Source organism: Morus notabilis, unplaced genomic scaffold, assembly GCF_000414095.1.
Source record: "Morus notabilis unplaced genomic scaffold, ASM41409v2 Scaffold824, whole genome shotgun sequence".
Classification (NCBI taxonomy): domain Eukaryota; kingdom Viridiplantae; phylum Streptophyta; class Magnoliopsida; order Rosales; family Moraceae; genus Morus; species Morus notabilis.
The window spans coordinates 91,922-164,010 of NW_010366847.1; the positions used below are offsets into that span (position 1 = coordinate 91,922).

The following is a 72,089-nucleotide window of genomic DNA, read 5'->3' on the forward strand; positions in this document are numbered from 1 at the left end:
CTCAATCTATCATGATATTAAAAATATTCCATAATATTTTTAATGGGATACTTTTTTTATTTTATATCTCGTGAATTTTATTTTAAATAAAATTTTGACGTTGACTTTTAGATTATACACCATTACGAGTTATGACGATAGCAAATTGGTTTAAGGTGACGTTTGCCATGTAGTTTATTTTCAATTTCCAAAACTCTTATTGTACCTCCTATTATGTTTGATAAACAAATAGTGTTTCCTAACAATGTTATATTCAGAAAAACAAAAAGGAAATTGTGTGGATGGCACAGGACGTAATTATTAAAAAAAAAAAAAAACGATTGTCCTTCTTTTGTTTCCATGAAATATTTTTTGTTTTGAGGAACAAAAATAAAAAATATCTTTTCTACCATCAATCCTCAATCGTGACCAAATGATTAGGACAATTTGGACGTATGACGTGTCTGAACTCTCAATTTTGCCGAGCCTGAAAAAATGTTATAACTTGCGAATTCAATCGTTTTCATTTTGTAGCATATTGCAGCTCAATGAAAACGAGAAGGCCGATTGTACTACTGTATGTCAATTGATAATTTTCTCCTTACTTCCTCAATGATATATAAAGATAAGATAATAGAATGCGCATAATTTTGCGGGCTACGTGTTATTTTAGCTCTTTCTTCCTAATCATCCACGTTTTGTTAATATTCAATCCCATAATTAAAAAGACGTTTAGTAAAGAGATTCATATCATGATTTGAATCATTATTTATGATTCACTATAGTATTTTTTCTCATAAAAAATACACGTAAATTAAAAATAGTTCTAATTTCATGATTCTAATCACGTCTTATAAGCAACTTGATCGACTACTGCAATACCAAATCACTAATCAACAAATTTAAAAAACCTCTTTGAATATATATATTGAGATTACTATTCCAAGAATAAAAAACAAATACGATTGTAATGACGATAAACGCGTCACTATAATTATATATGAATTGACTTGCTCTATGATTATCAATCTATCACGATTAGATTCTGAAAATCTTAGCCCCAGCCCCAACTAGGCAATATTGGCTAATAAATTAGACACATCAACTTCCATTGAATATAACTATAAACTACCAATATCATATTCCTTATATCAATTTAAATAAGCCATCCGTATTCCACAAAAAAATAAATAAATAAAAATAAATAAGCTTTCCTGTGGAACACCACTTATATAAAGAAACAAAAAAAAAATGATAGCAGAAGAAATGAAGAATAATAGATAACATAAAATTATTTAAATATAACGTATAAATCTCATTTATTTTACCAATTTAAATTTAAATTTTAAATTTTATTACAATAAAAAAATCTTAAAAATAATCACATTTAATATTTTTATTACAATAAAAAATTTTCACATAAAATCATATCTCAACTCAAATTAAAAACTTAAATTAGACATAGTAGTACGAGTATCTCCAGATACATGAACCAACAGCATAAGCAAAATCCAAATTTTTGAATTGAACGACGATAAAACAAAACCAACGATAGTGATTGATGCATGAAAATCTCATCTAGCTAAAAAGCTTCTTTTTTTCTTAATACACAAACATAATACTATTTACCAGTCCACCAAAAGAGCATTCAAATAGGTAAAATAAAAAGTACAAAACACGCAAAGAAAAAAAAAAAAGCATAATCATCATCAGAAAGTTTGATCATATCAGTTACAAAACTCAAGCACATGAACATTAAAAAAAAAAAACAGAGTAATAATTCGGTGTACTAGAACTCTACTCCCTAATACGATTGCTGGCGGTGATGCGCAACGACGTCGTCAAGCATCCAGAGACCCTCCGAGTCAGCCTGGTTGAACTCACCAGTACCACCGCCGGCGATTCCACTCAGCTGATGACTCGAACTCGTAACCTCGGGCTCCAGACCCAGGAGCGACTCCAGGCTCGAGATTTGCTCTTTGAGCTCCATCTCGCTCGGCTGATTACCAGCCAGCTCGTTTTGAAACGGGTTGTAGTAATTGGCTCCGTACGACAGTGGTGGCGCTGTCGTAGCCGAGACGCACTGCTTCTTCGGCGGCGGCGGCTGTTGGGCGGCGTCGGCGGCGTTGGCGGGGGCGAAGTTGAGCTTGGCCTTGTCGCCGCGGATGCGCTTGGCGGCTTGGTCGTAGGCGCGGGCGGCTTCCTCGGCGGTGTTGAAGGTTCCGAGCCAGACACGGGCTCCTTTCTGTGGGTCCCGGATTTCGGCTGCCCATTTTCCCCATGGCCTTTGTCTGATTCCTCTGTAGATATTCTTACGAGTTCTGTTTCCACTCTTTTTGCTATTATTATTGTTATTATTGCCCTCTTGTTCTTCTTCTTCCTCAGCAGCTTGGGTGTTCTTTTCGGGCAGCTTCTTCTTGCCTGTTACTAGAAGATGGGTAAAAGAGAGAGAGAAAAAAAAAAATTCGTGACTTTTCTGTAACAAGCAAACGCATAGAATAATAACTTGCAGAGATTATTTTCTCTTCTCTGTTTTTTGTTTTTTGTTTTTAAGATTTATTTATCTCTATTTCTTAGAGAAAACCCAAAAAAATAAAAAAAAACACATTATTGGAGAAATTTGTTTTGTTTTGGTAATTCTGGCTCAACGTGAAACAATTCTCCGTGAAAAAAAAAAAAAATTGAGATGTTACTTCATTAAAATATATCAAGGTAACCATATGAATATTAAAAAAAAAAAAAACTTTCTAGGAGATGTTACTCTTTTTGAGAAGAGTAGTGATATTATTATTATTTAATTTTTTTCCTTTTTGGTTCTGACCCAGCACACAAAATTAATAATTCATGCAAGCTAACTTTCAAACCAAGAAATTCACCGTACGTTACATATAATTTTTTTTCTTAAAAAAAAAAATCACTATACATCTTCCTCTACTCCCATCCCAAAAGTGACAAAAGAGAAAATAAAATAAAAAACAATCTTCAATAGTACTTTTTTTTTGCTGATCACAATCTTCAATACTTCAAAAATATAAAATCTATAAACCAGAAAAAAAAAAAAAACCCAAATAACTTCAAAAACCAGCACAATTTAGAACATATCATGAAAAGAAAAATCATAATAATGTATCCAAGAACTAGAAAAAGGTTGAAGATTTGATACCTTTGGTGGGGGCTGGCCGTGGTGATTGCTTAGGCTTTTGAGGAGCAGTCGTATGGTCTTTGGTCTTAGTAACCTTGGAGTAGTTGTAGCTGTCGTCTAGGCCGAGGAGGTCGGAGAAGGTGTCGAGCTCCGACCAGAGCTCCTCCGGCGACAGCTTCCGGCCACGCTTGGCGGCGACGAAGCCGGAAATGATTGCACCACCGCACATCCTTGTGGGTCCACTTGTCTTTACTAAAAAAGGAATAGAGAGAGAGAGTGTAGAGAGAGAGAGAGATCTGAGAGAGGCTTCTTTCCTGAGCTCTGGATTTATAGAACGAACGGTTACGACAAATAATCCCAAGCACAAACAGACAAAAATCTCGATAACCCTCTTGTTGAATATTTGGGCCCACTTTTTTTTTATGTGGGGTCGAGGGTGTGATCCGACGGCAGGGAGGGAATCAGTAAAGTGAAGGTGGGGAAAAGCCAGAGCGTACGTGGGTGTACAGTAATGGAAGGGGCCCAATCTGATAGTAAACGATTAACCGTACGATTCGGGAAGGAACGGGGTCCACTTGTGAGCAAGTTGGTCCAGAGGTGATGACGTGGAAGGCGATAATTGAAACCGCAAGTTGGCCGGGACTAGCGTACGGGGCTGTTACTTTGCCATGCGCAGACACGCGACGCAGCCATGCCCATGCTGGTGTAAATGAAACGCTTTTGTTAAAGGCTTGGAGGGAGGTTTTGAGAGCAAAAGATCTCGACCGTTAAATCACATGGGTTTCATAGGCCTCTTTAGTTCGCCTATTTGAATTGAGATGTAATTTTATATGAAAATTTTTAATTATAGTAAAAAATTAGATGTGATTTTTTATAATAATTTTTAACTATAACAAAACTGAAATTAAAAACTCGAATCAGTAAAACGAATGAGGCCAGAGTGTGATCTATATAGATTCTATAGCAATGAAAGATATAGGGCTTGTTCTTTTGAGTGAAAAACTCAAAAAAAGTAACTCGAGTTACAACTTTATTCGAGTTCATGTTTTTTTAAGTTTAAACTCGAGTTTAAACTCGAGTTCAAACTCGAGTTTAGGACTAAAACTCGAGATTGAACTCGAGTTTAGGACTAAAACTCGAGTTCAGGTTTTCCCTTCAACTCGAATTCAGAAACTCGAACTCAAATTAATGAATATTATTTTTTCTATTCTTAAAAATGCTATAACTTTTTCGTTTTAATTCTGATTGAGATGATTTTTTTTTCTATGTGTTGACAACGAAAAGACGAATAAAACCCGACCCATATACTCTATTAAAATTTTTCATCAGCATTGAGTTTTTATTAAAATACTATCTAAATACAAATTTAAGTTTTGACTCACTCAAACACAAACTCAAAAAGATTCTTATCTCAAACCATAATTCAAATGTATACAACCAAACACAAACTCAAGTTACAAGTTCAACTCAAGTTATAACTCAAATTCAACTCAAGAATTATACTCAAGTTAAACTCCAAAAGAACAAGTCCATAAATTTTAAACTTGCACCACTTGTAAGTGTATTTAGCATTCTCAAAACGTTTAACAGCTAAATTGAGGAAAGAGACTTGTACTAGTAGTCACGTTGTTTTTACTTGATGGCTAGAGAGTTTGAGTATAACAATGATCTTAAACCACAAATATTTGACTTGTCTCGAATCTACAATAAGTTTTCTAAATATATATGACAAGTTTTTTAAAAGAAATATTATTTGTGCATGAGGTAGGGTTTTGGTATGTTTTAGTTAATTATAGGAGAATTAATGTATCGTTTATATAAAATCTATAGATTAATTCATCTTGTAATTTGATTAGAGGACGTTTAGTTTATATATTCAGAATCATGATTCAGAATCATTCTCGTTTTACGTGTATTTTTTGTGAGTGAAAACACTGTAGAGAACCATGAATCATGATTCAGAATCATGAACGAATATAGAAAACAAACGTCCCCCGTCTTTATCCGAGTTCTTTCAGTTTCATTAAAAGAACAACGGTTTGAATAGTAAGCTGAAATTAAGTATGAAAACTGAGGTTAGCGAACGTTTTAATGGTTTAAAAACTTTTAGGGTTGTGTGATTCTTTCTGAGGGAATTTTGTAGTTGTTAAAAAATTTACGTTATCGTTTTGTTTTTGTATGACCTGATGCACTAAGAACGTGTTACTAAAAAAGTCCTCTCGTTTAAGTATTGGTATTTAGAGCATAAAATATGGAGAAAAGCTATGAAATCTTATCATTAAATATTGAGAAAAGCTATGAAAATACAACAATCAGCATTACTTTAAAAAAAAAAAAAATTATAAAAGTTCATTTCAAAAAAGAATTATAAGGGCATATTTGGTGCACCGTATTATATTGTAGCGTATTGTATTGTATGATATACTATTTTATTACATTGTATAATTTTTATACAATACGGTTTTTAGTTTGTGGTATTATTAAACATTATACTATTTTTATAATTATAATCTCTTTACGTATTAGTTTGTAATAAGATAAAATTTAGCCTAATCATAATCTAATTCGACTCTAATCTCGACTAGAACCCAACATTTAGAGGAAGCAAGGGAGAAAGTAGAATTGCTACATATGGGACTTTTTACAAAAAAAAAATTGAAAAAATGAGGTCAAATTGTAATTTTCAAAGAATTAAGGGGCAAAAATATAATTTTGTAAAAATTGGGGGTCAAAATATAATTTTGAAAAAATTGAGCGGTCAAAACATAATTTTTAAAGTTTGAGGGTCAAAATATAATTTTAAAAAATTTAAGGATCAAAATGTAATTTTTAAAAAATATAAACCCAACATTAATCTAGTCTCAAAACTCAACCCCAACGTCAGTCCCATAACCCGATCCCGAGCCTTGATATTTGTGAAATGTTTTATATGTTTTTAATATGATATTTTAAGTTAAATTGTATAATACGGTCTAGTACATAGGTTTTTTTTTTTCTGAATTAGATATCACACTTCGTATTGTATTAATTTTGAATCTCGCATTAAATTATATAATGTATAAATATCACCAAATATTGTGTTATTAAATAATATAATATGGAATGCTTATACGGTGTACCAAACATACTTTAAATATAATATTTTAGATTGCCAAACTTTTAAAAGTTGATAATGTCAAATTTGTTCGAAATTGAAGAAGATTGTTGCACTCAAATAAGATTAAGGATAGCTCAGATTAGCCACGATAAACATAAACATCATATTTTGTCTATGGTTTTTACTGATATTAAATCAAATGTAAAGTGTTAGACTGCAGGGTTTTAAAGAAACTGGCAAGACGAAAGGATTGTTTGGTAATTTCAATCTAAGTAAGATTGAACATTGCATTTTTACTTGAATGTAGGGGTGAATTTTGTAATTTCTCAAAAAATGGTGTATGGCTCGTTACGCATCTAGTAAAATTTCAATAGTAGAGTGGAAATATAGCAAAATTTCTAAAATATTACAAAAATAATATCATAAAAATAATGACTATATCAATACGTAATACAAAATGTGGCATCATTATGATAATGATTATGTCATTTTACTATATTTATAATGTTCTAAAAAGTTTGCTAAATTTTAAATTAAGGTATGAAATTTTGTAATTATCACTTCAAAATCAATTATGCAAAACAATTTTAGTGATAAAAGGAGAAAGAATAAGCTCTCTCGTAGTCGGATACTTATGGGATGTTTGGTATGCGGATTTGTGTCATGATTTGAATCATAATTCGTGACTCGTTACAGTGTTTTCTCTCAAAAAACGCATGTAAACCGAAAATGGTTCTAAATTATGGTTTTGAATCCGTGAACTAAACGTTAATTTTTTTAATTTCATCTAGGCAAAACGGGACAGTAAATTAAGGTCAATTTTAGTGATAAAAAGGAGAAATGATAATCACTATAAGGGAATTTATGTGTACATATATTCCGTGTCACAATAGAGGACATAAAGCAAAGAGATAGTTCATAGCCGGCTTTTGGGAAGCAAATGATTCACAAAAAGAAGAAAGGCTTTCTGTTTCTGCTTCCCAACTCCTAAATTGTCATCCTTCCAAGAAACAAACAACAACCACCTCCCATATATGTTTGCCTCAGCTTTCTCTTATATACATGTATGATGTAAGATTTTTGACCTTACTCACCCTCATAAACCGGTCCCCACGTTATCATCGTTTTTTGCTCTCGGACTTGTTGTAGTTAGAAAAATTACCTCTAAATTTTCAATTTTTGTTGACAATCAACTACGGTACTTGTAAAATTATCATAATGTGTCTCATTTTATTAAATTTATTTTATTTATTTTATTAAATTAGAGTATTAAAATTTGAGAAATTAAAAAGTTTGCATTACATTTAAATTGTGATAAAATTTTTCGTTGAACGTGTTTTTTCTACATTAATTTAACACAATCATTATTAAAATGAGGCATATTGTCATAATTTTACAAGTTAAAAATTTAGAAACAAATTACTAAAGTTATACAAGTTCAGGAGATAAACGTATAAAATACCATTTATAGTAGCTCACTTTTAATATAAGAATTACATTTACTTTAAAATCAATGTCGTAATATAAATAAAATTAGAAAAATTGAGATTATTAAAGTAAAATATCTCATTTTTTTTAACAATAAAAAAATCTAAAGTACGATGTTTTTTCGCCAAGTAGAATAATTAATGAGACGTTTGGTTCGTGAATTCAAAACTATAATTTATGATTTTAATTTTTAAAATTTAAATTTTTTATGAGAGAAAAATAATGTATCAAGAATTATGATTCAAGACCAGAGACGAACTCTTAAAACAAACATTCTATAAGACTTTTTTACGTGTTTGCTTGTTTAAGTTAAAGATTTGAGTTGACGTTAAACTCAAACTGGAATTAAAAAATAAATTTATGTGATTAGTGGAAAAAATTAAAATTAAATTTTTTATAAAAAAAATTATGTAACAAAAATTTGAGGTGAGATTCGGCTCCGGAAACTTAACAATATCCTTATTCAGTTTACGAAATTTATGAGGTGCAAAATCAGCCAGAAGATATTTTTGTTTTTATGCTTTCAATGCGTATCCCAGTCTTTATTAGGGTTGGATGAGGTCTGCAGACCCTTTTATTTTTCATTTTTTGCCATATAAGAGGACAGACATAATTAAATGAGACTCTTTTCCTTCTACTGATCACCTCAGAGTAATCATACGATCATTAAGGAGGAAAGCCAAAAAGAAAAAAAAACAAAAAGAAATAATTTAAAATTTCATTAAGTTTACGTGTATAAATTTTTAATTTGAGTTAAAATGTGACATTTTTTAAGAATTTTTAATTATAACAAAAAAAATTAAATGTGATATTTTCTTGAGAGTTTTTAACTATAAAAATTAAAAATTAAAAATTTAAATAGGTGAAATAAACAAAACCTAAGAAACTGTCATTTTCATTATTTCCACACAGAGAAAAAAAGCTTCCAGAGTTGGAAAAGTGCTTCGTATGCTAGCTAATTAGCTGACGTTTAGTTTATAAATTTAAAATTATAATTATAATTTTTAAAATTTAAATTTTTTATAAAAAAAATATTATAATAAAATTAAAAATCATGATCCTAAATTAAACAGAACTCTTAAAATAAAAATCACCTTAGTTTTATTAGCTCCCAAACAAACACAAAGCGACGTGAGGAACGTTTCGACAGATTTCGGGATTTATTTTTTTTATTTTTGGTTTGGAGTTGGGAACAAAAAACGACATGTCGAAACGGCAGTTGTGCCTTGCTCTCATTCCATGTCTTAAAACGACACAAAAACATGGCGTTTTTATTTAGTCATAAAAGACGTCTTTTTTTCAAAACTACCGAGTCGTTTTTTTGAAAACGACCAACTTGTTTTTTTGAAAACTAACCCACATGTCCTTTTTTTTTTTTTTTCTCTAAACCACCGACATGTCCCCAGCCCTACTTTCATCACCCATGAGATTCATATGACGTGCATCCTGGATGTCGTTTTTTTGTCTTGAACAACAAAGTACACTTCAATTATTGTGGATGCAATTTTCAAAGGAACGAAAACATGACAAGTCACAGGTTTCATGCGCTAGAGGACATAAACTCTTAAAAAAAAAAAGAAAAAAAAATCAGAGACATCATCACACTATATTTAAAATACTAAATATACTCTTAAAATACCGATCAATATCTAGTATCCAACTGAGATACCTAACAGTGTCCACCGCCAATGTTGGTGGAAGTGATCATTTGACAATCGTCTCGCTGTTATACTGGGCAGTTACCAATTGATAACTGCCGGTATTTGGCCGAGATACAACCCGGTATTCGACCATGATACTGACTGGCAACCACTAAAATTGGCGATTTTTTAGATGTTGTAGCTGCTAGAAAACATAAAAATTTTAAAAGAAAATTAAAATCACAAAATTATACAGTTAAAATACTCAGTATTTGAGAGTGATACCAGTCAATATCTTAACGTAATACCAGGCGATAACTGCCAATTTCGACGGCGCTACAGCCGTCCCCACCGCCAGAAAACATGAAAAATCACCAACTTATTCACAAAAGCTCCACAACCACGAAACTAGAACTGCAAATTTAAACCGGGATAAACGGATCAACCTGAGGCCCATCACTATTAGTCCGGGCCCGACTCAACCTCAAATTTTTTAAGTTTAGAGCCTAATTAAACTGATCATCTCTCTTTTAGAGTCATGTTTTTTTACAAATTTTTTCTAAAAATATCTTATAAAAATTTCAGATTGTGTCAAACTGGTTCTAAATTTTATGAGCTTATAATTGAGTTAGACCAAACCTTTCTCTCATCCGAATTGGCCTGAAATTTCTCTTCAAACCGCCAGATCTAAGCCGAGCCGGACAGCCTAAATTTACACGTCTAATTGAAACTTACAAAGTTAAAAAAAAAAAAAAGAAGACCAATGCCCCTTACCGTGAACAAAAAACCAAAATAAGTGACGAAGTCCGTGAGGCAAATCTCCTCGATGACAACGAAATGAGGTGATAATCTCCTCGGCTCACGCACAAATCTCGGCGTCAATCTCCAGCAGAAGATCTCCACGTAGGAGATCAAATCTCTTCCTTAATGGTGGCGGTGCGAATAGGATGGACGGAGGTTAGGGAAGTCAGAGAGAGAGAGAGAGAGAGAGAGAGAGAGAGAGAGAGAGAGACTTACAGAATGAGGAAAACCCTAAAATTGAGGGTAAATTTAGGCCCCGTTTATTTCATCGATTTGAGTTTAGAATTCGAGTTTTGTTACAGTAAAAAATTATCAGAAACAGTCACATTTAACTTTTTTATTACAGTAAAATTTTAACATAAAGTCACATCTTAACTCAAATTAAAAACTTAAATCAACGAATTAAACGAATTTTCTGCCGCATGACAAAAAAAGGAAGAATTTTTGTACCTGGCAAATCTCAATCCTCATCTGTCTTCCATGGCAGGTACACTAATTATCACATTTGATTAAGGATGTCATTGAAGTAAATTCGGTAGGTCATCAATTCATTAAATTAATCATGGCGAATGAATCTCAAATGTATCAAATTTGATCATGAATAAATCTGATGGATCTAAAAAATTTACCTAATTTACTCATGGATAAGTCCAAATATCTTTTTTGGGTAAGTCGAAATAAAATTCAAATTAACAAAATTTTATTATAAAATTAATTCTGGATTTTAATAAAGAGAGAAAGAGGAAAATATGTCTAAGACTTGAGATGAATTAAAATTAATAGGCCAATAGTTTACATAAGTTAATAAATAGACCAAATTACTATTTTTGTCCATAACTTGTCTGGTTATGAATTATAACTTGACAAATTATTGTCCATAATTCACGATTTTTATTCATAACTTGTCTAGCTATGAACCACAACTTGACAAATTTGTCCATAATTTATCTAATTATGAATCATAACTTGATAAATTATGACCTATTAATTTTTATAACTAAAAATTGATCTATATACTTTCTTAAACTTTTTATATTGACCTATTTTTTACTATTTCCGTTTAATTAAATCCGACTATTTATTAACTTATCCAAAACTTCAACCATTCATTTCTATTATTCCAAAAGGAAAGTCATTTGTCCTCATCTCTTAAAAAAAGTAATCATAATGATAACACATAAACAAATCACAGATGTTATCTGGAAAACCAATTACCGTATCTGATCATCTAACACAGAGAAAATAAGCTAGGTATACAATAAATTTTTTTTTTCAAAATAGCAGAACCATATTTTCATGTAACATCGAATAATTTTCAACACACAAGCAAACAAAGAACCAAAACACATCATACAAGAAAAAAATATCATCAGAAAAAAAAAGGGTCCACGAATTCAACCAAGAAAGATATATTTCCCCCACAAATTTTTGTTGAAAGGGGAAGAGGGTATAAACCCAAGAGAATACACTTCTCGCATAATACGAGTCTGAGAAAACTAGATAGAACACAACCCTCTCTAGTCTGCTAATTTAGTCAAGCGGTGAATTGTGCTTCTTGCAATCCTGTTACCAGGATCAAACTTCATAACAGTCCTCAGGTCTTCTGCCCCAAGTTTGTATTTTTCCATGCTCTCGTACAAGAGCGCGCGCTGTACGAGAACAGATACATTTGCTTCATCTTGTTCTAACGCCTACACCAACCAAAAAGATTATCCAGGCTATTAACTCTCTTGTTCTTACAAGCAAGGAATATAATGCCAATTAATGAATCTTAAAAAAAACCAAGATCCAAATAGTTCATTAAGATGGATATCAGATTTCTAAATACATTTTCGAATTGTTGGATATTTTGCATTTAATATAGGAATTGAATACGTCTTAAGGTCTTAGATACAAATAGTTCTGACTTCTGACTCTGACTTGAGAGCAATTTTCAAGGTTTACAAAATACAAGCTTGCAACACCGAAATATAATAAGCAGCAGTTCTAACTGGTTCATAAAGCAAGCATGTAACTTGATTCATTGATGCATTTTCTAACAACTGACACTTCACGATCCTTCCATTATCGGTCTAATCACTATACAAGAGATGGTATACAATTGGAAACGGCTTTCAAAATGTCAATTCATTGATGCATTTTCTAACAACTAACACTTCACGATCCTTCCATTATCGGTCTAATCACTATACAAGAGATGGTATACCATTGGAAACAGCTTTCAAAATGTCAATTAACACAATACAACCAACAACATCAATAACCAATATAGCTATGAACTATGAAGCATGTATGAGTTGCTAATTAATTGGCCACAAACTTCATCGTCAAAATAAGGAAGGAAGATTAAAACATGCACAAGAGAGTAAAATACCTACAGAATTGAGTAAAACAAGAAAGGTATCAAGCTAGTTACCGTTGTACAGTCCGCCACAGCTTTCTTATACTCCCCAACTTCCTTGTAACACGAAGCTCTGCTCGACAAAACCTCTGCCAAAACGGAACTGGTATCGCCCGCTTTCTCAAGAAGTACCACAGCCCAAGATAGCCACTTAATGGCATCAGCATACTGCCCCTGCTTGTAGTTATCCATCCCCTTGTTCTTCGCCGCGGACGCATTGACTCCAGCAGGTGGCGGCGGCAGCCCATCGAGCTCGGTGGTGGGGCCGCCATCATCGCCTCCGAACTCTGTTCCCACTCCCCAATCATCCATTTCCGATTGGGATTGTTGTAGTCCTCCAAGCCCATTACTCGGCGCAGTGGCGGTAGCAGTTGTGGATGAAGAAAAGAACATGCCAAGAGGATCAGAAGATGACTGAGGAGGAGGAGGAGCAGCCCTGTTTGTGGGCTTGAGAAAATCGTCCATGTTCAAACCAGAACTTGGGTTTGAAAATGTAAAACTGCTAGTTGGGAATGTATTGTTGGTGGTGGTGCTTGGTTTTGGGGCATTCTGAAAATCCCCAAAAACATTATTCCCCTGATCATTATTATTATTGACCTTACTATTCTTAGTATTGGAATTGGGATTACTCGATGGCTTTGAGCTAAAATCAACCAAAGAACCAAATGGATCCTTAGAGTTAGATCCAATTTTACCACCACCACTAGTATTATTCAAACTTGTCATCGAAGGACCACCAAGATTGGGACTTCTATAGCTATTTGGATTGACATTTGTATGATAATTCCCCGTAGATCCCCAATTCGTTTTCGGTAACGAATCGGCCATATTTCCCATCGAAAACGGAGACTTGTTCCACGCCGGAGTGGAATTCTTCAACGGAGCATTGGCGTTAGAGCCACCGGCGCCGGTCTTGTCTTGCCCTAGAGCGGAATTCACCAAATCGCCGAACAAGTTAGGGTTTTTATCGACGATCCCAATGCCAGAAGAAGGGTCGGAGGACCAGCTCTTGCCGAAGATGTCGCCGACCATGGAGCTCGGCTGACTCGGCGCCGCCGCGGGCTGGTGCGTCCAGGACGGTTTGGTCGGCTGCCAAGCCGGCTTCGACTGCGCCGAGGACGAGGAAGAATACGAGGAATACGAGGAATAAGAGGAGTTCTTGTTCTTCTTGTCGTTGAGAGATGTTGTTCGTGACGATCCGAGGCCGAGATCGAAATCGAAGTTCTTTCCGAAGTTGGAATTCATGGTTTTCTTTGAGTTCTAACCTTTGTCGTCGTGATTCAATTGAATTAAGAGATGGGAATGATGATCCGGTGCGTACCTGAGAGAGAAGAGGAAGTGGGGAGAGCAGATGTTGAAGAAGATCGAACCGTGAACTCTGAATCTTCTTCTCAGAGAGAGAGAGAGAGAGGTTTGGTTGGTGGTGCCTGATTGACGCGGAGCGGTATACGGAGCGGTATTCGGCAGCTTGCTTAAAGTGGGATTCTTAATGGTTTTTGCGTTTCATTAAAAAAAAAAAAATCAATTGAAAAAATAGGAGGTTTTTCTTTTTCTTTTTTTTTTATTTAGAAAAATTAGTTTCTGTTTAGTTAATGTGATTTAATTGGGGAAGAGAAATTACCCTTTTGCAAAAATAAAAAATAAATAAAAAATAAATAAAAGAGAACTTTCCCTTTTCGGCCGCATTAAATTAGGAAATGTTTTTGGTGGATAATTTGACGGTAATGTCAGTTTTGGAAGATTCACGTAAAAAGTGGTCTAAGAATGTCCCTGCCTTAAATTATGCGAATTTCTAATAATTTTACTTATATCTTTAAGTTAATTCATTAATAAAAGATTTTAGTAATATTAATTCATTAATAAAAATTTTAGTAATACTAAATGAGAAACGAATAGAAGATTTAGTTTATAAATTTAGAATCATTATTCTAATTTTTAAAATTTAAATTTTTTATGAGAAAAACACATTTAAAGAATTAAAAATTATGATTCAGAATTAGAGACGAATCCTTAAAACAAATATCCCTGAAGTAATTTTCTTTTCAAGATCTTGTCTTAAAACGGTAGTTTAACAATTGAACCCCAAGTTTTTGTTTCTTCGGTGAAAGTATTTTCTTTTCTTTTCTGCTTGAAATCGCATTGATACTCAAGTTTCAAGCCTCGTTTTTCACTTATTCGAGTTTTTCAACTCGAATTGACAAGTAAAATCAAATGAAAAAAATACTGTAATATAAATTGTTAAATTTAAATTTTTGAGGGAAAAAATACTATAACAAAAACTTTAACAGTAATTCGAACTAACAAAACGACCGGAACCTCAATTTTTAGAAATAACCTCATGATGGTCATATTTCCAAGATTCACAATTGTAACCAAGGATCAATTACGTGTATGATGAATCAAATTTCCAGCGAAAAAAAAAAATACATGTAATCACATGCGAGATATTATTTTAAAGCATCAAGTTGGTCTCTCTGATCCCTCTCTTTCTCTCTCAATTAAACTTCATAATCTCAATTATTGAAAAGGAAAAAGTTGGTTTGTCATAGCAACCAAAAAAAAAAAAAAAAAAACGTTTATCTTTCTGATAATAAACGCTCCATTTGGTAAGGAGAGGGAAATAAAAAGGATGGATCGCCAAATCAAATTACCACCTATATTCTCATATGGTTCTGAATCTTCTGATTATCAATCTATCCTATTAACCGCTAGAGCGAGAACAACTTTATCGAAGCCTACATAGAAAACCAGATTTCATCGAATCAACACAAGTCCTTTAAAATAAAATAAAAAAAAAAAAAAAAAACCAGCACAACAAAAACTTACAACGATACTACACATTTAACCATTGTCCCAACTCAAAAAGAAGCTCAAGAACCAGGATCCTTTCTATATTAGCAAAACTTTCATACTTCACAAAAGTCTGCCTCTTTCACATCTACAAACCAGGAGGGGAGAGAAGATTTTCCTCTCACTTTCTTTCAACCACATCCTCCATCAACTTCAATACTCCGCCAACCAGAAATTTTCTTCGCACAAGAAGAAGGAAAAAAAAAAGAAAAAAAAAAAAGAAAAACAACCATTTTCCTCTTTGATCTTTACTCTATGAAAATTGTAACCATTGATACAAGAAACCCCAAATTTTACCACACAAAAGAATTTGAAGATGGAAGGTTAGAATAGCTCAGGAATTCTAGCTGACCATGAAAGGTAAATATTCCATTCTGTTTGTGTAAGAAATATTACTAGTGGTAGGGAACGACGGTGTAATAAATCAAACAGAATAACGTAGTTATGTTGCTAAATCCGTATCCACATTAAGTAAATAGAAAAAGAGTGAGTGAACATAAGACAAGGGACAACACTTGCCAACACCCAGAAGGGTTCTTGAAGTATATTCAGAATCAGGAATTAGACAAACTACAATAAGATTTTTCAACTTGAATAAGCCAACAGATACCATTTCTCAAAAGGAAATTGTGATCTTCTTGACTCTCTACAAATGCCGTAAAAGGAAGGAAAGAATTGGTGGACAAGGAATATACAAAATGGCCAACGATGAACCACAAGCTAAGCACAAGATCCCACTACATTACTACACGAGCATATGATGTCAGATATCATAAAAAAACCGGAGACGGAGAAGAATTAGATGGACAATGATTCAAACAAATTAATTTCACGTGTATAATCAGGATTAAGTTCACGTATATAAGCAGATTAAAAAGTCATTAACCAATAGGATAAGATAAAATACCATAAACTTGCTTGTATTAAATTTAACTTCCCAGAAAATCAAAATATTCACCCGTGCCACTTACGAGAACGTAAATAGCGTCCATAAGTTCATTATGACAAGGATTACGATAAAAATATATAGAGCCCCCTAAATCATCATATAAGAAATACAATCAAGATTAAAGATACTAAATGCTAAGATTTCCAGATAAAAATTTAGAAGTTTTGAAATCTCAGACATGCTCCTTATTTTTTTAGTTAATTCAAGGAGACAGAAATATTGCAGGGCCAACCTGAGCCGCATCTGGGGCATCTAGCTGATGTTGGCTGCTCCACAGGCGCCTCCATCCAAGTCTTTAGTTCTCCTTAGCCTGCAGTTTTTCTTAATATTTGGACATGAATCTTCGAGCTTCGGTCCCATCCGCATTACCCATCCTTGTTTTCATCCTTGCGTTGCAATACTTCTCTCTCGAACTCCTGCATTTGTACTGTTAGCGCATCCAGCTGTTCTTTTGTCAGCTTCTTCTGAGGTTCCTCAGCTTTCTCGTAGTATTCGTCAGACCATATATCTGGCGAATCATAGTGTTCGCCGCTGCTTCCCACTGGCTCTATCTTTCTATTCTTCATTTTCTCTCTCAGCCTACCAAACAGTGCAGCAGTCTTGTCCATATCTTCACTTTCCTCCACACGCCCCTCCAATTCTTTGCTCTTGCTCTGTTGCGCCGGCTCTGTCAAGATTTTTTCTCTTAGCCTATCAAACGGTGCGGCGCTCTCCTCCTCGTCTGCAGTCTCCTCCAAGTTCTCGTGCGAAGGCTCTCGCTCCATAGTCTTCATTGTTTCTTTCAGCATATCAAACATTGGGTGGCGCCTCTCCAATTCTTTGCTTTTGCACTGTTGCGCCGGCTCTATCAATAATTTTTCTCTTAGCCTATCAAACGGTGCTGCAGTCGCCTCCAAGTTCTCGTGTGAAGGCCCTCGCTCCATAGTCTTCATTGTTTCTTTCAGCGTATCAAACATTGGGGGTCGCCCCTCCAAGGCTACATTTACGCCTTCTGTCAATATTTCTACATTCTTAGTTGGCCGTCCTTTAGTCACTCCTGCTGGCCCCTCCGAGTCCTCCAGACTGCTTTCCTCCACATTCTTTATTCTTTCTCTTAGCCTTTCAATGAAAGACCCTTCCAACTCTTCAGTCCCCTTTTTGTTCTCCTCACATTCTTCACTCTCCTCCAAGTCCTTAATACTATATTCCACTGTATCTCCTAGTTCTTGCTCGCCGAACCTATATTCTGGTCTAGGTACAACTTTCCCATCGACAAGTAAATCGCCTGGAACAAGAGTGAAGAAATAAGACATGAAGTTGCTAATACTTGTGTGGTAGTTTTAGACCCAAGGAACCATAAATCTCCACTGTTTCTCGAAATCCCAATTCATCGAAAAACTCACCTCCATAGTCTTTGTTAGGAACGTCAAGATATGAATCCGGCAAAACCCAAAGAACACCGGGTAATCCTATGCAACCAAAACAATTCAAGTGAACAATCAGGCAAAGATTCCAATAAACCTACAATCCTAAAAATAAACAAAGTGGTCTAGACAAGCAAGCTTCAAACCTACAAACTTGAAAGATTAAGAACGACATTAATCAAGTAGATTGACAACCTCAATTGAGGAGTTGTTTGTAAATTATACTCAAACCTAAATCATAATTCTACTATAGTGTTTTTTATCTCCCAAAGAATTTGAATTCTAAAATTTCCTCTCTTATGAAGTTCCCGCGAATGAACCTCAATCATAATTTGAGTATACATTCTAAACGGTCCTGAGATATCAGAGTAAAACAGACGCATATGACAATCTACAAGACAAACAACAAATACCCAATAGTAAAGAAAAATTAAAAATTATACCTTTAAGATTCTGGGAAAGATCCCGGGAAACCAAAGCACCAAAACCAGTAAAGGTGGTGGTGGAGACCGAGTATATCTTCTTCTTCGCCTCCTCCTCGCTTTTTTTTTTTTTTTTTTAAACCAACAAATTATCAAACCAGAGAGAAAGAGAGATAGATAGATAGACAGATAGAGAGAGAGAGATGAATAGTGAATACCTTCCCACAACAGCGGCGAGGGTCTTGATGTAAGTGTCGACCATTTCGTCTTCGGAGGGCTTGGGATCCTCGGGGAATCGCATGATGACGAGCCAGTGCTCGAAGTCGCAGCCGTCGATGGTGATCGTCTCGTCCACCTCCTCCGTCGGGTTGCCCCATATCGGGTCGTCCCGGCTCGGCGGAGAAGCGGTGGTGGTGCAGAACCGGAGGGGTGGTCTGGCGGAGTCGGGGACTAGTTGGTTGAGGAGCGCAATGAAGAAGCGGTGGCGAGAAGAGATTCTGAAGAATGAGGTTGAAGAAGAAGAAGAAGAAGAAAGAGGATATGAAGAGAGAGAAAGTGACTTGCGGAGAAGAGAAGATGAGGTGCGCCTGAGAGCGGACACGAACGCCATTGCCGAATGAATGGGGTGGCGGCGGTGGTGGTGGGAAATCCGAAATTGGAATTCTCAGTAAATTTTAATGGGAATAGAAGAGACATTCTGTCGTTGAGTCGTTGGTTCCCAAACGACATGCTTCTTGACCAGTAGGGACTGGGGACCACAAGGCGTATTAGTTAAATTACAAGAATGACCTCTATATTCACATAGCTTTTGTTTTTACTTTTAGCCAATAAAAAAAGAGAAAGAGACTTTTTAATAAGTGTTTAGAATTAAGAATTTAATGAGTTAAAATGATTTTAATTTTTTTAATGAGTAATAAAAGTGTTAGAATAAAGCAAATAATGTCTTAATAAAATTTTGATATAAATTTTAAAATCTATTTAAAAGTACTCTTTATAAAAATTATAATTTCTAAGGGCTTGTTCTTTTGTTATTTTTGAGTTAGATGACTTGAGTGTAGATTTTGAGTTGAGTTTGAGTTATAACTTGAGTTGAAGTTGTAACTTGAGTTTGTGTTTAGTTGTGTATATTTGAGTTATGGTTTGAGATAAAAATCTTTTTGAGTTTGTGTTTGAATGAGTCAAAACTTGAATTGATATTTATATAGTATTTTAATAAAAACTCAATGCTGATGGAAAATTTTAATAGGGTATATAGGTGGGGTTTTATTCGTCTTTTCGTTGTCAATGCATAGAAAAAAAATCATCTCAATCAGAATTAAAATGAAAAAGGTATAGTATTTTTAAGAATAAAAAAAATATTGTTCATTAATTTGAGTTTGAGTTTCTGAACTTGAGCTGAAGGGGAAACTTGAACTCGAATTTTAATCCCAAACTCGAGTTCAAACTTAAAAAAATATAACTTAAATAAAGTTATAACTTGAATTACTTTTTTTAAGTTTTTAACTCAAAAAAAGGCTGCCAAACAGCCCCTAACTTTGATTGAAAGTATTTTTAAAAATCAAAGCACTCTTAACAGAAGATTCAAAACACTTTTAAAAGCATCTTTTACACTGAAAAGCTAAAAACAGCTTTTAAAAGCTCTATCACAGAGACATTATCACACTCGCACCAGTTGATCACTGTCATTAATTCTCCTAACTGAAGGACATAAGACATTATTATTCTGTTTTGAATTCACTAATATTCAGTAATATTTCACTCTTTTTTTCCCCATAAAACAGTGATATCATATTCTTGAGATAAAATTATTTTAATACTCTGTGGTATAATAAAACATACTCTTAATATTATGTCTTTTTTTATAATATTAAAATGATATTTTAACATTTTTAAAAACATATTAATATTCTGATCTGATTTTTGAGCCACGTAATATCTAAACTACCCTTTAATAGAAATCAATACTTTTTAAAAATATTTTAAAACATTAAACTATTTAAAAAGAAAACAACAAATAAAAAAGTTCATTATTTTTTTTTCTAGATTTATTAGTTTTTAGTTAATTAAATATAAGGATATTTAGTTCATTTTACGTGTTAAAAATTAACTTTAGACATCAAAAATATGTTTTTAAAAATGTTGATGTACTGTTTTAAAACACATGTTACTAAGAATATATTTTGATTTTATCCTTATATTCTTTACTCTCGCATGTCGCCATTCAACAATATGTTGATGGTAAAAAAAAAAAAAAAATCTCGTCTTTAAATAACAACAAAACTTAACAAGATTCAAGTAGAACAACTTTGTTCAATAGTGAACGAGGAAAAAAGATCCCAGAAAAGAGAGAGCCATACTGGGTTCTATCTGAAAGTTATTAAGGCGATAGTTTTTCAGTGTCATAAGAAATGTTAGCAGAATTCCATTTGCTTATGCAATTTGTTTTTCTGTTATCTTTTCGTAAGATCCAAAAATCATTTATATCGACTTTCTAGTAGAGTAGAATAGTTTGTTCTTGGATATTCCTTTTGCTTGCACCATGAGATGCTAGACAATCTCAAGAAAAAGGCTCAGCCTCATTGTCTGACCGTTATATATAAGGGTGGCAATTCGTGTGGGCGAGCCAGTGTTCGGGTTGAAAGTCAATATTTGTAGAAGCTGAAAAGAAAAGGGCTTAGCAACATATACTCTTTTTAACTCTATTGAAAATAGGCCGCATAAGTTCGTTTCTGACCATACATATAAGATATAAGATCACAATTCAGTATCATGAGTTCTACTAATACTTTCTGAAAATGCTGTGCATCTCAGATATGCTCATCTTTCCAATTCTGAAAATCCGCAGTTGAAAACATCATACAGGTTTCTAGAATAACATAAAATTATGCTCATAAATCAAATAAAGTTCACAGAACAAACTGAGACTCAACAACATATATTCACCTAACTCATAAAAGATGCAGAAAAGAAGCTTTGTTAAGTTTCTCACTACACATAATCAGAGGACTTTAGGGTAGTCGTCTCTAACCATTCACATGAGATATACGACCGGAATTTCAGTACCCTGAGCTCCAAGATTCTCTAAAAATATTGTGAAATTCAAACTTTCCATTGAGAAATTCCGCAACCTCAATCCCTATCCATGGCATCCAAGTTTTGCGCCCTGTTATGCATTGGCTCTCTCCTCTCAACCTGCATTGCTTCTCTACGCCTATCGAACCGTGGGCGAGGCCTGTTCCTACTCGGCTGTTGCCTATCACTGAATCTAAACTGAGGTCTTGGTACGACTTTCCCATCAATAAACAAATCCCCTGAAATCAGACAGCAAGAGAAAAGAAGCAAAGGTAAAATATATCAAATAACTGTATTGTAAATTAAGCTTCAAGGAATGACAAAATTCGCATTGATTTGAACTCATTGACAAAGCTCACCTCCATAATCTTTGTTGGGAACATCAAGGTATGAATCCGGCAAAACCCACAGAACACCAGGTAACTCTATTTTGTAAAAAAGAAAAAAAAGGAGGAAAAAACAATAATTAGGCCAATTCTAATAAACCCACAGATTGAAATAAACCAAAAAGTGCTTAAAATGCAAGCTTTAAACTCTTCCTGTTTGAAACACCAACAACAAATAATTAACCAGACCAAATACAAAATTGAACGAAATATATCATAAAATCTATCAAATAAAAACACCTACAATGATCCACCAATAAAAACACCAAATATCCAAATTTTAAGCCAAAGAAACCATAAAACCCTAATCTTTAAGCCCTAAACTCCAAAACCAAGAAAAAGGAAATACCTTTTACTTTGAGAGAAAGCTCCTCAGAAATCAAAGCACCAAAACCAGTATACGTAGTTGTGGAAACCGAGTATATCTTCTTCTTCGCCTCTTCCTCGCTAAAACCCAATATATCATTAAAAAAACAAAATAATTTATGTATTTTTTTTAATTTGAATTTTATTAAAAGAGTAAGCTCAGTACCTTCCCAGAACCTTGGCTAGGGTTTTGACATAAGAGTCGACCATTTCTTCTTCAGAGGGCTTGGGATTCACGGGAAACTCCATGACAATGAGCCAGTGCTCGTAATCGCAGCCGTCGAGAAGGATCGTCTCCTTCGGCGGCCGGTTGCTCCAGTTCGGCGACGGATCGTTCAGCGGCGAGTAACCCGAACCGGAGTTCTTGAACCGGACCGGCGCTTTGACCGGTTCGGGTACGAGTTGTTGTTGTTGGTTAAAGACGGCGAGAGCGAAGCGGAAGCGAGACGAGGAGACTGAGGTTGATGAAGAAGAAGAAAAGAGAGTTCGGCTGAGGGTGGATGCTATTGTGCGCCTGGCGACGGAGTACGCCATTGCCGAGAATAGAGGCTGCTTCTGTACTCTCTATCTGTCTCTCTCTCCGAGTGGTGTCGAGTTCTAATTTGCATTTTCAGCTCACAGTCTAAAACGTTCTTTTAGCACTTTTGCCCCAGATTTTTTTTTTTTTGGATTTTCCCATTTCCCTATGAATTTTAATTTGTACTTCAACTTGCTAAATTATTACAATTTATTATTTTTTGACATTTTTTTGGTCGGATTCTTGATTTATAGATTTGAGGTATTTGTTTTAGGATTTGAATTAAAATTCCTAGAAATAAGATTTTCATGTATAAATTTTGCGGGTAAAATTGTTAATTAAGGCATAGTTCAGTGGCCAAACTTTGTTTTTTCTTTTTGCGCTTTTTACCATTCAGGGGCATTATGGGTATTTTAAACGATGCGTTACTGTTAATTAAGTTAGATGAGTGTTACTGAAATATTTATAAAAGTGAGGGGGTGTCATTGTAGTTTTCCTAAATTTCAAAAACGACAACAAACAGTAACCCTTACAAACGACAATAAGATAACACTTAGTAAACGGCGACGGTTGCAAGAACAACGACAAGAATAAGAGAATCTCTTACAAACGGCAATAAATAAAAAACCATTAATAATTCAAAGACAACAATGTTACAAAAAAAAAAGAGGCAAAAATTGACAGAACGGCAATTATTTGCAACGGAAGACGTATATTCCCAAAAGCGAACGTTTTTAACTGATAAAAATCACTATTATCCTCTTGAAAAGAGTCAAAACGACAAGGGTTCTAATAATGACAACAACATTAAGAAACGACAACAATATTTCAAATTAACATGAGTTCATAAACAACGTCACATAGTACAAACAACAACAGGAATAAAAGAGAAACTGTATTTGTATAAATATCATATGTTTTATAAAACCACAATGATTATGAAAACGACGCCACGTCAACGTTTATTTAATAAAACGAGAAATTATACACATGACAATTATGCGTACGAAAACAGTAGATAAACGGGCAGCAACCAAAAACGACAATTTACTAGCAATAAAAAACGACAATTTTTTATAAACAATGAAATGAAATAACCAACAACATCTATCTAAAGGGCAAAAAAAGATGCGGCACTAGTAATACAAAGGATTATGACTTTACAAAAAAAACATGGACACGAAGGACAATAAGAATAAAACTGATACTAATTTTTAAATTGAAAACAAAAGCGATACTAATTATGCAATAGACGTTTGAATCATAGAACGTTAATTTAATGAAAAACGCAATGATTCTTAAATAGGAACGCCAATAGTAATACAGTTGAGACAGTAAGCATAAAAACGACATTCTTATTTCTTAGTAATAAACAACTTGTGCTTCATAAAACGACAAGATTTGCTAAAAACACCAGCTTGACTTTATGGGGACACCAAAAAAAAAAAAAAGAAAAAGAAAAAATGACAGAACTAAAAAAGCCAACTGTTTTAGAAAAGATAATCTCGTCAAAACCACAATACAATGGAGACGATATTAAATCCAATAAAGACAATGATGTAAAAAATGACGATTCCTTTACAAACAGCATCATATGATTAGACAAGGAAAAACGATCTTATTTGCCAAAAAATAAAAAAGCTTATTTCTTAAAATGACAATAAGTGGTAAGATGATAGTAAAAAAAAACAACTAACTTATCACATTATTTAAGTCTCCAAATAATGAACACAAAGAAATAGAGCATCAATACTCTTTATCACATGATTCTACGCAATTCTTTTTTAAAAAAATGAAATGAACAGAGGCGGATCAAAGATCACTAAAAAGAATTAGGGGATGTTTGGTACCTAGATTCGTTTTCTGATTTGAATCATGGTTCGTGATTCGCTACAGTATTTTCTCTCATAAAAAATACACATAAATTAAAAATGATTCTAATCACATGATTTTAATCCATGAACCAAATATCTTCTTAATAATTATATTAGATTTAGTTGTACCAAACAAACAGTTAGTAGAATTATGCATCATATAAATATTTTTGCTCTAATTCTTGATGGTACTTACGAAGAATATGGCTAGAACCCACTTAAAATTATTTCATTTGAAAGAAAGTTCCATTTGAAACCAAACTATAGCCCTCCTTTCTCTTTCAATGAAACACAAATATTATTAAATTAAGCTTGGTAGAGAAATATTTAAGGAAGTTAAATGTTAATTTTTTTCGTCTAATGGCAAGTTACATGCGGGTTTATCAAACCACCGTAACCGACTCTCGCGTTAGAACACGTGGCAGTGGCGGGTCCCTTGCCAGTGTACTTCAAGTCAATGTTGTAAAGGTGAATGTTGTCGCATGGATATTGTGGGCTGCACATGAAATCCACAGCGACATCTGAGCTTGATGTTCCTCTGACGTTTATGTAGTGAACATTGCTAATCTTCACACGCGAAGGCTTCACAAAAAAGCCAAAAAAAAAAAGAGAGTTGTATAAAATTAGGAAAATGCTTATAATAGCTCAAAGAAAGCAAATCTTGACAATATTGGCCTATTTTCTACTATTTCTATTTTTTTTGTTGAATAAAAGAAAATGATATTCATTTAGTGACGATCACTACAAACTGATAAATATATTCACATGTGGGATTCTTTTGTTTCGCATTGCTTTTTCTCTTAATCATGAATATGACCCAAACTAATATTGTATAGGTCACATTTAGTAAGATATAGAGGCAAGACCCTTTGTATTTAGCATTAAAGTTTGTTAAGAGATTTTTACTATTCATTACCGATAACAATGATCGTTACAATTAATAGAAGAGAAAATTTCATTTTAGTACCCTTTATTATATTAAAATTTGAGTTTAGTATCCTCTATTTTTAAAAATTTCATGCCGATACCTCGATCTTTTAAAAAATCTTTTTTTTGATACCTCAGAGTCATTTTTTGGGATACAAATAGACAAAATTGTCCTTAATATAAAAATTCATCTATTGACCAAAATTTTGAAAAAAAAGGATTTTAAAAATTATTATTCCTGCAGAACATAATCTTTTTTTAAAAATTCATCTCTTCAAAATCATTTTTTCTTCAAAATTCTGGTCAAAGATGAATTTTTTACAATAACGATAATTTTGTCTTTTTGTGTTCCAAAAAATGATTCCGAGGTACTAAAAGAAGATTTTTTAACAGAGGATACCAAAATAAAATATTTTACCATAACGGTAATTTTGTCTTGTTCACTAGTGACGATGAATATAAAAGGTTTGTTATATATATATATAAAGGTAAAAACCTGCTTTTTGCAACCGCTAGGGCAGTAGCCTTGGTCGATGATGATCGGGTTTCGAACGTTGTCCATGAAGAGGTCTTGGAAAATCATGCCACTAGCTTGGCTTGGAGTTGATCCTGGCCATGTCTTGATTCTAATTCCATTGTCCGTCTTCAAAAATGTGGTGTTCTTCACGATGATACCTCTCACATCTTCCTCATTTTCATATTTTCCCAGGCTGCCAACGCTGTAGCGGACAAAAAGCACAAAATAATAGAGTCATCTACTACTGCATGCAATGGCGGATTTAAGTACAACTCAGTGGAGGTTACCCCCCACTCAAATTTTTTTGAAAAAAAATTACCTTTTAAAATTTTAAAATTTTACACTTAAACCCCCACTGAAATAATATATGTCATCACTAAAATAAATATATTTTCTTATATGCTCTTTCACTAAGATAATTTGTTAAAAAAAAATTAGTTTACACCCCTACTGAAGTGAAAGGCAGGCTCCGCCACTAACTGCATGCATGAGAAACGACCAAAGTCGAAACTAAGGAATTTGTTTCAAGGGCATAAATGTACCCTTGAGACAGATTTACTAGAGACGGGTTTACTATTTTGTTCCATTTTTTATTTGTGTATTTTTTAACTTTTGTTCTTCCTTTAATTTCCCCTCTTTGTGGCTCTATCTATCTTTTTCCTTTCATTTCTTTCTCTAAATATAATTAAAAATTAAGTTCAAACCCAAAAGAATATGATGGACCAAGCTAATAATTGCTGTATTTGGTCTTTGTTTGAATTCTATTATAAAATTGGACAAGTTAGTGATGTAATATTTACACTTTTTTTTTAATAATTGAGGGCATAATTATGACTCCGTTTATTTTACTGATTTGAGTTTAAAATTCGAGTTTTGCTACAGTAAAAGCTCTTAGAAATAGTCACATTTAACTTTTTTACTACAGTAAAAAGTTCTTACATAAACTCACATATTAACTTGAATCAGCGAACTAATAGTTTCTTGTGTAATTGCATTTTTTGTTTAAAAAAAAAGATAAATACATGCAAGTACTAAAAACTTTGAGAAACGCTTATAATATTATTTGAGCTGAGAAAAGTAATGTTACCTAATGCCATGTCCAGGGCCACAAATAACTTTGTTGATGGCAATGTTGGTGGATCCTTTGATCATCCCAATGCAATCATCGCCAGTTCTAATAACAGTTCTGCTTATTCTCACATTGTTGGAGTTGCTAATATGGACGCCATCAGTGTTTGGGCTAGTTGCAGGAGCAAACACATGGAGCCTCCTTAGCCTAATGTTTTGACACTGAGTGATGAAGATGTGGACCCCTTTGCTATTAGCAGAAGTAAAGCCTCTCAATACACCATTTGTAACCTTGTTGAGCTTTATGTTCTTCACCAAAACAAAAAAAAAAAAAGAAAAAAAGAAAAGAAAGAAAACCATATAACCATACTTAATTAGTTTCCTATATAGTTATTGTAATTATATGCCTTGTAAAGAATGTAACGGAAAGCAGTGGCGGAGCCATAAAACTTTTTCGAGAATTTTTTACTTAAAAAAAGTCTGTTTATTTGGATTTTTAAATTAATACAATTGAGTATAATTAAAAGAAAAACCAATGACACTTACATAACTGTAATTTTAATTTAAAGAAAATTTTCAGTTGGGAGAAATTAGGTAGAGTAAAAATATTAATTAACAGATCTTTTTTTTAAAGTCATTAGGGATTAGATGTTATAGGAAACCTACAGAGGGGAGTTGAACACAATCATTGTTATTATGGCAGTCATTGTATTTCCAGGCAGACTCGCCTTGGCCGTCGAAAGTGCCCGATCCGATGACCACCAGGCCATTTATCGCCTCGAATAAGAACCATTGAGGCTCATCATACAAAGAGATATCTGTATCAGCTTTTAAAGTGCCTTGAATATGAACGATTATGGGTCCTCGACCGCCGCATGGCCCGGCAAACGTGACCGGTCCGAGCTTGTAGATCCCCGGAGGGATGAAAACCCTTGCTTTTCCTTTGTAGTGACATGCTGCAACCCATGTCTGCATGAAAGCCTGCAAACAAAAAAAAAAAAAAGAAAGAAAAAAGAAAAAATTCTTAGAATTTTTGGAATCACGCTTCTTTTGCTTATTATGATTTACATATGTAGTTTTGCTAATGATAATTAGGTCAAAAGATATGAGATAAGATGGACAAAAGACATGAGATAAGATGGAGTGGGGCTTGAGTTTGAGAGGGATCCCACATTGTTAAAATAATACAATAGTAACACTGACATGGTTATATATTATTGTCTATTTCTTTTCATCCTAAAACCAAGTAATGATTGTTAAAAAAACATTGTAAATTTATTTTCTCTAATAATGAACCTGCCTCATAACTTCACAATCAGATTCAAATTGGAAATATTTCGTGGTACACGGATCAATCCCAGGAGTGGTTAAATTGAAGGGGGGAAATCTTTGTAATACATAAGATCGATAATATAGGTCACGATAAGACAATATGACTAAAAAATGACACAAATTTTAAGGGTTAAAATTAGAAAAAAAAGAGGCTATAAAATTGGCTTTTGATTCTGATCTTATTATTTAGACCTAAGGATCAGACACTTGTTCTACAATATTCACCTCTGTGTTATCTTTCCTTCCACCGGGCTTAGCTCCAAAGCTTAAAACGTTAAAGATCTTCTCAGTAGGATCAGCTCTCTCGTGGTGAGCCAAATTGGTTCCTCGGAAAGTGTCGGGAGCCGGAGGCAGCGGGACTCCGGTCACACAATAAGCCAGTGATAGGCACCAGATAAGATTGATAATATTGTGGCAAGACCTTCTTGTAATGGCCATTGCCACACTTCTGAAACCAAATTGAAATGCAACAATTTGTTTTTGTTTTTTTGTTCCTTTTCTTTGAGATCAAATGATCTCCGGAGAATTCATGCCGACCAAATAAAACAAAAAAAAAGAGGAGAAAAGTATGCCAACTTTTATTTTTGAGGTAAGAGTAACCTCTCTTTCCGTTTCTAAATCTTATACCTTGTTTTAGCTAAGCATGTTGTTATTAGCACTTCTATTTTGGGAGATACTAAATCTATGGATTTTGGAGGTACTAAATCTATGGAGGACAATGATTGAGTTGTTAATTTTTTTCTTTTATGGTTAAGTAATTGGTTTCGCTAAAGTTAGTGATGCTCGCCTACTTCTTCTCCACGAATCTTTGTCTTGGTCACAAATTCAACGGCAATCCTTTTTTTTTTTTGTTGTTATAAAGAGATTTATAAATTTCATTGTATAATTTCTTGATTTTGGGTTTTTAATATAAGGCGCAATAAATATGTATATATATATATATATCACTTTAGTATACTTCGGGATTAGTTATTGTAGTTATATCTAACATTTCCCACATATAGGAACAGTTTTTTATTTTTTTATTTTTTTTTTATTTTTTATGACTTTAATCGACTTGGGTTTTTCGTCAAAAAAAATAAAACCCCCCCGAATTTGGTGGTTTATTAACAATTGGCAAAGCATGAATATGAATCTGAAAGGATTAATTAGAGTCTGTAGTCGTAGGCCGTCCAAATTATTTGACACCAAAATTGCTTGTCATCTTAGCGTTTATATAATATAAAAGCTTCTTGTTTATGTCAATTATAGCTTCTATATATATAATGTCACTTGCACGCCTCGCTACTCGAAGCATTTATACGTACTGACCTTTTACCGTTTGATGTTGTTTTTCTGTTACTCGGGTTGATGCCCACCCGATTAACGTTAATGTCACGTTCAAATGTTTGTCGTTTTAGTAAGATTATTGTCGTTTCAATATTGATGTCGTTTTTGTGTTATCGTCGTTTCATATGTTGATGTCGTCGATCTGAACTGAGGGGCAAAATAATGCATAATTGCAAGGGCAAACAGCATGAAACGATAGAAGTTAATAAAGCTAGTACGTAGAGGTATAATTCGTTGCATTTTGATCAAGACCTTTTTTTTAATTAAAAAAAAAAATCTTTTTATAAGATTTTGAGATTTTTTTTTTGGTACGATGAAATAAAAACAACTTGTATATTCAAACTAATTAAAATATTTACTTCCCCGAAAACTTAAGTTATTAATGAAATCATCTTTTTTAGTTAGTGACGTTGTTATGATTATGTCAAATGGAATTAATAGTCATATAAGTACTTTAGCAGTGTTTACCTTACGCATAAGCTACATGCAAGTTTGATGATTTTCACATTTTTAAAAGGAAAAGTTTTATTTTCCCAGCTAACCTTGCAGAGATTAAATATTACAAATTGATTCTATATTTTTCTTAGGTGGGTTGGAACTTTTTTTTTTTTTTTTAATCAAGAAACTGAAAGAATTATGTCAACTTGTTAATACGTACAAGAGTGGCCAAAGGATGAATCAATTAAGTCGATAAAACTAAAGTTACACTAATTTTATAATAAAGTAGCATACTGGGATTTTAGGTGCACAAAATTAGCTCATTATATAGAACAATTTCTAGCACTTTTATTTCGATCATATCTACAGGAGTTGCTAGGAGATATAGAAACTATTTCCTCACATTAATCATCACAGTAAGATTTTAGCTAAATAGGATAGATACACCCACATCACTACTACTTCCATAGCACTAGCTAGGAGCTATGTTGTTATTAGTATCGATGATTTATACAAGAGTTTTACAGTAGCAACTAATATAATTGGAGAAAATTATAATACGTAGTAAGTAACTCATATAGAAGTGGTAATTATTTTCAATTTTTAATAACCACCCTGATTATTAAACATGAAACCACCATACTTTTTGGCTGCCTCCTTGCCGCCTATGGTGACGGGTTCCCCAATTTGAGGAACTTGGTTCCAATTCATGTAATTATTGTTAGGCGGTTCAGGTCCTTGCCTTCTATAGGCACCGGGATTTCTCTCACCTCGGTTAGGCGGCCGGCCATACAGCTCGTCGATCATGGCGAAGCCTTCAGCCGCTATCCTTGCAAGGCGATCTGTCTGAGTTGCCATGATATTGTTGTCTCTCTCTCTCCGAATCATAAGATAAGAAAACAGTATTAGCTAGCTATACTTAGTTTTATCTTGTTGCTTTGGTTACAAAGCTTTGAGTGGAACGTCCCATTTTATAGGAAATTAGAGTGTGTGTGAGCCCCCTAAAATTTTATCTTGTGGATAAGTATCCATAAGTTACAATCAGATTACTGTATTTAAGAATTTTCTCTTTTGCTCACTTTATTCCTTTCGAACCCCCATGGGGCACAATAATTCTAACAACTTTATGAGTGTGCATGTACATATCTATTTTTCATCTATATCTAGTACACAAATTTACCAAATGGCCATGCAATTTTTATTCTTGCTTGGACCATGTGATGAAGAGTTGGTAGATGATTTGTTTTATTGCCCTCTCAGAAACTCCAACTACAAAGTGGGAATAGATTTTTTTTTTTTTTTTTTGCCAGATATATAATCTTTGATGCAAAAATAAAAAGTTTAAGAAAAATGTTTGGTATACTATTGTCGCTAACCACCACAATTAATAGAAGATAAGCCTAATTTAATAGACTTTATGATGTGGACTCGTTCTTTACTAGTATGTGATGGTTAACAACATCGATGTCACTAGCATAGTCAAAAGTTCGGCAAAAGTACGATTCCCAGGTTGAAGATAGGCAGAAACGACAAGCCTCTCACATATGCCTTGGTTATTTCTTTTTCAAGATTTTTGTGACAAAAGATGATACTGATCTGATTATGTGATAAAATTTGTAAGCATTTATTTTGCATTAGGATGTGTGGATTTTGACTTGGTCGACTGTGATGAAAATTGGTGAACGACAGTTTTCCATTGCAATTCGCTTTCGATCTTTACTTCCTAGAATCAATTAGGGAGTGGATGGGACTAGTTCTGGGTGAACCTGATTCCTCACTTTCACCAAAAGAAATTACTTTGTGATCCGATTCATCCAAATCCCAAAATGTTCTTGTTCCAACTTATCTATTAATGATGGTGACTCGGAAAAAGGTAGAAATATCTTTCATAATTTGTGATTTATAAGTCTATTTATGGAGCATTCAGCGCAAAAACATGAAAGAAGAAGAAGAAGAATGTTTGTGCATGAAGTTTGGTGAAATTAATCAATGAACTTCATTAATGATAAGGATCGTTGAAGTTTATAATTAGAGAATTTCTCTAGTAGTTCCTGAAAAAATAGACTATAGGTAGTTCTCTATTTTTCAATCGTTAGATCTGCATTAAAATCTGTATGTATACTTTTTCAATCTTATATGATTTTGACCAAATTCAACAATCAAAAACTGGAACTACCGGTAGACCGACTTACGTTAGAAGATCCTTATAATTATTAGAAATCAAAATATAGAAGGTATTTGTAATATTAACTTAGTTTCTTGATTATAGGGGATTTCAAAAATTTAGAATTTCATTCAAATACAGATATATTGTATCTAGAAAAATACATTATATCCAAACATTAATTGTTTTCTCTCAATTTTTATTTATAATACGAAACTCATTGATAGCGCTCCTTAATTACTAGTCATCTTATCTCCTCTCTTATAAATTTTTGTGTTCTCTTCTTCCTTTATATTCTTAATTAATTATTTTTCGCACCTTTATTACTAGTACATCCTATCTCCTCCCTTATAAGTTTTGTGTTCTCTTCTTCCTTTATATTCTTAATTAATTTTTAAAATGGTATCGGAGCTTTATCTTTTCAACTAGCAATATTTAGCTCCATGCTATCGCCATTGACGATCATTGTCTATGCACTTCTACAACCTCAACGATTGTCATCCTTGCCCTCATACGCCCTCGATGAGTGTCATATCTAATTCCCGACACCCTTTGATGATTATAGTTGTTATGCTGTTGATGATTGTTGTCCTTATGCCCTTGCCCCCACCGTCTTTATTTTCTAGGAAGATAAAAAGAACGAAATCCAAAAACTCTCCTAAATCTTTAAACTAACTCATAACAGTTTCTTCTATCGCGGTCCAAAATTGAAATCTCTGACTGAAATTCCATCCTACTGGGGCATGATAAAGGTAGTTGTATTGTGTAATTATTAGAAATATAAAATTTGTCGGGTTCTGGTGGATTCAGAGGGTCGACGTGTCGGGGATTGACACGTGTAAGCACACGGTTTATCAGAAGTGGATCCTACGTGGCTGAGTATCGATGTGGATGAGGACGGCGGGACCTCTAATGAAGAAGTGGGGATGGTTAGACCCAAATTAGGCAAAAAGACGTGTGTCCTAGGACCCTCTTTGTTGCTGAAATGACGAAATGCCCTGCAAAATGCGTTAGAGATTCCGCAAAAAACAATTAAAAGAACTTAAGAGATGAAGAATGGTGGGAGGTATGACCAAATAGGACCCTCTTTGTTGCCGAAGTCGAAGGTGCATTGATGGAGAAGTGCTCTGGAGGCAAGCGCGGGCTGCTTCAGGAGCGAAGATGGTGACTCAGGTGGTGGATAAGGCTTAGAGGAGAATGAGAGTGAAGTTAGCGAGGTGGATAAGGCTCTGGTGGAAAGAACTTCAAGAGCAGCGCGTGTTGCTCTGGGAACGAGAACAATAGTTGGAGCACTTGCTCCGACAGTGAGTAGAAGTGACCTCGAAAATGAAGACTTGAATGTTGCCGAAAAATGTATGAAGAAACTTTGAAAAGTTTTGAGATGGTGGTGGAAATGGATCAAAAAGTGTTTTAGAAAGGTTTCCAGACTGTCAACACTTAGAGGCTTTGAAGGACTTTGAAGAGCTTGAAGAACCTCAAGTCTTTATAGCAAGAGACTAGAGAGTCTGAAGGAAGTAAGAAAAGGTAATCTAATGAGGATGAAAGTAGTGGCTGGTGCTGATGGTGGATGAACCCCCCCTGAAATGAACGAGATGAGGATTATTTATAGGTGAAAGTGGTAGGATTTTGGCGGTAGCTTCGGAGGTTCATACGGTGTGCTCTGACGGATGCCTGCACAAGCAATCCTGATGGAGCAAAGCCTTCTGACACCTTTCTGGAGTCGAAGAGGGGATTAACCGAAAATGGAATGAAGACTTCTGAGAACTTACTCCACGGGTAAATCATCAGAAGCCTTTCTGGGGTTGAAAAAGAGCTGGCCCGAAAATGGAAAGAAAGGTTCATGGTGGCTATTCTGAAGCCTAATTGGTGGCTTTCTGATGGAGACCTGTACATGCAATTCCCTTTAGAGCAAAGTGATCAAGTGACTTTTCAGATTGATATAGGAAAGATCAGAAAATGGAAAGACTTGGAGGCAAGGTTTCAGATTTGAAGTTGACATGAAAAGTTCCAGGGTCTGAAATTCACAAGAATGTTTGACTCAACTTTGTACTATGTTGATTTTCTATTTCGGAGGTCTGATTGCATGTCAGATCTTGTCATAGATGGTTTACACAATGTTGACTAAGCAGCCGTCAAATTGGCTCTGACATGAAAGTTGCTCCGAATGAAGCTGCTTTGACGGTGTGCGTGCTCTAGATGAAGGCTGCTACAGGTGAAGCTGCTCCGATGGGTGAGCATGCTCCAAGTGAAGAGTGCTCTGATGGTGAGTTAGGGGATATGAAGTTCAAAGAAAGGATGCTTGACACAGAAAAGGCTCTGTCAGGCATACTTGGACATGAAAAGGATGCTCCAGGAGAAATGCCTACCATAGAGGGCGACTCTATGAGGCACGTCTGGCACAGGTAGAGCCTCTGAGAATCAACCTTGACAAAGAGGAAGATGTTCTAAAGCTTAGACTTGGGGGTTTTGGGCTTCTAAAATGACGGGTGGAAGGCTTTTGGGAATTCTCTATCACCCATTTGTATTTAATCCGATTAATTCTGAAAACTCCCCAAGCGGGATTCAAATTGGATCAAATTAAACGACAAATGGGCCTACTTGATCACACATGGCCTACCAAATCACAACCCATAGAAGTCCTTGAGCGTGGCTTGAGTCTATAAAGTAAGCCTAATAACGTCACGTGACGCCATGGTTGGGCTTGGACCCTCGAATAAGGCCTGGTATAAAATCCGGTATCAATAATCATTACATTTTTTAACAATAACTTAACTTAATTATTTCTCTGAAATATTTTTGGAGATTTGGTAGATTTAGAATCTCATTCAAACACAGATATATTGTGTCACAAATAAATAAATATTATATCCATGCACCAAATGTTTTCCCTCAATCTCCATTTATATGGCCCGGGCCCATTGATAGATCTCACTTTTCTTGGTTACTAAATATAGGTACGTATTCTGCTTAACTATGTTAAGTTCTTGTCACTACAAGAAAAAGGGCTTTTAGCGATGACAAAAAATCGTTGCCAAAAATAGAAAGTCGTCACAAATGAATTTTTAGCGACCACTTAACCTGTCACCGCAATTGATTCGTCGCAGAATTTTTTTTTGCCATGACAAGCAGTCGTCGCAATTATATTTGCGACGACAATCATCGTAAATGAGTCGCTGCAATTATTTTGTCGGTTACATCATTAATATGACATGGCATTGAGTTTTTACGATGACATTTTGTGAATTAAGTTGTCGCAAAAGATGTAGATTAAGCTGACGTGGCTAGTATTTTTTACGACTACATTCGTCGTCGCAAATAATATTTTAATTTTTATTTATTTTTTTATTATTTTACTAATTAATGTTGTATATTACTATATACTTAAACCCAATATTAAATATAATTCATGATATTATAATAATAAAAAAGAATTAAATAATAAAAATATAAATAAAAATTATTATTGTAAAAAGTAATTAATAAAATAAAATAAAAATGTAATTATAGTATAAATGTGCGGAAATACAAATTGTTACATTAATAAAAATCTAATCTCCTAAATTAGCTGCATCATTAGAATTATCGTCGTTATCATCAGAAGGATTCGGAGGCGGATGACCTGGACAGACATATGGCACATGAGGAGTTACCGCTGGGAAAGTCATGTTGGGGCGCATTTGAGTGATGAAATCCTACATCATTCTGATGCTCTTGTACATTTGGAGGTTTTGCTGGTAATTTTGTTGTAAGTATTCTTCTACGTGTGGGTTAGAACATGTCATAGAAGATCTTACCGAGCGTGAGCCAGATGACAAGCGTGAGTCAGAGCTTTTTTTCCCTTTTCGCTCTTCGAATGACTTGTACTACATACTGGACAAGACTGCAAAGCAGCATTCTGCTTCCAAAACAAAGTGTTGTCATACTTCCACACATGAATTGCCTCGTAGCTCAGACCTAGTTTACTCAATAACTTATTCACCTCGTAATGCGTTGTAGGTAACTTGTTCCCTTCAGGGAGTGCATATCTCAGTAGCTTCAACATTTCATCCATGCACTCATTAGGCCACTTGTACAGCCTCGTAATGCGTTGTAGGTAACTTGTTCCCTTCAGGGAGTGCATCTCTCAGTAGCTTCAACATTTCATCCATGCACTCATTAGGCCACTTGTACAACACTTTTAGATGCATTAGTTTCACTATGAAATTCAACGATGAATACTTAGTGCAACCCGGATACAATCCGACTTGGAGCTCGGATAAGAGATCTCTAAATTCATCGTAATGAGTATCTTTTATAACTGTTTCTGTCTCACCCATTGTCTCATGATCATCATTAATCCCAGTCACATCATTTAGCACTGCAAACATCTCATAATAGGTTTACTGACAATTGCAGCAGCAGCACGTACTTCACCATGGTGAATTCATATGGTGTAACTTGTATCAAAACCCCATCGATGTATGTGTACTTTCACTGTTTCTGATGGCAGCATCTCATGATTTCTACACTTGATACACGGACAACTAATACCCCCGGTTGAATTTGCATAATTCTTTCCAACCTCAATAAAAGCACACAAACATCCTAGTACTCATCAGACAACCGGTTCCTTAAATGTATCCAACTCTTGTCCATAGGAATCTCTACTATGAATAATTTATAAAATTTTATCAAATTTTATGAAAATTAACATTAGTTTATTTAATTATTTTATTAGTAATGTAAAACTAATTAAAATTTTAATCTAATTTTTTTAATTATCAGATAAATTTCATACAAATTTCCATTTAATTACCACATATTTCAATTCTAGTTCTAATTTACAATTCACAATTCTAAATCTAAAACCACAAACTAAATTAAGAACCCAAAATAAAACCTCAAACCACAACAAATACCAAAATCAATTTACAAAATAATAAAATATTAACTCACAAAATCCAAACCCACAAATACCGGGAGTTGGAAAACGGAAAGGCAGCAGGGAAGGGAGAGCGCCGGTGGCCGGAAAATGATGAGTACAGCTGAAAAAGTGGGCGGCGAGGGGGAGTTAAAAACTCCACATTTTTTGGATTTTTTTTTCTTCACAAATGAAAGATTTGAGGAGAGAATGATATTTTTACACTATTTTTAGTGTTTCTGGACGGTTTTTGGAGGTTTTGGATGGAGAGAATGAGAGAAAATGTGAGAGGGTCACCGGAAAAAAAATGGCGGAAGCAGGTCTGCGATCGGGTTTATACAGGTCCTTTTTTGTGACGACATTATGTTGTCGCAAAAAATATTAAATCATCATCGCAATTAATGTTAAAATGACGTCGTTCTTTTTCACCTCATTAATATTTATGAGAATATTTTTAAGGAATATACCCGGGCTCATCTTTTGCGACGACTTTGTTAAAATGTCGTTGTAAATAATTTTAAGGAAACAACCAAAGTTTCCGCCCCTTTTTTGCAGAAAATTAAATCCCCAGTTATTTGTGATGACACTATTAAAAAAGTCGTCGCAAAAAATAGTCGTCCTTGATAGAATTTTCAAGAACCCTTTTTTGTGACGACACGTGTCGTCGCAAAAACATTCGTTCTGGATAGAATTTTCTGGAACCATTTTTTGCGACGACTTTTCAATATGTCGTCGTACAAAATAAAGAAATATCTGGAACATATTCGAGGGAAACTGCTAAATTTGCCGCCTCTTTTTGGCCACGTCACTGCCAGCTGTAAGTATCAATATTTACGACGCCATGTCGTCACAAATAAGGCGCCAGATTGGTTTTGGCGCCAATGAATATTAGCGATGATATGTCATCGCTAATAACTTGTAAAATTATAGCGACGATATGTCGTCGCAAATAGTGAAATTTTGTGCAACGACATTTCGTTGCAAATAATTAATGCGACGACAAGTCGTTCAAAAATTTTATTTTCTTTGTAGCGACGACATGTCATCGCTAATACTGTAATTTTAGCAACGATAAATATCGTCGCTAATAACCCTTTTTGTTGTAGTGTGCGTTCTTTTCTTCCTTTTATGTCAAGGACTTAAACAAGACTGTTCCTCGGTGACCAAAAGAAGTATATATATATATATATATATATATATGACTATTTCATTTTGGATCCAAAACTCCTATCTAATTTTTAGATGTCTTAATTAATGTCTAACAAATTAAACCATAAATCATCCCTTGATAAGCACTAAAGAATTAGTTAAAACCAATCTAAATTTTCTATATTATGCGGCATGATTTGATTGGTTAAATACTAATTAAGACATCAAAATTGCACAGCAGATTTGAGTCAATTTCATCCCAATTCTTATAGTTACTTTTCTACCTTGTCCGTATTAAATTAACGAAAGGGGCCGAGAAATATGTTGTCATCAAACCAGAAAATATCGTAGGTTTCTTAACATGTTGGCAACAATTAATCATTATATTTTATATACAGTATCGTTTGGTGATTTTTAATCAGTGGGAATCTCCATCACAAGTATTCCCATTTCCCATCTCTTTATGCACATTCAACAATTATCGCAATCACTTATATATATATATATATATATATATAAAATTTGGAATCAAGACTGTAAAGATATTTGATTAATTAATGTAAATTCGTAAACGATTAATTAATCTAACCAGAAAGAGAAAAGAAATTTGAGAAGAAAATAAAAGGAATATCGCCCTAATCGTCAAGTTATGTTAGATAAGTGCTTGAAAGATAATGGTTTAACGACAACTTTAGGTGTCCAGAAGTATCTTTAATTAGCTAGCATTTTTAGGTGAGCTTCACTGGTTTGGGTTTGCATTTATATGTTTGGCAACAGCGATAGAAGAAGGTAAGAAATTAAGAATGGATATGGTAGAAGGGTGTGGAGGAAAGAATATTGGATTGTAACTTTACTTTAAAGTTGTTTGTTATGACGAACGAAATGACAATGATTATCTCTTCTTAAATTGTTTGATATTGAAATGAAAAGGAAAAACGAGAGAGAGGATGAATTGTATATTTATAAAAAAGAAAAAGAGACAAATACCTCTTAAAATGCATGGTTATTAGATTTTCATCTCTTACTCTTTATTAATACTTTCTATTCAAGGAACTATGTTAGTTAAGAGAGTATTAATTAAGAGTAAAATGTAAAAATCTTAAAACAATACATTTAAAGGGTGAGTTCACTAAATTTCTCTTTATTTAAAATTGCCATATTATTCATACAATGTATTTTTTTTTTCTTCTAGAATGCCTATTAAAATATTATAACAAAAGTTATCCTTTTGTTCAAATAAAATCTTAATATCCAAGTAATACTCGTTAAACAAATGAATTTCTAAAATTTTTAAGTAACATTTTAAATAAAAATAAGACAAATTAGCACGCAAATAGATGACTTTTTTGTTTTATTTTTTATTTTAGCAAAAGGTCAAAAATGCACACACATAAAGAGTATGTACAATGAATGTGTTAGAACAAAATTAAGAAAATGATTAAATCTAAAAGATGAAAAATTATATGGATCGAGGAAAATTGCCAATTACTAGATTTTACCTGAACTCTTATGATCTCTCTCTGTGTATCTTCTTCAATTTTAGCCGATTTGGCTTGATTAATAAAAGCAGCATTTTCCATTTAAAATAAAAATTATATGGACGGAAAAGTAGAAAAGTGCCCTCCCTTCTCCCCAACCCACATCATATATGTGCTAAGGACATAAATAAATTTGAGTTTATATATATATATATATATATATATTTGTTGAGTTTGTAAATTTGAGTCACGGATTCACGGGAGTATCACAGAGCAAAAGGCGATGGTTCATTAGTTTGCAGAATGAAAATTTATTCTTGTGCCTTTATTGAGCTACCATTTTCACCGACACCGCTTGGCAGCCAGGGCGGCATATGACGACCCTAAAATGCCATCGGTAAGAAAAACTCATGTTTTGGCACCCCTCGGAGTGATTGTAGTGGGGAAAGTTGTCCCAAGTACATTGGCCTATGCAAAAAAAAAGTTGTCCCTCAAAGCTAGCTGTAGTGGGGCAAGATGCCTCAGTAGTGGTGCAGCGGAGGTGGCTGTGGTGGAGCAAGTTTACCCGATGACTCAGCAGTGGTTTAAGACATGAGATTTGTACATGATATGGGTTGAAAAATGACAATCTTTACATTTTATACGCAAATTTTGTGTTTTAAAATGTCAATATGATAACGTTGGTTAGGTATTAGACTTCAATTGTGGCTGATTTTAAAATTTACGATACAATGGGGATCTATTGTGCAAAACATGAAAAATTTAGAGTGTAAGAATGCAATTCACTCATTTTACAATCATGGAATTAAACAGGACTTCCTTGCTAAACCTGGTTGCCACTTTCACCAAAAGAAAATATTGTAACCAATTCATCCCAGTTCTTATAGTAATTATTTTTCTACCTTATCCATATTAAATTTACAATGAAAAATGGGCGGACAAATACATATGTTTATAGCTCGACTATTCTGTTAAACCAGAAAATAGCGTAAATTTATTATTTATTAACATCATGAGGTATTCCCACATATTCCCTGTATTGTATTGTACTTAAATAGGAAATATGCGGGATAATAGTGAAGTGCAATTATTTGGTTTGTCTGAACAGAAATTAAAAAATATTTGAGTATATTTATGATTGCACTTGTGTTGCCTGCTTAGTCATATTTGTTGAGTTTAGAAACAAAACCGTTCTGGTCCATTATATATAGATTGTTCGTGAAATCCATTAAGGAATGAATATTCTTATACAATAATTCAGCAAAAGGAATATTCAGTCACAATAAGATCGTCATCTTTAAGAATCTCTTCTGCTAACTTTATCCTTTTCTAACCTCCATATTTTATCTCTTTTGTGCAAATTGTAACTGTTCTAACGGTCCCAGCACAGGAAAAGTACTTACTTTTTAAAATTTGTTTGTCTGTAAAAGTATATCTCCATCTATAGTGCAAAGATTTGCAACAGTATTTTTATTCTTAAGTCCTGCAGGAGTGGAGGTGGCAGGATAAAAGGTTCTTATTACTTTTATCTATGAAATTCCAAATAAAAGTGGAAGAATATATTTCTTTTAGCATTTTGGGCCCAAAGTAATCTTTTGATTTTTCAACATGGAAGAAGCTTGTAAAACGACTCCCACAAAGAGACAACCCAATGTTTGAAAGAATTCAAATTTGCTGTTTAATTTTTGGTGTTTTAAATAGTATCTAATCAATTAAATTATATCATATCATCTCATGATAAACACAAGAGAGTTAGTTAAAAAGCAACCCAAAATTTTTATATGACGCAGAATGATTTGATTAGTTAGATACTAATTAAGACACCTAATTAGTATCTAATCAATTAAATCATACCATATCATCTCATGATAAACACAAAAAAAATTAATTAAAAAGCAACCCAAATTTTTTATATGACACATAATGATTAAATTAGTTAAACACTAATTTAGATACTAAAATTAAACAACAGATTTGAGTCATGTTTGACATACTTGTCATTCCCCTTTTAGGATTTCTAGATGGCATATAGCACTTAGTGCTTTATCTAGCTTGGCTTATCTTTTTGTGAAAAATTATAACTAATGGAGAGGGTTAATTTTCCACTTGTTTTTATTTTTACAACGAAGTAACTCGTCCTTGGTGAATCTGAGTCTGCACTTTCATCAAAATATATAGCCCTGTTTGTTTCAACAACTCAAACTATTGTTTAGAATTCAAACCTTAGTTCAGAATTTAAATTGATATTTAGGAGAGAAAAATTTAAGAACAATTCAAACCATTAACTGTGGTTTAAGGAAAACTCAAACTGTTGATTTTAAAATTTACCTCCCCCCTAAATTCTAATAATCCGAATTGTTGCCAACAGTCCAATAGTTTGAGTAACTACTTTTTTTCTCTCTTTAATTTCAATTTTAAAAATGTAATAACTTATTCGTTTTAATTCCAATTGAGATTATTTTTTTAATGTGTTCATAATGAAGAGAGGAACAAATCTCAACCCATATAATGAGATTTTATAAGATTTGTTACAACGCTCCAATGACAGTTTTCAACACTTTATCCAAACACAGTTCGGATTTAATTTCCATTTCAAATTATAATTTATTTGCATATCCAAATCACAATTTCAATTACCACAGTTCAGATTCTACAGTTTTAACAAAAAATGTTTAAATCTCCACGGTTTAAGTTATTGAACCAAACAAGCCCATAATTACTTTGACTAGCTCATCCAATTGTACTAATTAATGTTATTTATTTCTATCATATTCATAAAAATGGTGCAATGAGTAGTTAAACAGGAGACAAATATCTGGCCCCTTCTTTTATTTTATTTTTGAGAGGATTATATCTAATATTTGTTATCAATTGTTGTTTAAGATCTTTTCATTGCTTAATGTTATATAATAATTCAATCAGATGAGCGACATAACGTAATAAATACGATAAGATCATATATCATAAGACACAAAATAATATTAAAATAGTGTCAAGAAACCAAATTTTGTTTGTGAAACTTGAAAGAACCTTTCAGTAATGAAAATAAAAGGAAAGGAACTCGAAGAAAATCTGTTTTCGTAGAGACATGTCGTTCTTATTTACAAACAAAAAACGAGACGCGGTTTATGTTTTCAAAAAACGACATTCAATGAGTTCTTCTTTTGAGAAAGGAACAGTGTCTTCGTTTTACTTCGTAAATCGATATGAATATAAATATCATGTCGTATGCATTCAAAAAAAAAAAAAAAAAAAAACAGAGACAGAGATGTTATTTTGCCGGAAAACACAAATTATTTAAACAATCGCGTTGTTGGGTTTGGGAAGTTTGTTCTATTTTCATGATATGAACATGAAAACGACGTCAACTTGAAAAACAAACGATATCAAATACGAAACTGACAATAAATCTTTGAAAAATCATTTAAACAATATCAAGCTAGTAAAACATCAACAATTTAAAAACGTCACAGTCAAAAAACGACATCAATAAGAGAAACGATATCAACTTAGGAAACAACAACAACCCGCAATAAGTATCAAAGTTACCAGCCCAACCTACGAATACGTCCAGATCAGGAAGATGGCGTTGGTCTTATTATATATCTAATATCTTCATGGATAATGCACGTAGTTAATTTCCGTCTGTTGCAAGTGTATATGACGACAATAGAGAAAACTTCAAAGTTCTAATATGGTTGTCAACTTTTGTCCATTCTAAAATTTCCCCGAACGATAATTTCTATACACACACACACACACACACATATATATGTGTATATATATATATATATTGCATATAATAGTAGAAAGAGAGAAAAGTTCTTTATTGTTACATGTAGAGAAACACACTCGCTTGTGGAAATAAAGAAGTATACAGCTAAAGATAATTACACAGATTATTTCTGCTTCTATTTTGGATACAAAGCATACTAAAAGCTGTTCAGAGCCTACTAAAAGTGGAAAGGAGAGCAAATATCACATTTACAAGGTTCTTCATAATATAAGAACTTACACAAGCTAGAGTTCTCATGATCAAGCCCAAAGAGGCCGTTTTTTCCTACCAAAATCTATGAACACCACCCCACCAAAAAGCTTAGCCGCCTCGTTGCTATCGATCACGTTCCCGGGCGGCTTTTTGGCTTGAGGAAATTGGTTCCCCATGTTAGCTTGTTGATGAGGAACATTAGCAGCTCTTTCTTCAGCTCTTTTGGCGGCAGCTCTCTGTTCAGCTCTTTTGGCCAAGTGTTCCAACATAATCTTCACTGGATCTTCTAGTTGTGCCATGTTAAAACAAAAGGGAAAAGAAATATACGTACTCAAGTAAAAATTTTGATATGTTTTAATGGTTTAAGTTAAATGCATAGCTTCCATTATATAGATGCCACAGAAGCTTCCTTGGCTCCCACATTGATTCTATAGGACAATAATTTACTAAGGATCATTGAGGGAAAGGTATGTTTGAGAGACACCACATTGTGAAATGAAATTGGTCTGACGTACTTTAAGAATCTAACTTAGTCTAAAAGTTAACTTATTGGATCTTAAGCCATTCCATGTATATAAATTATTTTACATCCGCATCTATTTTTCATGTGGGATAACATGTACATATACTTTTCTCAATAAAGTAAAGAAGGGGAAATGAGAGACTTTTTGAGAACCGAAAGCATATATAAAAGAATACTATTTGTGGATAAGTTTTATAAATTCCTGGAACTTAATTTAATAAGCTTTTCATTTTGCCTTCTAAATTTAGAAAACTGTCATTACCTTCTCTGAAGTTAAAAATGTTAGCAAATTTGTCCCGCTTATCACTTGAATGGAAGAAAAAGCTAAAATAATACTAAATTTCAAATATTGAAATTCAGTTTAAGTAAAAATTTCTAATTATTAAAAATAATGATTTTTTTGCTCAGTAAATAGTGATTAAACCTTGCACCTCCACTACTACAATTTGCCCAATTTGCGACGACACTTGTTGTCGCAAATAATTAATTATTTGCGACGAAATAACGTCGCACTTACTTATCGTTTTATAGGAAAATGATGTTGTCGCTAATAATTCACTAGCCGTCGCAAATTTGTTGTTGGTGGTAAATGTTGTCTGGCGCCAACGTTTGCCGCTAAAATAACATTATTTGTGGCGACACCTGTTGTTGCTAATCATAATTCATTCATTTATTGTTCCCCGAGTTAAAAGGCGGTCATTCATTTATCATCAACACTTTTTAGTATTTATTGATTAATTTACTTTTGAAGACTGATCTTATTATTGTGTTGACTATTTTATATCAATTTCATTGTTCTATTTTATTATTAAATTTTCTTCTAATTTATATATTCAATAATTAATATTATTAGTAAAGTACAGCAAAAAAAAAATATTTGCGACCACATATCTAAATTGCCGTCACAAATAGTCTATATTACTAGCGATGACACTATGAAGCCTATGGTCGCAAAAGGTTTTAAATACGTTTGTGATGACATCTAGTCGTCGCAAATAAGTTAGGACACGTCATCATCAACGACATATTCGACGGTACATTTGTGACAACTTATTCGCGACGACTGTCGTCGCTAATATAATAGCGACGACATTTAAAAACTATGTCGTCGCAAATATATTATTTGCATTGGGTTTTTTGCGACGACATGTCGTCAAAAATATAATATTTAAGACGACAATATAGTTATTTGCGACGACAGTCCATCGTCACAAATAAGCTTTTTTGTTGGAGAGCTATCACGACCCAACGGCCAACGCGGCCGTAAACCCCCACCTCATACGACCGACCCTACCCAACTTTGACAATATAGTTATTTGCGACGACAGTCCATCGTCACAAATAAGCTTTTTTGTTGGAGAGCTATCACGACCCAACAGCCAACGCGGCCGTAAACCCCCACCTCATACGACCGACCCTACCCAACTTACCCACCATGAACCAACCCAGACCCCGCTTATATATATATATGTATATATATATATTGTCTTTTTAAATGACTAATTTTTTAATGTTTCAACTTTGGGGGGAGCGGATTACTGTTTTCCAAATTAGAGGACAAAATGAAAAATTTACCTGAATTCGGAAAATTCTATAAAATGTCTCTTTTTATCTTTTGTGTGCTTCTGAGTGAAAAATATTCTCTTACAGGTGGAATAAATTAATTAATAAGCCTTAACTCCAATTATTTACTTATATATTTGGTCTCACTCATAAAACGCTTATAGAAATTTTATCTACAAGAGAACATGTTTGTGCTGAATTACGATTCCCTAGCCCAGATTGTTGAGCTTAATTATTAGGACGAAAGAAAGAAAGAAAAAAAAATTCTTCGGAATTATTGAGGCAAGATACGATAGGTACGCATCAAGTTGGGAAATAAAAGGTCTTAATTTATTGATTCAAACAAGACAAAGTAAGGGTAAACATCAAACGGACTTCTAATCATACTATTGAGATAGATCCCATTAAAAAAAAAAAGATTCTTTCTTTGAAAAAGAATGTGAAATGGCAGAAGTAAATTCATAAAGAGAGGAGAAAGATGAAACGATTCTAAATTTTTTTGATTATATATATACATATATTTATATATATTGGCTTCAATACATTTCGTAAAAGGCAATCGCAAATGGTGTTATTAATCTTCCAACTAGGCATGTCTTATGTGGTAGGCAAAATTTTGACTTGGTCTAAGATGCAAATATTTTTCATCCTTTTGGATATCATTCAATGAGTCGTAAAGTCCTGCAAAATTGGATTGGGGCGTTTTCCTTCTAAGTGGAACCCGATTCCTCATGGAAGAACATGTTTTGAATGATGCATCTCAATCCTGAATATTATTCTTTTTCACATCTTATCTAACAGAAAGGAAAGTGATTGAAAAAGAGAGAAAAATCCGTTTGGTTAATTTGCTACTTTTCATCGACATTATTGCATGTTAGAATTATTATCAATCCTCATACAAACACTAAACCATAATTATTTTCGGTCACTAATTAGCTTTACGTACGTACCGTCCCATAAAAAATTAGAAAGTGTACTCTGATCGTAAAACGGCAAGTCGTTTCTCAATAATATGATGATTTTTGAAAGATCCAAATGTATATGTATTTGTTTATTTTTTTCAACTACTATATCCATTACACTAATCTCCAAGGAAAATGGCTTCGAGAGGGAACAAGGAAGCAAGAAAATGATTTAACACTACAGTTTAGGCATATTTTTCTCCTATATTAATCTTTTCACCGCTCAAAACAAAAAATACTTTAGTGGAAAGCACTAATTGAATCAAATTAATTTGTTACAATATATTTCTGCATATTGTAATGACGTATTGTGTCAGTCTGTGTGCCATTAGTTCTCTGCTATGGATTTGCAAGACGATAAAACTAATAGAGTATGTCTAGCTAACACCATTTGATGATCAAAGCCTTGCTCTCCTTACCAAGTGACAGTGAAAATGTGCGATAAAACTAGCAAATACAAAAGACAATAACTAAACGGAAAGAATTAGTAAATAGTAAATTAGGAAAATTTTACGAGGATTACATATTATACAATTATAACCAAAGAATAATTTTCTCAAAAAAGTAAACAAGGGGAAATGAGAGACTTTTTGAGAACCGAAAGCATATATAAAAGAATACTATTTGTGGATAAATTTTATAAATTCCCGGAACTTCATTGGATAAGCTTTTCATTTTGCCTTCTGAATTTGGAAAGCTGTCATTCGCTTCTCTGAAGTTCAAAATGTTAGCAAATTTGTCCCGCTTATCACTTGAATGGAAGAAAAAGCAAAAATAATACTAAATTTCAAATATGGGAATTCAGTTTAAGTAAAAATTTCTAATGATTAAAAATAATGATTTTTTTTTGCTCAGTGAATAGTGATTAAACCTTGCACCTCCACTACTAAAATTTGCCCAATTTGCGACGAAATTATTTGCGACAAAAGAACGTCGCAATTACTTATCGTTTAACATGAAAATGATGTTGTCGCTAATAATTCACTAGTCGTCGCAAATATGTTGTTGGCGGCAAATGTTGTCTGGCGCCACCATTTTTCGTCAAAATAAGCTTACCCTACAAACTGATTATTTGTGGTTGTTGTCGGTTTTCTAAAGTAAATATGATTAGTGGCGGAGCCACATTAGGTCAATTGGACCGTCTCCACTGGCCTAAAGTGACATCTTTAATGTTACCCCAACCAAATTTTTATTTTATCTTTTTCCTTTGTATCGCTCCCTAAATTTTTCCATTTGTGACATTCATAAGAAATGTTTAGAAACATTTAAATTATACCTCAAAATTTAACTTTTAAGTATCTCATATTTCAAACTCGCTAAATAATTCAATAATCAATGACATTAGGACATAAGGTCACAACTTGTTAATTGTGGACCTTGGAAGTGAATTGAATTTAATTTGAAGATTATTTGGATTAGAACTATAAAAAGTGTACTATTATTTTAGTTTAAAACTTTGATTTCCGTCTTGCCCTCACTGGAAAAAGTTCTTGCTTTCACTGAATATGACCTATAATCACCATGATCCAAAACACATGTAAAGGGAATAAGCTGGAGGCTTGGATTTTTTCTTCTAAGGAACAGGATATGGGATATTTGGTCTGATTTTGTTTCGGCACGGGTTCGAGAATAAATAATATTATTCTTGATATGAAAAGAATCCGCAACTGCTATTATTTGGTTTGTATAAGGAAAAGAGAATGCCGATTAAAGGCAATCCTTGTAGACTTTTTTATCCTTTTCCGACCTTATTCGCTTAAGTGTACTAAAACGTCATCATGGTAACGTAATAGAGTATGTCTAGCTAACAACATTTGATGATCAAAGCCTTGCTCTCCTTACCAAGTGACAGTGAAAATGTGCGATAAAACTAGCAAATACAAAAGACAATAACTAAACGGAAAGAATTAGTAAATAGTAAATTAGGAAAATTTTACGAGGATTACATATTATACAATTATAACCAAAGAATACTTTTCTCAAAAAAGTAAACAAGGGGAAATGAGAGACTTTTTGAGAACCGAAAGCATATATGAAAGAATACTATTTGTGGATAAGTTTTATAAATTCCCGGAACTTAATTGGATAAGCTTTTCATTTTGCCTTCTGAATTTGGAAAACTGTCATTCGCTTCTCTGAAGTTCAAAATGTTAGCAAATTTGTCCCGCTTATCACTTGAATGGAAGAAAAAGCTAAAATAATACTAAATTTCAAATACGGAAATTCAGTTTAAGTTAAAATTTCTAATGATTAAAAATAATGATTTTTTTTGCTCGGTGAAGAGTGATTAAACCTTGCACCTCCACTACTACAATTTGCCCAATTTGCGGTAAAAGAACGTCACAATTACTTATCTTTTAACATGAAAATGATGTTGTCGCTAGTAATTCACTAGTCGTCACAAATATGTTGTTGGCGGCAAATGTTGTCTGGCGCCACCATTTTTCGTCAAAATAAGATTATTTGCGGTGACACGTGTCGTTGCTAATTATAATTCATTCATTTATTATCAACACTTTTTAGTATTTATTGATTAATTTACTTTTTAAGACTGATCTTATTATTGTGTTAACTATTTTATATCAATTTTATTGTTCTATTTTATTATTAAATTTTCTTCAAATTTATATATTCAATAATTAATATTATTAGTAAAGTACGCCAAAAAAAAAAAATATTTGCGACGACATATCTAAATTGTCGTCGCAAATAGTCTATGTTACTAGCGATGACACTTTGAAGCCTATGGTTGTAAAAGGTTTTAAATACATTTGCGACGACATGTAGTCATTGCAAATAAGTTAGGACACGTCATCATCAACGATATATTCGACGGTACATTTGTGATAACTTATTCGCGACGATTGTCGTCGCTAATATAATGACGATCGCAAATATATTATTTGTATTGTGTTTTTTGGAATGACATGTCGTCAAAAATAAAATATTTAAGACGAAAATATAGTTATTTGCGACGATAGTCCGTCGTCGCAAAAAAGCTTTTTGTTTGAGAGCTACCACGACCTAGCGGCCAATGCGGCCATAAACCCCCACCTCATACGACCGACCCTACCCATCTTACCCACCATGAACCACCCCAGACCCCCGCATTGTGATGTCTTCCGAACCCCTTTTTCCTTTGTTTTTTGTTCCGATTGTCTCTAAAACCCTAGAATTGATGTCTTTCAATTATTTTCCATTTCTTATACTTAATATTCATGTGTTTACCTACTTGTGGGCTTAACAAAACATTCCATACTTCTTCCTTAAATACAATCTAAAAATCGACAACTGCATCGTAGTTTAGAAATTTTTGAACTTTAACTTATAACTTGCTATTCCATAATTATATCAACAAATACTTACCATAAAAGTATTCATATTAACAATACAAAGGATTCTAGGAAATATCATCCTATACAATAATTCCGATAAATTTCTCGGTCACAACATGCATATATATATATATATACACATACATATACATATATATATGCGTACATATATTGTCTTTTTAAATGATATAAAGGAGAAATTTGCTAATGTTTCAAGTTTGGGGGGAGCGGTTACTGTTTTCCAAATTAGAGGACTAAATGAAAAATTTACCTGAATTCGGAAAAATCTATAAAATTTCTCTTTTTATCTTTTGTGTGCTGCTGAGTGAAAAATATTCTCTTACATGTGGAATAAATTAATTAATAAGCCTTAACTCCAATTATTTACTTATATATTTGGTCTCACTCATAAAACGCTTCTAGAGATTTTATCTACAAGAGAACATGTTTGTGCTCAATTATTAGGACGAAAGAAAGAAAGAAAAAAAATTCTTCGGAATTATTGAGGCAAGATACGAAAGGTACGCATCAAGTTGGGAAAAAAAAGGTCTTAATTTATTGATTCAAACAAGACAAAGTAAGGATAAACATCAAACGGACTTCTAACCATATTATTGAGATGGATCCAGAAAAAAAAAAAAAGATTCTTTCTTTGAAAAAGAATGTGAAATGGCAGAAGTAAATTCATAAAGGGAGGAGAAAGATGGAAAGATTCTCAGTTTTTTTTATTATATATATATATATATATTTATTTATATATATTGGCTTCAATACATTTCGTAAAAGGCAATCGCAAATGGTGTTATGAATCTTCCAATTAGGTATGTCTTATGTGGTAGGCAAAATTTTGACTTGGTCAAAGATGCAAATATTTTTGATCCTTTTGGATATCATTCAATGAGTCGTAAAGTCCTGCAAAGTTGGATTGGGGCGTTTTCCTTCCAAGTCGAACCCGATTCCTCATGGAAGAACAGGTTTTGAATGATGCATCTCAATCCTGAATATTATTCTTTTTTCATATTATCTAACAGAAAGGAAAGTGATTGAAAAAGAGAGAAAAATCCGTTTGGTTAATTTGCTACTTTTCATCGACATTATTGCATGTTAGAATTATTATCAATCCTCATACAAACACTACCCCATAATTATTTTCGGTCACTAGTTAGCTTTACGTACTTACCGTCCCATAAAAAATTTAGAAAGTGTACTCTGATAGTAAAACGGCAAGTCGTTTCTCAATGATGATTTTTGAAAGATCCAAATGTAGTTATGTCTTTGTTTATTTTCTTCAACTACTATATCCATTACAATAATCTCCAAGGAAAATGGCTTCAAGAGGGAACAAGGAAGCAAGCAAATGATTTAACACTACAGTTTAGGCATATTTTTCTCCTATGTTAATCTTTTCACTGCTCAAAACAAAAAATACTTTAGTGGAAAGCACTAATTGAATCAAATTAATTTGTTACAATATATATCTGCATATTGTAATGACATATTTGGGTGTGTTTGGAACTCGTTCCAAAATGATTCTATTTTTTGTATGAAAATGAAAATGAAAACGTTTTCAATTTTAGACAGAAATCATTTTGAAAATGCATTTGGTAGTTTAATCAAGAGTTTGTTTTCAGTGTAAAAAAACCCATTAATGTCTCTTTTTCTCTCTCTCCTCGAGAGGGGAGAAAACAAAAAGAAAAAAGAAAAAATGACTAAATGTCGTTTTTCATTTCTCTCTCATTTTACACTAAACTAAAAAATGTTTTTCATTTCCGTCTTTTGTCTTTATTGCGCCATACACCGTTCTGTAAACATTTTCATTTTTCTTTCTCAATAAACGTGAAAAATAAAAACGAGATCAATTCTAAACACTACAATTGTGTCTGGCTGTCTGCCAATAGTTCTCTGCTATGGATTTGCAAGACGATAGAGGACATGACTCCAAATTTAAAAGAACCCCGTATAGTTAAATGGTTACTAAGTTAAAAATCCTTTTAAGTTTTTTTGTTTTTTTTTAAATGGAAGCAAGATGCCAATGTGAAACTGTAGTTTTTTTGTTTGTTTTGTAGCATTATTTATCATAGATGGAAACAAGAGAGAGATACATAAAGAAGCATACTTTTACATTACATATTACACAAATACACATTAATTGACTCCATCATGAAAACCAAAGGAGTAAGAGCATTATACAATAGAAACATACTAATAGGAGATACAGTTTGGTAGGTCTAAAGGATACAGTTTTCACTCCTATGTAAAATGAGAAGGGGCACAAAACAAGGTCCTTATAAAAGTATAACAACACAAGAGATCCTAGACGTAGTATTAAGTGCTAATTAATTAGCTCGAAGAGTATATTTGTTTCTGCCATATTCTGTAATCACTACTCCACCATAAAGCTTTGCTGCCTCGTTGCAATCCATTACACCGCCGTGTGTTTTCGACGGAGGACCTTGCAATTGACTCCCCTCGTTAGGTTGTTGAACATGACCCTGATGAGCGATACCGGTTCGCAGATAATTAGGCCCTTTATGAGCAATTGGTTGTTGGTAATGCCCTTTAGGAGGAGCAAAAGTAGTTTGCACTTTGTGAGTCGTAGCAGGTTGTTGTTGAGCAACAGTGGCATGCAGATAAGGCCCTTTATAGCCGCAATCTTGCTGATTGTATTTTTGCCTTTGCTGATAATCGACAAAGGCATTTTGTTCCGCTCGTTTTCCAAAGTTTTCCAACATGATCTTCAGAGAGTCGTCTTGAGGCGGCGCCACGTAATACTCGTATTGCTCTTCTCTGACAGCATGGTAGTGCTCTTCTCTGATGACAAAGTGGCCCATAGAAAAGGAACAAGTGAAAGAAGTGTAGTGCAAAGCAAGTGAGAAATTTGACCTTGTTGGTTAACTGATGCGTTGTCTAAAGGGACACCCCCTCTTTATATAGAACCCAGGAAAGCTTACCCTACACAGACACTACAATACTTTCCATCTGTAGAAACTGATTCTTTATACATATCAATATTTGTGGTTGTTGTCGGTTTTCTAAAGTAAATATGATTAGTGGCGGAGCCACATTAGGTCAATTGGACCGTCTCCACTAGCCTAAAGTGACCTCTTTAATGTTACCCCAACCAAATTTTTATTTTATATTTTTCGTTTGTATCGCTACCTAAATTTTTCCTTTTATGACATTCATAAGAAATGTTTAGAAACATTTAAATTATACCTCAAAATTTAACTTTTAAGTATCTCATATTTCAAACTCGCTAAATAATTCAATAATCAATGGCATTAGGACATAAGGTCACAACTTGTGAATTGTGGACCTTGAAAGTGAATTGAACTTAATTTGAAGATTGTTTGGATTAGAACTATAAAAAGTGTACTATTATTTTAGTTTAAAACTTTGATTTCAGTCTTGCCCTCACTGAAAAAAGTTCTTGCTTTCACTGAATATGACCTATAATCACCATTATCCAAAACACATGTAAAGGGAATAAGCTGGAGGCTTGGATTTTTTCTTCTAAAGAATAGGACATGGGGATATTTGGTCTGATTTTGTTAACATCATGTGGTATTCCCACATATTCCCTGTACTGTATTGTACTTAAATAGGAAATATGCGGGATAATAGTGAAGTGCAATTATTTGGTTTGTCTGAACAGAAATTAAAAAATATTTGAGTATATTTATGATTGCACTTGTGTTGCCTGCTTAGTCATATTTGTTGAGTTTAGAAACAAAACCGTTCTGGTCCATTATATATAGATTGTTCGTGAAATCCATTAAGGAATGAATATTCTTATACAATAATTCAGCAAAAGGAATATTCAGTCACAATAAGATCGTCATCTTTAAGAATCTCTTCTGCTAACTTTATCCTTTTCTAACCTCCATATTTTATCTCTTTTGTGCAAATTGTAACTGTTCTAACGGTCCCAGCACAGGAAAAGTACTTACTTTTTAAAATTTGTTTATCTGTAAAAGTATATCTCCATCTATAGTGCAAAGATTTGCAACAGTATTTTTATTCTTAGTTATCCCCCGGGACCAGGACCGGCATTAAGTCCTGCAGGAGTGGAGGTGGCAGGATAAAGGGTTCTTATTTCTTTTATCTATGAAATTCCAAATAAAAGTTGAAGAATATATTTCTTTTAGCATTTTGGGCCCAAAGTAATCTTTTCATTTTTCAACATGGAAGAAGCTTGTAAAACGACTCCCACAAAGAGACAACCGGCCAATGTTTGAAAGAATTCAAATTTGCTGTTTAATTTTTGGTGTTTTAATTAGTATCTAATCAATTAAATTATATCATATCATCTCATGATAAACACAAAAGAGTTAGTTAAAAAATAACCCAAAATTTTTATATGACGCATAATGATTTGATTAGTTAGATACTAATTAAGACACCTAATTAGTATCTAATCAATTAAATCATACCATATCATCTCATGATAAACACAAAAAAAATTAATTAAAAAGTAACCCGAATTTTTTATATGACACATAATGATTTAATTAGTTAAACACTAATTTAGATACTAAAATTAAACAACAGATTTGAGTCATGTTTGACATACTTGTCATTCCCCTTTTAGGATTTCTAGATGGCATATAGCACTTAGTGCTTTATTAGCTTGGCTTATCTTTTTGTGAAAAATTATAACTAATGGAGAGGGTTAATTTTCCACTTGTTTTTATTTTTACAACGAAGTAACTCGTCCTTGGTGAATCTGATTCTGCACTTTCATCAAAATATTTAGCACTGTTTGTTTCAACAACTCAAACTATTGTTTAGAATTCAAACCTTAGTTCATAATTTAAACTGATATTTAGGAGAGAAAAATTTAAGAACAATTCAAACCATTAACTGTGGTTCAAGGAAAACTCAAACTGTTGATTTTAAAATTTACCTCCCCCCTAAATTCTAATAATCCGAATTGTTGCTAACAGTCCAATAGTTTGAGTAACTACTTTTTTTCTCTCTTTAATTTCAATTTTAAAAATATAATAACTTATTCGTTTTAATTCCAATTGAGATTATTTTTTTAATGTGTTCATAATGAAGATAGGAACAAATCTCAACCCATATAATGAGATTTTATAAGATTTGTTACAAAGCTCTAATGACAGTTTTTAACACTTTATCCAAACACAGTTCGGATTTAATTTCCATTTCAAATTATAATTTATTTGCATGTCCAAATCACAATTTCAATTACCACAGTTCAGATTTTACAGTTTTAACAAAAAATGTTCAAATCTCTGCGGTTTAAGTTATTGAACCAAACAAGCCCATAATTACTTTGACTAGCTCATCCAATTGTACTAATTAATGTTATTTATTTCTATCATGTTCATAAAAATGGTGCAATGAGTAGTTAAACAGGAGACAAATACCTGGCCCCTTCTTTTATTTTATTTTTGAGAGGATTATATCTAATATTTGTTATCAATTGTTGTTTAAGATCTTTTCATTGCTTAATGTTATATAATAATTCAATCAGATGAGTGACATAACGTAATAAATACGATAAGATCATATAGCATAAGACACAAAATAATATTAAAATAGTGTCAAGAAACCAAATTTTGTTTGTGAAACTTGAAAGAACCTTTCAGTAATGAAAATAAAAGGAAAGGAACTCGAAGAAAATCTGTTTTCGTAGAGACATGTCGTTCTTATTTACAAACAAAAAACGAGACGCGGTTTATGTTTTCAAAAAACGACATTCAATGAGTTCTTCTTTTGAGAAAGGAACAGTGTCTTCGTTTTACTTCGTAAATCGATATGAATATAAATATCATGTCGTATGCATTCAAAAAAAAAAAAAAGGAGACAGAGATGTTATTTTGCCGGAAAACACAAATTATTTAAACAATCGCGTTGTTGGGTTTGGGAAGTTTGTTCTATTTTCATGATATGAACATGAAAACGACGTCAACATGAAAACAAACGATATCAAATACGAAACTGACAATAAATCTTTGAAAAATCATTTAAACAATATCAAGCTAGTAAAACATCAACAATTTAAAAACGTCACAGTCAAAAAACGACATCAATAAGTGTTAGTTTACCAATTCATCCCAAAAGCTTAAGCTGTTAGCAGGTGGGCCAACAATAGTTTTATACTTTAACACTTCCCCTCACGTGTGGCTGGACAATGGGCAATCGTGTGGGTAAATTAATTAGAAAGCCCAACACGTGAATATTTAAGCCCGAGATATATTAAAGACCCAACACATGATGACAATTTTAAATAAGGATAAAGAGTGCAATTACGGGGGTTTGAACCCAAGACCTCCCGCTCTGATACCATGTTAGTTTACCAATTCATCCCAAAAGCTTAAGCTGTTAGGAGGTGGGCCAACAATAGTTTTATACTTTAACAATAAGAGAAACGACATTAACTTAGGAAACGACAACAACCTGCATTAAGTATCAAAGTTAGTAGCCCAACCTACGAATACGTCCAGATCAGGAAGATGGCGCTGGTCTTATTATATATCTAATACCTGCATGGATAATGCACGTAGTTAATTTCCGTCTGTTGCATGTGTATATTACGACAATAGAGAAAACTTCCAAGTTCTAATATGGTTTGTCAACTTTTGTCCATTCTAAAATTTTCCCGAACGATAATTTCTATATATATATATATATTGCATATAATAGTAGAAAGAGAAAAAAGTACTTTATTGTTACATGTAGAGAAACACAGTCGCTTGTTACAGGTATAGCTAAAGATAATTACACAGATGATTTCTGCTTCTATTTTGGATACAAAGCATACTAAGAGCTGTTCAGAGCCTACTAAAAGTGGAAAGGAGAGCAAATATCACATTTACAAGGTTCTTCATAATATAAGAACTTACACAAGCTAGAGTTCTCATGATCAAGCCCAAAGAGGCCGTTTTTTCCTACCAAAATCTATGAACACCACCCCACCAAAAAGCTTAGCCGCCTCGTTGCTATCGATCACGTTCCCGGGCGGCTTTTTGGCTTGAGGAAATTGGTTCCCCATGTTAGCTTGTTGATGAGGAACATTAGCAGCTCTTTCTTCAGCTCTTTTGGCCGCAGCTCTCTGTTCAGCTCTTTTGGCCAAGTGTTCCAACATAATCTTCACTGGATCTTCTAGTTGTGTCGTGTTAAAACAAAAGGGAAAAGAAATATACCTACTCAAGTAAAAATTTTGATATGTTTTAATGGTTTAAGTTAAAGGCATAGCTTCCATTATATAGATGCCACAGAAGCTTCCTTGGCTCCCACATTGATTCTATTGGGCAATAATTTACTAAGGATCTTTGAGGGAAAGGTATGCTTGAGAGACACCACATTGTGAAATGAAATTGGTCCGACATACTTTAGGAATCAAACTTAGTCTAAAAAGTTAACTTATTGGATCTTAAGCCATATTGTGTATAAAAACCATTTCACATCCGCATCTATTTTCCATATAGAACAATAGGTACATATACTTTTCTAAATAAAGTAACCAAGGGGAAATGAGAGACGTTTTGAGAACCGAAAGCATATATAAAAGAATACTATTTGTGGATAAGTTTTATAAATTCCTGGAACTTAATTTAATAAGCTTTTCATTTTGCCTTCTGAATTTAGAAAACTGTCATTACCTTCTCTGAAGTTAAAAATGTTAGCAAATTTGTCCCGCTTATCACATGAATGGAAGAAAAAGCTAAAATAATACTAAATTTCAAATATTGAAATTCAGTTTAAGTAAAAATTTCTAATTATTAAAAATAATGATTTTTTTTGCTCAGTAAATAGTGATTAAACCTTGCACCTCCACTACTACAATTTGCCCAATTTGCAACCAAATATCTAAATTCTCGTCACAATTAGTCTATATTACTAGCGACGACACTTTGAAGCCTATGGCCGCAAAAGGTTTTAAATAAGTTTGCGACAACATGTAGTCATCGCAAATAAGTTAGGGCACGTCATCATCAACGACATATTCGACGAAACATTTGTGACGACTTATTCGTGACGACTGTCATCCCTAATATATTAGCGACGACATTTAAAAACTATATCGTCGCAAATATATTATTTGCATCGGGTTTTTTGCGACGACATGTCGTCAAAAATAAAATATTTAAGACGACAATATAGTTATTTGCGACGACAGTCCGTCGTCGCAAATAAGCTTTTTCGTTGGAGAGCTATCACGACCCAACGGCCAACGCAGCCGTAAAACCCCACCTCATACGACCGACCCTACCCAACTTACCCACCATGCATGAGCCATCCCAGACCCCCGCATATATATATATATATATACACATATATATATATATATATATATATATTGTCTATTTAAATGATATAAAGGACAAATTTGCTAACGTTTCAAGTTTGGGGGGAGCAGATTACTGTTTTAAAAATTAGAGGACAAAATGAAAAATTTACCTGAATTCGGAAATATCTATAAAATTTCTTAAAAATATTCTCTTACATGTGGAATAAATTAATTAATAAGCCTTAACTCCAATTATTTACATATATATTTGGTCTCACTCATAAAACGCTTCTAGAGATTTTATCTACAAGAGAACATGTTTGTGCTGAATTATGATTCCCTAGCGCAGATTGTTGAGCTTAAGTATTAGGACGAAAGAAAGAAAGAAAAAAAAATCTTCGGAATTATTGAGGCAAGATACGAAAGGTACGCATCAAGTTGGGAAAAAAAAGTTCTTAATTTATTGATTCAAACAAGACAAAGTAAGGGTAAACATTAAACGGAATTCTAACCGTATTATTGAGATGGATCCCAAAAAAAAAAAAAGATTCTTTCTTTGAAAAAGAATGTGAAATGGCAGAAGTAAATTCATAAAGGGAGGAGAAAGATGGAAAGATTCTCAGTTTTTTTTATTATATATATATATATATATTTATTTATATATATTGGCTTCAATACATTTCGTAAAAGGCAATCGCAAATGGTGTTATGAATCTTCCAATTAGGTATGTCTTATGTGGTAGGCAAAATTTTGACTTGGTCTAAGATGCAAATATTTTTCATCCTTTTGGATATCATTCAATGAGTCGTAAAGTCCTGCAAAGTTGGACTGGGGCGTTTTCCTTCCAAGTCGAACCCGATTCCTCATGGAAGAACATGTTTAATGATGCATCTCAATCCTGAATATTATTCTTTTTTCATATTATCTAAGAGAAAGGAAAGTGATTGAAAAGAGAGAAAAATCCGTTTGGTTAATTTGCTACTTTTCATCGACATTATTGCATGTTAGAATTATTATCAATCGTAGCACAAACACTAACCCATAATTATTTTCGGTCACTAATTAGCTTTACGTACTTACCGTCCCATAAAAAATTTAGAAAGTGTACTCTGATAGTAAAACGGCAAGTCGTTTCTCAATGATGATTTTTGAAAGATCCAAATGTAGTTATGTCTTTGTTTATTTTCTTCAACTACTATATCCATTACAATAATCTCCAAGGAAAATGGCTTCAAGAGGGAACAAGGAAGCAAGCAAATGATTTAACACTACAGTTTAGGCATATTTTTCTCCTATGTTAATCTTTTCACTGCTCAAAACAAAAAATACTTTAGTGGAAAGCACTAATTGAATCAAATTAATTTGTTACAATATATATCTGCATATTGTAATGACATATTTGGGTGTGTTTGGAACTCGTTCCAAAATGATTCTGTTTTTTGTATGAAAATGAAAATGAAAACGTTTTCAATTTTAGACAGCAATCATTTTTGAAAATGCATTTGGTAGTTTAATCAAGAGTTTGTTTTCAGTGTAAAAAAACCCATTAATGTCTCTTTTTCTCTCTCTCCTCGAGAGAGGAGAAAACAAAAATAAAAAATAAAAAATGACTAAATGTCGTTTTTCATTTCTCTCTCATTTTATACTAAACTAAAAAATTGTTTTCATTTCCGTCTTTTGTCTTTATTGCGCCATACACCGTTCTGTAAACGTTTTCATTTTTCTTTCTCAATAAACGTGAAAAATAAAAACGAGATCAATTCTAAACACTACAATTGTGTCTGGCTGTCTGCCAATAGTTCTCTGCTATGGATTTGCAAGACGATAGAGGACATGACTCCAAATTTAAAAGAACCCCGTATAGTTAAATGGTTACTAAGTTAAAAATCCTTTTAAGTTTTTTTGTTTTTTTTTAAATGGAAGCAAGATGCCAATGTGAAACTGTAGTTTTTTTGTTTGTTTTGTAGCATTATTTATCATAGATGGAAACAAGAGAGAGATACATAAAGAAGCATACTTTTACATTACATATTACACAAATACACATTAATTGACTCCATCATGAAAACCAAAGGAGTAAGAGCATTATACAATAGAAACATACTAATAGGAGATACAGTTTGGTAGGTCTAAAGGATACAGTTTTCACTCCTATGTAAAATGAGAAGGGGCACAAAACAAGGTCCTTATAAAAGTATAACAACACAAGAGATCCTAGACGTAGTATTAAGTGCTAATTAATTAGCTCGAAGAGTATATTTGTTTCTGCCATATTCTGTAATCACTACTCCACCATAAAGCTTTGCTGCCTCGTTGCAGTCCATTACACCGCCGTGTGTTTTCGACGGAGGACCTTGCAATTGACTCCCCTCGTTAGGTTGTTGAACATGACCCTGATGAGCGATACCGGTTCGCAGATAATTAGGCCCTTTATGAGCAATTGGTTGTTGGTAATGCCCTTTAGGAGGAGCAAAAGTAGTTTGCACTTTGTGAGTCGTAGCAGGTTGTTGTTGAGCAACAGTGGCATGCAGATAAGGCCCTTTATAGCCGCAATCTTGCTGATTGTATTTTTGCCTTTGCTGATAATCGACAAAGGCATTTTGTTCCGCTCGTTTTCCAAAGTTTTCCAACATGATCTTCAGAGAGTCGTCTTGAGGCGGCGCCACGTAATACTCGTATTGCTCTTCTCTGACAGCATGGTAGTGCTCTTCTCTGATGACAAAGTGGCCCATAGAAAAGGAACAAGTGAAAGAAGTGTAGTGCAAAGCAAGTGAGAAATTTGACCTTGTTGGTTAACTGATGCGTTGTCTAAAGGGACACCCCCTCTTTATATAGAACCCAGGAAAGCTTACCCTACACAGACACTACAATACTTTCCATCTGTAGAAACTGATTCTTTATACATATCAATATTTGTGGTTGTTGTCGGTTTTCTAAAGTAAATATGATTAGTGGCGGAGCCACATTAGGTCAATTGGACCGTCTCCACTGGCCTAAAGTGACCTCTTTAAAGTTACCCCAACCAAAATTTTATTTTATCTTTTTCCTTTGAATCGCTCCTTAAATTTTTCCATTTATGACATTCATAAGAAATGTTTAATAACATTTAAATTATACCTCAAAATTTAACTTTTAAGTATCTCATATTTCAAACTCGCTAAATAATTCAATAATCAATGACATTAGGACATAAGGTGACAACTTGTGAATTGTGGACCTTGAAAGTGAATTGAATTTAATTTGAAGATTATTTGGATTAGAACTATAAAAAGTGTACTATTATTTTAGTTTAAAACTTTGATTTCCGTCTTGCCCTCACTGGAAAAAGTTCTTGCTTTCACTGAATATGACCTATAATCACCATGATCCAAAACACATGTAAAGGGAATAAGCTGGAGGCTTGGATTTTTTCTTCTAAGGAACAGGATATGGGATATTTGGTCTGATTTTGTTTCGGCACGGGTTCGAGAATAAATAATATTATTCTTGATATGAAAAGAATCCGCAACTGCTATTATTTGGTTTGTATAAGGAAAAGAGAATGCCGATTAAAGGCAATCCTTGTAGACTTTTTTATCCTTTTCCGACCTTATTCGCTTAAGTGTACTAAAACGTCATCATGGTAACGTAATAGAGTATGTCTAGCTAACAACATTTGATGATCAAAGCCTTGCTCTCCTTACCAAGTGACAGTGAAAATGTGCGATAAAACTAGCAAATACAACAGACAATAACTAAACGGAAAGAATTAGTAAATAGTAAATTAGGAAAATTTTACGAGGATTACATATTATACAATTATAACCAAAGAATAATTTTCTCAAAAAAGTAAACAAGGGGAAATGAGAGACTTTTTGAGAACCGAAAGCATATATGAAAGAATACTATTTGTGGATAAGTTTAATAAATTCTCGGAACTTAATTGGATAAGCTTGTCATTTTGCCTTCTGAATTTGGAAAACTGTCATTGGCTTCTCTGAAGTTCAAAATGTTAGCAAATTTGTCCCGCTTATCACTTGAATGGAAGAAAAAGCTAAAATAATACTAAATTTCAAATACGGAAATTCAGTTTAAGTTAAAATTTCTAATGATTAAAAATAATGATTTTTTTGCTCAGTGAATAGTGATTAAACCTTGGACCTCCACTACTACAAATTGCCCAATTTGCGACGAAATTATTTGCTATAAAAGAACGTCGCAATTACTTATCGTTTAACATGAAAATGATGTTGTCGCTAGTAATTCACTAGTCGTCACAAATATTTTGTTGGCGGCAAATGTTGTTTGGCGCCAACGTTTGTCGTCAAAATAAGATTATTTGCGGTGTTATGAACACTTTTTAGTATTTATTGATTAATTTACTTTTTAAGACTGATCTTAATACTGTGTTAACTATTTTATATCAATTTTATTGTTCTATTTTATTATTAAATTTTCTTATAATTTATATATTCAATAATTAATATTATTAGTAAAGTACAGCAAAAAAAAAATTATTTGCGACGACATATCTAAATTGTCGTCGCAAATAGTCTATATTACTAACGATGACACTTTGAAGCCTATGGTCGCAAAAGGTTTTAACTACGTTTGCGACGACTTGTAGTCGTCGCAAATAAGTTAGGGCACGTCATCATCAACGACATATTCGACGGTACATTTGTGACAACTTATTTGCGACGATTGCCGTCGCTAATATAATAACGATGACATTTAAAAACTATGTCGTCGCAAATATATTATTTGCATTGAGTTTTTTGCAACGACATGTCGTCAAAAATAGAATATTTAAGACGACAATATAGTTATTTGCGACGACAGTCCGTCGTCGCAGATAAGCTTTTTTGTTGGAGAGCTATCACGACCCAACGGCCAACGCGGCCGTAAACCCCCACCTCATACAACTGACCCTACCCAACTTACCCACCATGAACCACCCCAGACCCTGCGTGTATATATATATATATACATACACATATACATGCGTATATGTGTATATATATATATATTGTCTTTTTAAATGATATATAGGACAAATTTGCTAATGTTTCAACTTTGGGGGGAGCGGATTACTGTTTTCCTGATTAGAGGACAAAATGACAAATTTACCTGAATTCGAAAAATTCTATATAATTTCTCTTTTTATCTTTTGGGTGCTTCTGAGTGAAAAATATTCTCTTACAGGCGGAATAAATTAATTAATAAGCCTTAACTCCAATTATTTACTTATATATTTGGTCTCACTCATAAAACGCTTCTAGAGATTTTATCTACAAGAGAACATGTTTGTGCTGAATTACGATTCCCTAGCCCAGATTGTTGAGCTTAATTATTAGGACGAACGAAAGAAAGAAAAAAAAATTCTTCGGAATTATTGAGGCAAGATACGAAAGGTACGCATCAAGTTGGGAAAAAAAAGGTCGTAATTTATTGATTCAAACAAGACAAAGTAAGGGTAAACATCAAACGGACTTCTAATCATATTATTGAGATAGATCCCATTAAAAAAAATGATTCTTTCTTTGAAAAAGAATGTGAAATGGCAGAAGTAAATTCATTAAGAGAGGAGAAAGATGAAACGATTCTAAATTTTTTTGATTATATATATATATATATATATATATATTGGCTTCAATACATTTCGTAAAAGGCAATCGCAAATGGTGTTATTAATCTTCCAATTAGGTATGTCTTATGTGGTAGGCAAAATTTTGACTTGGTCTAAGATGCAAATATTTTTCATCCTTTTGGATATCATTCAATGAGTCGTAAAGTCCTGCAAACTTGGATTGGGGCGTTTTCCTTCTAAGTCGAACCTGATTCCTCATGGAAGAACATGTAGTTTTGAACGATGCATCTCAAACCTGAATATTATTCTTTTCCATATCTTATCTAACAGAAAGGAAAGTGATTGTAAAAGAGAGAAAAATCCGTTTGGTTAATTTGCTACTTTTCATCGACATTATTGCATGTTAGAATTATTATCAATCCTAGCACAAACACTAAACCATAATTATTTTCGGTCACTAATTAGCTTTAATTTAGAACGTGTACTCTGATCGTAAAACGGTAAGTCGTTTCTCAACAATATGATGATTTTTGAAAGATCCAAATGTAGTTATGTATTTGTTTATGTTTTTCAACTACAATATCCATTACAATAATCTCCAAGGAAAATGGCTTCAAGAGGGAACAAGGAAGCAAGCAAATGATTTAACACTACAGCTCAGGCATACTTTTCTCTTATATTCCTTTCACTGCTCAAAACAAAAAATACTTTAGTGGAAAACACTAATTGAATCAAATTAATTTGTTACAATATATATCTGCATATTGTAATGACGTATTGGGCGTGTTTGGAACTCGTTCCAAAATGATTTTGTTTTGTGTATGAAAATGAAAACGTTTTCAATTTCAGACAGAAATCATTTGAAAATGCGTTTGGTTGTTTTTTCAAGAGTTTGTTTTCAGTGTAAAAAAATCCATTAATGACTATTTTTCTCTCTCACCTGGAGAGAGGAAAAAATGAAAACAAAAAATAAAAAAATGACTAAATGTTGTTTTTCATTTCTCTCTCATTTTACGGTAAACCAAAAAATCATTTTCATTTCCGTTTTTTGTCTATATTGCGCCAAACGTCGTTTTGTAAACGTTTCCATTTTTCTTTCTCGACAAACGTAAAAAATAAAAATGAGATCAATTCAAAATACAACAATTATGTATGGCTGTCTGTCAATAGTTCTTTGCTATGGATTTGCAAGACGATAGAGCACATGACTCCAAATTAAAAAGAACCCCGTATAGTTAAATGGTTACTAATTAGTTAAAAATCCTTTAAAGTTTGTTTGTTCGTTTTATTTTTTATTTTTTTATTTTTATTTTTATATATGGAAGTATGATGCCAATTTGAAACTCTAGTTTTTTTGGTTGTTTGGTAGCATTATTTATCATAAATGGAAACAAGAGAGAGATACATAAAGAAGCATACTTTAACATTACATATTAAGAGAGAGCATTATACAACAGAAACATACTAATAGGAGATACAGTTTGGTAGGTGTAAGGGATACAGTTTTCACTCCTATGTAAAATGAAAAGGAGCACAAAACAAGGTCCTTATAAAAGTATAACAACACAAGAGATCCTAGACGTAGTATTAAGTCCTAATTAATTAGCTCGAAGAGTATATTTGTTTCTGCCGTATTCTGTAATCACTACTCCACCATAAAGCTTTGCTGCCTCGTTGCAGTCCATTACACCGCTGTGTTTTTGTGACGACTCGCGCCCTGGCGGCGCGGTCGCCATTCCTTAAACTACTACTAATAGGCTGAGTTATAGTCTAATCTATTACTTGTTATTAGACTATCGTCTCTTTAATTTACGTTTTTCTACGAGTAAATTTTTTTTCTTTAACCCTCGGATTCTTAACATATTCCTAGCATGTTCTTTTGTTATACAACAATTTATCCTTGCTAATACTTTAAGAAATCGGATATGGAACTAGTCCCCGAAACTTATCCTAACTTATTACAGTCTATAGTTCTTTACTAAGACAATGACCGTAACATATTTTTCTTAAAACTGAAACATATAAACTTGGTTCTATATTACATTATTCTGCAGCGGAATTTAATTTCTAAGCGAGCGTAGTAGAGACCACTCCCGTGTACACATGAAATTTCTGCCATCCTTGCCTCCGCCGGTCCATCAAGCAAAACTGCTATATGGCTGACTGCTTACCTTTGCTACCTGCACACGAGTAAACTGATGAGCTAACGCTCAGTAAGTATAAACATGCATACATCATAAACTAGAAAAATTTACATTAAGAATTATGATGCATATATGATCGTGTGAAACATGTTTTAAATTGCTTTCTGTCTTTATGTTCTTACTACTGTGGGACTGGGCCCCTGCCTACTGTTCTTGTTACTGTGGGCCTGGGCCCCTGCTTACTGTCTAGTCTAGTCGGAATCTTCACTCTTTGAGATTTCCTCACTTGGGAGGCCGATGACTCGTCAGTCTCTTTACATTACTGAACTTTGAGTTTTTCATTTCAAAGTGTTAAAAACTTTACTGAATAATATGCAACGTTTCTCTACGTGCACATGCTAACATAAAATGCATAATACTACTTGCATACTTTAACTATGCATAAGGGTAGCCATATGTTGCCCTTCTGCAATCTAGGGCACTAAGCCCTCCAAAATGTATAATCACATAGACTTAGGAACATAAGCAAATTTATAATTCTAAGTCTATCTACGGTTTACTCGAGTCCAGACAAACATATATGTCTATACTTACTAATAATCCGCTAGGATTCCCGCTTGCTAGAAGTTCTTTCTTGTTGTCTCGGCTTTCGTGCCAAAACCTGTTTCATGGAAATAGGTATAAATTTCTTATTCCAAATCACAATTCTTCATACTTAGATTCTTAAATCTAATTTACTCGTTTCTGAACCTCTTTCCCCTCTAGGCCGAATCCTAGTTCAACAGGCAGATTACACATATTTGTGTATCTCGGTTTCTGAATCTTAATCTGTTCATTTCCGAGCTTTAAAACATTTATTCATTCTCTAGAATTGAATTACTAACTCATTGCTTACTAACTAATTTTTAGAAAATTTCGGCAGAGTTTCGCCTTATTTTTCTCGTTTTCCAAGTTTTCAATAACTCGTTCTACTTCTAATTTTGGTACCTGGAGTCAAGATTCACATTCCTGAACACAGATTCCAACATGAAATTGAACAAAAACACATGTTCTTTCTTAATCTAGGCTCACGGATGTTCAATGGAAATCCACCAAAACTTCGTTCAATCGTTTTAATACTTACACCGTTAAACCCCTATTACGATGCTCTACAAAATCTCAGTTTCGATTTTTACTTTAACGGAAGTTTTTCTTAGATGGGTTACTATTCATCCAAATCAAGAAATCATAGAATTCTCATGAAAAATCCGAAATCTTACCTCCATAAGTTGAGGTTTTTCTCTAAACGTCTCAGGTTACGTTTCTACTAGACTGAACGGAAGAAATTTAAGTGAAAATGCTTGATTTCCCTGATTTCTCTTTCTCCGTCTCTCCCTAACAACTTTTTTTTCTTTTTTTTCGTAACTTTCTCACGTTTTTTTTCTTCTCTGCTATGCTTCACGTTGGCATTAGCTACAAAGTGTTATTTATGTGTAATGAAGTATATACTTAAACGTCAAGTGAGTCTCCAAGTATTGTCTCACGTAATACTTCACGTGGTATGCTAGCTACAAAGTAATGCCAAGTGTTTTCTGCATGCAATGCTTATGTCCACCTCATGGTAATTATTCTCTTTTTCTTTTTTTACAAACTTATCTCCACCTCCGGTAATAACGTGAGTCACCAATTTACATATAATTTTGCGTGTATATATATATATATATATATATATTCTTTTAGATAAACTAATTTCTTAAGAAACGTACTTAGAAATAATCATATATATATATATATACATATACTATAACTTTGTTCAACCTGCTTTTATTCTTTGCCATACCAAAGATATGTACTAGCAAATGAGTGGGTTCTATACTCAGGAAAATTTCACAACCAATACAGGTTCTATACTGCTTTTCTGAACTTTCGAGTACCCTGGGTCAAACTTATCATGTTCAACCTAATTCTCTTGGGTATCTCATTAGTCAATTTTTTTTTTTTCTGAAATTTTCATTTTAATTGATTCAGAATTGCCTAAAACGCGTACTCTCGCGGTACTCATTTTTTAGCAGTTTCCCGCTTTAACTGACTCAGGAAAATTTTGTTTCAGGAACTTTTACTATTTTCCTTGTTTCTAATATTTATACTCTTTTTCTAACTGGCCATTTGGTCACAAACCAAATATTTCAGTGTTTCATAACTAAAATATACTCGCTAAAATTTTTAACTTTTAACTGATATTTCACTATTTATAACTGATATTTATGAATTTTCTTTGTAAGAATATTCGTATTATAACTTTACACTTTTAGGGAAATTTTACCCCGTACGTAAAGTTTTTGCATAATATTTTCTTGATTATATCAAAATTCTACTACTTACTATTCCGGAAAGGATTTCGGTCAAATACCGGACTGTCCGGATTACACCTAAAATTTTCCCGGTCATTACATTCACCCATCCTTAAGAAATTTTCATCCTGAAAATTAGAACAAATTGGGATATTTCTGTCTAATTTATTTTTCTACTTCCCAAGTGGCTTCCGCGAGACTGTGATTTTTCCACTACACTTTAACCATTGGGATACTACGACTTCTGAGTTTCTTCTCTTCTCTTGCTAAAATCGGAACTGGTTGCTCCTCATAGGACAAATCTTCGTGAATCTGAATAGGCTCATACTGTAACACATGCGATGGATCCGAAATATACTTCTGGAGCATTGCTACATGAAACACACTGTGTACTGAAGCCAAATCTGGCGGCAGAGCTAGTCGGTAAGCTACCTTTCCTATTCTTTCAATGATCTCGAAAGGCCCTATGTAATATGGGCTCAGCTTACCTTTCTTCCCAAAACGTATCACACCCTTCATTGGTGCGACTTTCAGGAATACGAAGTCTCCTACTGAAAATTCCAAGGGTTTTCGGCGTTTATCTGCATAATTCTTCTGCCGACTTTACATTCTCCAGAGTGTTTCCTTCCACACATCTGGCAGATAGGAACATTGGGACTGGTATACTGGTCGTGCTTCTATTGGGAATTTCACTGACTCTGATTGCAATTTTCGCTGAAATTACCCTTTCTCTTATTGGGGTTTTGCTGACTTCCATGCCCAGGTTTCGATCCCTGGTTACTTTGGCTTTCTTGACTTTGTTGTTTGGTACTAAGGCTTTGCTTAGTGGGTGCATGTGCCTTTTCTCTCTACTTTTTCTTATCTTCCCACACTTTAGCCTGTTCTTCTCTAGATTTGGCAATATTATGCTCTGCACGTATTGCCCGGTTCACTAAATCGGCTATTGTGGTTGGTGGGTACTTCTCACTCTGCACAACGGTGGCAATATCTGTTGGAAAATTAATGACATCGAGTGCGCAGCGGAAGTTAGAAATTTTAATCAACGTCAAAGCCAAACAAGAACATGTTCATGATGCTATATAACATAAATACTAAAGATCTAAAACATACCTTTTGAGATTTCAGGAAACTGCACGTCTGACAGATCTAAGCGTTCCAAACAGCAACCGGAAGAGCCTCAACCAACTGGTCTTCTTTGCTATTCTCGTTTCCACGATCGGTGTGCGGGTGGGCACACGTCGTTTAATCTCCTCTAAGTATTATTGATCTCCTTCCAATCACAAGAGAGCCAAAGAAAAAATTGTTCTTGAGAATTAAACAATTTTTTCCTCTCAGGAATCTTTTATCAATAGCCTCCAAAAAGTCTCTCAAGTGATTTAATGAGTAATGTGACTTAATAGGCTATTTATAGTGTTTTGGAAGTCATACTTCCGTAACAATTAGGTTTCCCAAAGTTCTAATCGCATCCAGAGTCGATTTTCCCACGTCAGCATGCATTTTATGTTACAACCGGTTGACCGGTGACAAAGACGTTATAACTCACCGGTCGACCTGTCTTCACTAACCGGTCGACCGGACCGGTCGACCTGTGACCAGTCTACCCAACCGGTCGACCTGTCTGCACTGACGAAAGTTGTTTTTCCTAGTTTTTCAATACGGGAAACTTGCATAGAGCCTCAGTTTTGATTCAAGCAACCCAATAAAGAAATTGCATGTTCAAAACAGTCATATAATAGTCTTCCCATATTAAACAACTCTTAAAACAATAATTTAACCAATTTATTTAGAATTAATTTATCAATTAATTCACCCATGAATTAACTTTGAACCTCTCGTTACGAAAATAACACAAGTTACCAATGTGTAGGAAATACACCGTATCGTTACAGGAAATTATGTGAGCTAGCAAAGGGACTGGAGCTGCACTCTCGATTTATATAGCGTATTTACAAAGCTCTGATTAACTCTAGTCCCTGACTCAATATATTAGTGTATCATCCCCATAGGATATCCATAATCGACTTAAGGTCAAGTTCCGTTTTACCTTCCTGATTACATTTATCTTATGTTCCATTATCACACCATCAGAAAACCACTATTCGTACCATTACAAACAGTAAACCATTAGATAACATGGAGTAGTTTAATGGCCGAGCACTTGTATTTTCTAATCCACTGATAATGCATAAGAGGATATCATTGACTCTTTATAGGAGCTATGGATTCCACTATCTATGAATAACGAATCTACGCATACACGAGTCATACCCCCAATGTACCGGCAAGCGTACCTTTACATAATGTTAGGATGTCTCCCTTTAGTACATCAAAGGATACAAGTCAAGCATACGGGTTCATTATCCATCTCAGGATTAAGATGACAACATATAATTCATCAAAAGTGAATTGTTTTATTCAAACAGAATTATTAATTAAAACAATTCAACTTTGGTCCGATCCAATATAGATTTCACCATTAGAAACTATATCAATGTCATGTATAAAATGTTGTTTACTCAGTTTGCTCATTCTAACATAAACTTAGCATAAACTATATCAATGTCAAGTCATTCTAGCATTAATAACTTAGCATAAACTCACCATTAAGATTGTACTTGAAGACAATAATTCTATTGTATCTAAGAATGGGGTCTTTGTGGGAAAGGGATATTCTTATGATGGCATGTATAAACTTAGCATTAATAATAAAGATGATGTGAATTCTCTTTATATTGTTGATTCTTTTGATGTTTGGCATGCACGTTTAGCACACTTAAATTTTAAATCTTTGAAATATATGTCTAAACATGGTTTAATTAATTGTAAAGATTTTAAAAATGATAAGTGTGAAATTTGCATACAAGCAAAGATGACTAAGAAACCCTTTCCTAGAGCCGAACGAAATACACAAATATTGGATATGATTCATACCGATATTTGTGAGTATAATGGACTTTTGACAAGAGGAGAAAAGAGATACTTTATCACTTTCATTAATGATTGTTCTAAATACACTTATGTGTATTTACTTAGAATAAAAGATGAAGCCTTTGATAAATTTAAAATTTATAAGGTTGAAGTTGAGAACCAAAAAGATAAGAAGATCAAAATGGTTCGAAGTGATAGAGGTGGTGAATATTTCTCAAATGAATTTAATGTCTTCTGTGAAGAGCATGGTATTATTCACCAAAGGTCAGCGCCTTTCACTCATCAACAAAATGGATTGACTGAAAGAAAGAATATGATTTTTACCGATATGATTAACTATATGCTTCTTAATGCTAGATTGCCTAATAATTTATGGAGGGAAGCTTTACTTACTGCATGTCATGTTCACAATAGAATTACATCTATAAAAACACATGTATCTCCATATGAAATATGAAAAGGAAGAAAATCAAACTTGATGTATTTAAGGGTGTGGGGCTGTCTAGCCTTTTATAGAGTGATTGACCCTAAATCATTAAAGTTAGGTGCTAGAAGAATTAAAAGTGTTTTCGTAGGATATGCTAAAAATTCTAAGGCTTATAGATTATTGAATCTAGATTCTAATGCCATTGTGGAATCAAAAGATGTTGAATTTATTGAGAACAAGTTTAGCCTTGATTCTTCCACTGAATTAGAATATAATGTTAATCAACCATGTGTTGATATTCCCGGTACCTACACTAATAAAAGGAAATAGTCTATGACATCTTTCGAACCGAGAAAAAGTCAACGTGAAA

At 33.5% G+C, this 72,089-nt stretch overlaps 5 protein-coding genes and 1 pseudogene across 6 annotated transcripts; all 6 read right to left on the reverse strand.

The window, feature by feature from the left end:
* Positions 1-1,611: 1,611 nt before the first annotated feature.
* On the reverse strand, positions 1,612-3,423 carry LOC21388719 (ethylene-responsive transcription factor RAP2-3). Of its 2 annotated transcripts, none has more exons than XM_010111282.2 (2): positions 3,143-3,423; positions 1,612-2,400 (listed from the first exon to the last, which is right to left on the reverse strand). In XM_010111282.2, exons 1-2 carry the CDS (start codon positions 3,348-3,350, stop codon positions 1,784-1,786), a joined length of 825 nt encoding a protein of 274 aa, XP_010109584.1. In that variant the 5' UTR covers positions 3,351-3,423; the 3' UTR covers positions 1,612-1,783. The 2 variants fall into 2 exon arrangements, with proteins under 2 accessions (XP_010109584.1, XP_024030002.1); XM_024174234.1 differs by having other exon boundaries at positions 1,665-2,406.
* A 7,974-nt stretch (positions 3,424-11,397) lies between these two features.
* LOC21388720 (probable serine/threonine-protein kinase clkA) lies at positions 11,398-14,041 on the reverse strand. Its single transcript, XM_010111283.2, has 2 exons — positions 12,564-14,041; positions 11,398-11,838 (listed from the first exon to the last, which is right to left on the reverse strand). The coding sequence occupies exons 1-2, from the start codon at positions 13,791-13,793 to the stop codon at positions 11,665-11,667; spliced, it is 1,404 nt and encodes a 467-aa protein (XP_010109585.1). The 5' UTR covers positions 13,794-14,041; the 3' UTR covers positions 11,398-11,664.
* Positions 14,042-16,317: 2,276 nt separating this feature from the next.
* On the reverse strand, positions 16,318-18,816 carry LOC21388721. Its single transcript, XM_010111284.2, has 4 exons — positions 18,391-18,816; positions 18,194-18,291; positions 17,730-17,795; positions 16,318-17,611 (listed from the first exon to the last, which is right to left on the reverse strand). Exons 1-4 carry the CDS (start codon positions 18,780-18,782, stop codon positions 16,713-16,715), a joined length of 1,455 nt encoding a protein of 484 aa, XP_010109586.1. The 5' UTR covers positions 18,783-18,816; the 3' UTR covers positions 16,318-16,712.
* Positions 18,817-20,949: 2,133 nt separating this feature from the next.
* LOC21388722 (multiple organellar RNA editing factor 3, mitochondrial) lies at positions 20,950-22,631 on the reverse strand. Its single transcript, XM_010111285.2, has 4 exons — positions 22,163-22,631; positions 21,980-22,077; positions 21,604-21,669; positions 20,950-21,483 (listed from the first exon to the last, which is right to left on the reverse strand). The coding sequence occupies exons 1-4, from the start codon at positions 22,528-22,530 to the stop codon at positions 21,302-21,304; spliced, it is 714 nt and encodes a 237-aa protein (XP_010109587.1). The 5' UTR covers positions 22,531-22,631; the 3' UTR covers positions 20,950-21,301.
* Positions 22,632-24,704: 2,073 nt separating this feature from the next.
* Positions 24,705-28,756, reverse strand: LOC21388723 (exopolygalacturonase). Its single transcript, XM_024174237.1, has 5 exons — positions 28,457-28,756; positions 27,566-27,880; positions 26,919-27,208; positions 25,811-26,033; positions 24,705-24,969 (listed from the first exon to the last, which is right to left on the reverse strand). Exons 1-5 carry the CDS (start codon positions 28,667-28,669, stop codon positions 24,745-24,747), a joined length of 1,266 nt encoding a protein of 421 aa, XP_024030005.1. The 5' UTR covers positions 28,670-28,756; the 3' UTR covers positions 24,705-24,744.
* Positions 28,757-68,499: 39,743 nt separating this feature from the next.
* The window catches only part of LOC21388729, an 11,382-nt pseudogene continuing 7,792 nt past the window's right edge, over positions 68,500-72,089 (reverse strand).

Excerpts from the sequence above, each read along its gene's own strand:
- LOC21388721 (XM_010111284.2), bottom strand. The coding sequence starts at position 18,782 with ATGGCGTTCGTGTCCGCTCTCAGGCGCACCTCATCTTCTCTTCTCCGC. Across the intron at positions 17,796-18,193 it reads TCTTTCCCAGAATCTTAAAG|GATTACCCGGTGTTCTTTGG; the intron begins GTATAATTTTTA and ends TTGGTTGCATAG. Across the intron at positions 17,612-17,729 it reads TCCTAACAAAGACTATGGAG|GCGATTTACTTGTCGATGGG; the intron begins GTGAGTTTTTCG and ends CTCTTGTTCCAG.
- LOC21388719 (XM_024174234.1), bottom strand. The coding sequence starts at position 3,350 with ATGTGCGGTGGTGCAATCATTTCCGGCTTCGTCGCCGCCAAGCGTGGC. Across the intron at positions 2,407-3,142 it reads ACGGCCAGCCCCCACCAAAG|TAACAGGCAAGAAGAAGCTG; the intron begins GTATCAAATCTT and ends CCCATCTTCTAG.
- LOC21388720 (XM_010111283.2), bottom strand. The coding sequence starts at position 13,793 with ATGAATTCCAACTTCGGAAAGAACTTCGATTTCGATCTCGGCCTCGGA. Across the intron at positions 11,839-12,563 it reads CTGTGGCGGACTGTACAACG|GCGTTAGAACAAGATGAAGC; the intron begins GTAACTAGCTTG and ends TGGTTGGTGTAG.
- LOC21388722 (XM_010111285.2), bottom strand. The coding sequence starts at position 22,530 with ATGGCGTACTCCGTCGCCAGGCGCACAATAGCATCCACCCTCAGCCGA. Across the intron at positions 21,670-21,979 it reads GCTTTCTCTCAAAGTAAAAG|AGTTACCTGGTGTTCTGTGG; the intron begins GTATTTCCTTTT and ends TTTACAAAATAG. Across the intron at positions 21,484-21,603 it reads TCCCAACAAAGATTATGGAG|GGGATTTGTTTATTGATGGG; the intron begins GTGAGCTTTGTC and ends GTCTGATTTCAG.
- LOC21388723 (XM_024174237.1), bottom strand. The coding sequence starts at position 28,669 with ATGGCCATTACAAGAAGGTCTTGCCACAATATTATCAATCTTATCTGG. Across the intron at positions 27,881-28,456 it reads GAAGGAAAGATAACACAGAG|GCTTTCATGCAGACATGGGT; the intron begins GTGAATATTGTA and ends TTTTGTTTGCAG. Across the intron at positions 26,034-26,918 it reads GGCCCTGGACATGGCATTAG|CGTTGGCAGCCTGGGAAAAT; the intron begins GTAACATTACTT and ends TGTCCGCTACAG.